This window comes from Castanea sativa, chromosome 1 (genome assembly GCF_040712315.1).
Source record: "Castanea sativa cultivar Marrone di Chiusa Pesio chromosome 1, ASM4071231v1".
Classification (NCBI taxonomy): Eukaryota; Viridiplantae; Streptophyta; class Magnoliopsida; order Fagales; family Fagaceae; genus Castanea; species Castanea sativa.
The window spans coordinates 3,008,909-3,080,729 of record NC_134013.1 but is presented as its reverse complement, the minus strand read 5'-3'; the positions used below and the strand labels follow the sequence as shown (position 1 = coordinate 3,080,729).

Here is a 71,821-nt window from a genome sequence, read left to right as displayed (position 1 = left end):
GAGGAGGGGATGCGGTGAGAAGGACTTGAGCGTACAACAGAATCCCAACGTCCTTTCAATGAAGACAAGAGACAAGGGAAAGCAAGTCTTGACTCCCTTTGAGCCGGAGTTGAGTCGAGAAAGACCGAGGCACCAAGCATTCTCAAAGAAGATCCTCCTCCACAAGTTTAGGACTTTAGCTTAGGGCTTCTCTTTTTCCATTTTTGAATTATATATGTAATGTACATTTAACAGATTAATGAAGAACAATTTCGTTTACTTTTTTACTTGGGTTATATCTATTTTTACTTTATTCTTTTTGTACTTATTACAAAAGCTTCCCATTAAGCCATAGCAAAAGTTTCTCAGAGTACGCAAATCTAACTCCAAGGATTGCACAATCATTACTTCCACATAATCACGCGTATATTATTAAAGATTCAATAAAAGATGACATGGTTAATATATTTGAATAATGCCTCGATTAAGAAGAACAGAGGGCCTCATTATACGATTAAACCCTTGTAATACATAGCTTTGTTTCTAGTAAGATGTAAGATCCGAGTTAGGAAACAGTAACGCCTTAACATCCAGACATAATAAGAGAATGACTTTGATAAGAGTTGTGGTCAGAAGATAAGATTTAATCAATTCTCCGTTTGACTCTTAAAGGTTATAACTTCAAAAGTAAAATTCCCCAAAGCAGGAGGTCCGAAGACCCAACATAACTGAGGTTCTGTTTGATTCTTAAAATTGTAACTTCAAATGTTAATTTTCCCAAAGTAGGAGGTCCGAAGACCCGACATAACTAAGGTTCTGTTTAACAAATGACAAGACATCAATTTCCACAAGGTTTGTGGTCCGAGGACTGCACTTAACCAAGTTTCTGTTTGATTCTTAAAATTGTAACTTCAAATGTTAATTTTCCCAAAGTAGGAGGTCCGAAGACCCGACATAACTAAGGTTCTGTTTAACAAATGACAAGACATCAATTTCCACAGGGTTCGTGGTCCGAGGACCGCACTTAACCAAGTTTCTGTTTGATTCTTAAAATTGTAACTTCAAATGTTAATTTTTCCAAAGTAGGAGGTCCGAAGACCCGACATAACTAAGGTTCTGTTTAACAAATGACAAGACATCAATTTCCACAAGGTTCGTGGTCCGAGGACTGCACTTAACCAAGTTTCTGTTTGATTCTTAAAATTGTAACTTCAAATGTTAATTTTTCCAAAGTAGGAGGTCCGAAGACCCGACATAACTAAGGTTCTGTTTAACAAATGACAAGACATCAATTTCCACAAGGTTTGTGGTCCGAGGACTGCACTTAACCAAGTTTCTGTTTGATTCTTACAATGGTAACTGCGAGCGTCAGAGCCACTCATAACTTTGAAATACAAACTGACAAAAGCTCATTTTATTAATAATAATACCTTCTAAGATTATTTACATTCCATGGACGTGGTACAATCCGTTCGTCTAGATCAGCTAGCCTAGCCTATATGACCCTATGCCCGCTACCGAAACAATGCGATGTGGGCCTTCCCGGCTTAGGTCCCAGCTTACCCCAAGCCGGGTTCTTAGAAGTGCCTACAACTTTCCTTAATACAAGATCACCAGGTGCAAGTGGTCTTAGCTTCACATGGGCATCATATCCTCGTTTTAGCTTCTGCTGATATAGGCCATTTGGACCATTAGCTGCCTCACGCGTTCCTCAAGTAAATCAAGATCTTTCTCTAGAAGTCCCTTGTTATTCTCTGGGCTAAAAGAACTTGTCTTTAGAGTAGGAAAACCAGATTCCAAAGGTATCACCGCCTCGGCTCCATAAGTCATAGAGAATGGCGTTTCTCTAGTGGATCTGCGCGGTGTGGTCCGATACGTCCACAGGACATGAGGGAGCTCCTCTACCCATCTGCCTTTCGCATCGTCCAACCTCTTCTTGAGCCCGTTAACTATGACCTTGTTAACGGCCTCGGCTTGTCCATTTCCCTGAGGATAAACAGGGGTGGAATATCTGTTTATGATACCCATGTCACCACAATACTTCCTAAAAGCCTTACTATCGAACTGGACACCATTGTCAGAGATGAGTGTGTGTGGTACACCAAATCTAGTAACGATATTTTTCCATATAAATTTCTTCGAATCGACATCTCGGATATTGGCTAAGGGCTCAGCTTCAACCCATTTAGTGAAGTAGTCTGTTCCCACCAGCAGCCATCTTTTGTTGCCAGCAGCCCTCGGAAATGGCCCTACAATGTCCAAGCCCCACTGTGCGAAAGGCCAAGGGCTGGAGAGAGGGTTAAGAACCCCTCCAGGTTGGTGGATATTAGGGGCGAACCTCTGACATTGATCACATTTTCTGGCATAGTCCTGAGCCTCCCTCTGCATATTAGGCCACCAATAACCCTGAGTCAGGGCTCTATGGGCTAAAGACCTTCCCCTAGTGTGGCTCCCACAAATTCCCTCATGTAATTCCTCTAGTAATGCCTCTGTTGATTCAGGGTGTACACATAACAAATACGGTCCTGAGAAGGATCGTTTGTATAGCTTCTGGTCCTCGGACAACCAGAAACGCGGCGCCTTTCGACGTATCTTTTCTGCTTCAACCTTGGCTTCGGAAAGAATGTCATTTTTAAGAAAAGATATGATCGAATCCATCCAACTAGGACCAGGCCTTATTAGATGGATGCGAGGTGCGTTAGCAGTTACAAGAGAAGGTTCTACCAAATCCTGAACGAGGATAACCCTTGGTAACCCTTGAGCCGAGGATGTTGCCAACGTAGCCAAGGAATCTGCATGAGTGTTTCCACTCCTAGAAACGTGAGCTAAGGAAAAGGAGTCGAATTCACGCCGGCGCTCGACCCGGGCCAAATATTCCCCGCATTCTCGGGTCTAGCCTCCATGGTTCCCATGACCCGGCCGACCACTACCGAGAGTCCGAGAACACATGGATTTCCTTGCCACCCATCTTATGTACCATTTTCATGCCTACTAAGACTGCTTCATACTCGGCCTCATTGTTAGTAGCCGAGAAAGCCAATCTCAAAGATTTTTCGAAGACAATTCCTTCAGGGGACATTAGAACAAGTCCAACACTGCACTTTTGATTGCCAGCCCCCATCCACATAAACTCTCCAAGCCGAGGGCGATACTGGCCGTAATCACACCAACTGATTTTTCACCCATGTGTGCTTCTTTTGAAGCTTCTTCTAGCAATGGTTCGCAAACTCGCCACCAAATCAGCGAGGACCTGTCCCTTCTCCGAAGTGCGAGGCTTGTATTTAACATCAAAGGCTCCCAAAATGGTTCCCCATTTTGCCACCCTGCCAGAATAATCAGCACTACGCAACACAGCCTTAAGAGGCAACTGGGTTAAAACAATCACAGTATGAGATTGGAAATAATGGGGAAGTTTGCGCGTGGCGTGGACTACAGCCAGAAGTGCTTTTTCCAAGGGCAGATAGCGCACCTCGGCCTCATTCAAGGACTTACTAACGTAGTAGATCGGTCTCTATACTCCGCTTTCATTCCTTATAAGGACTAAGCTCACCGCGTGAATAGCCACGGCCGGAAGGAATAAAACCTCGTCCACCTCGTAGATAAAATAGGTGGCCGAGAAAGATATTGCTTAAGCCGTTGGAAAGCTAACTCGCGCTCCCGCTCCATTGAAACCCTTTCCACTTGTGCAACAACCGAAAGAAAGTGACGGCACCGGTCACTGACCGAGAAATAAATCTATTCAACGCAGCAACCATTCCTACCAATTTCGAATCTCTTTCGGGTTCCCTAGGCGGCTGCAAATTTTGAATAGCCTTAACCCCGCACCGGGTTTACCTCTATGCCCCTATGAGTAATCATATATCCCAAGAACTTTCCAGCATCCCACGCCAAAAGAGCACTTGGAGGCGTTAAGGCGCAACTTATACTTCCTTAGCATCCGGAAGGTGTCGCCGTATCCGTCATGTGTGATGGTACCGTCTTACTCTTCACCACCATATCATCCACGTATACTTCGATGGTTTTCCCGCTGCCGTTCAAAACATTCGGGTCATCATTCTTTGATAAGTAGCCTCGTTTTTAATCCAAATGGCATGACCTTATAATGATAGTTCCCGGTTGGAGTAATGAAAGCGCTTCTCGATCCTCTAACGCCAAGGGAATTTGGTGGTAACCCCGGAAGGCGTCTAAGAAACTCATCCGAGGATGTCCAACAAGAGCATCTACCGCTGATCAATCCGTGGCATTCGGGAACGAATCTTTAGGACATGCCTTGTTCGGATCGCAAAGTCCACACATACTCTCCAATTACCACTCTTCTTTTTAACAACAACAGTATGAGCCAACCATTCAGGGTAGAAAACTTCTTTGATAGCCCCCGCCCTGTTGAGTTTAAGAACCTCTTCCTTCACAAATTTCGAATGTTCTCGGAAGATCGCCGAGGTGGCCGCCTACTCGGAACAATGGCAGTGATCGACGTTAGACGATGACAAATAAAGTTCGCATCTACGCCCGGAGCCTCATAGGGGTCCCACGCAAAGACATCTAAATTATCCTTCGTAAATTTCAACAACTCTATCTTCTTTGGGGTGGCAAAAAGCATGCCAACTTGGAAGAACCCTCTCCGGATCATCTGTTATTACAAACTTCTCTAACTCCTCACAAATAGCCTCGTCTCCGTCATCGCTCCGTGTGCCTCCGAGCCGTTATGCATGCTATGACTCCCGGATGGGCAAGGTTGATGACTCAATTTCCGACCGACGAAGCACCGAGCTCGATATGCATTGCCTAGCCACTACCCGGCCGCCGAAGATTTCCTCAACATGCTCCCCCCGAGGGGAATTTCACTTTAACATGTAAGGTAGGAGACAGCTCAGAGCGTGCAGCCATGGCCTCGCGAGGATGACCGTATATGGAGAGTACGCGTCTACCACAATGAAATCTACCTCGACCGTTTCTGTGCCGGATTGAACGGTAAACGGATCCGTTCCTTCGCACAACGGCCCTTCCTTCGAAGCTTATAAGCGGGGAGTCGTAAGGGGTTAGATCTTCCAACTCCAATCTTAGCCCTTTAAATAGATCGTGGTACATGATATCCGCACCGCCGCCCCGATCTATCATCACCCTTCTCACATCATAATTCCCTATCCCGAGGGTAACCACAAGAGCATCGTCATGGGCCGGATAGTCCCTACTTTATCCTCCTCGCAGAAACCCAAGACAGTAAAGCGCCCTTTAATCTCTTCGGCTCGCTACCCACATCCTCGGCCTTCGGATGGGAAACCGCCATCACCCTAGTGGGACCCGAGCCGGTCCTACGTGTGCAGCGAAGATAACATTAATTGTTCCCAATGCTGGCCGAGATGAACTGTTCCTCTAGTTGTTTGAACCAACTTGACTGACCTGCCCAGTGGGCTGACACAAGTGCTGCTTCAACTTTCCCTCACTGACGAGCTGCTCCAGATGGTTCCACAGAGTCCGACATTTCTCGGTAGTGTGACCCACATCCTGATGATACTGACAAAACAGGTTTTGATTTCTTCTCGCAGGGTCCCCTGCCATCTTGCCGGGCCATCTGAAGAAGGGCTCTTTACGAACTTTTTCTAATAACTGATGCATTGGTTCCCGGAAGATAGTATTTACAGCCTGAGGTGCTGCCGAGCCGGATTGTCCGAAGTAATCCCTCCTCGGCTTGTTGTTGTGATATCTGTCCGACCTGAAATCCCTTCTCTCCTGTGGGATAACCTTCTCCTTTCCTTTTCCCTACTGCTGGTCTTCCTCTACCCTCTTATATTCATCAATACGATCCATAAGACGGCGTACGCTACGGACGGGCTTTTTCGTCAAAGACTTTCTTAGGTCGTGATCAGTAGGGAGACCCACCTTAAAGGTATTAAGCGCCACCTCATCAAAGTCGCCATCTATTTCATTAAACATCTCCCAGTATCGGTCGGAGTATGCTTTCGTTGTCTCCCTTCCTTCATGGCCATGGATAGCAACGAGTCCAATGGCCAAGTGGACTCTGCTACACGTAATGAATCGCGAAGCAAATGCCCCGGTTAGCTCCCCAAACGAGCCTACGTATCCCGATTTGAGACCGTTAAACCATCTCATAGCTACAGTCCCAAGCCGGGAGGGGAAGACTTTACACATCAAAGGCTCGTTGTGAGAATGCACTCGCCATCCTTTGGTCAAGTGACTCACGTGCTCCACGGATCAGTCCGGCCATTATAGATGGTAAACGTGGGGCCGGGTGAACCTCCCCGGGAAGCCTCCCCCTCTCAATCCTTCGTGAAAACGGAGATTTAGAGAGTTGGTGCAACGCCCTACTCATGGTATCGTTGCCTAAGCCCCTAGAACGAAACTTCTTACGTCTGCTTGTTGGTTGATCGTCCTCCTCACCGGAGGATGTTGCGCTGGTGGGGGAACGTGACCTTGAACTGTAGACAACCCCTCTATCTTTCTCTGAGGAAGAACTAGACGAGGACGGGGAAACCTTACGTTTAGCACGGCGTAACTTCCTCTTCAAACGATTGATTTCCTTCTGCATGGATTTAGAACCCTCATCGCGAGTAGTGCTACCTCCTCCATGAGTATGGCTAGCCCCTGGGTATTCTGTATGGACGCTTCCCTCACGATCCCTACGATGTTCAAGACGTTCAAAGTGATCTTCCGGTTGTGATCCTTGTGACTCTGCATGGTGAGAGCCTAAGCCTGCCATAATATCCCTACTTCTTCTAGACTAGATTTTCCACAGACGGCGCCAATTGTAAGCGCACAATTGTACCTGATCCCAAGAACAGTTATGGGCTCAGGCCCAATGAGCCTTTAAACAATATGAATTTGTAGAGTGTGGGCTTGAAACCCAGGTTAGAAGCGTATGAGGATTAAATGACAAACTAAAGATTGCAAATGCTTGGAAACAACAAGGAGTATAGTCAATCAGTCTCCTCGGACATAAGCCACGAGTTGTTATTATATTATCTCTCTCCTTGTTTCTTTTCTTTTTAGGTTACAAAAAGTCCGTCCCCCATTTTCTGTCTTAAATTGCTCTTTAAATACTACTCTTTTGAATGCTTTGTACACGTGTTGCCTCACCTTTTCCTTAGACTAGATATTTCTTTTCTCAGTGCCTTTGAATAGTAACCGTGCTTTCTTCCACTCGTTCGTGTGTCACTTCCCCATAAATGCGGCTGAGTGGTAGGTGCAGGGTCTTTAATGTGGAGGTAGCAGCCTTTATCTTTGACATTTCTTCAACACCGGTGCTTCTGGGGCGTTCTAGGGTTCACCCCTTTTAACCATTGGCCTTAACTGTGTCATCCCCTAATCTTTACTATGAAATCCCGAGTTCTTCGGTGTTCATCCGAGGGTAAGTTCACCCTCGGCTGGATCCTCGGATCCTCGGCGTATGGGCCGACCCATAGTACTAACAATTTCTAAACCCAGGGTCAGGTCGGTCTTCCTTAACACGGCTCAAAAGGCCCACGTTCCCATCAGGATCTTTTTGCTCCCCACATATATATAAAAAAAATGTGTGTCTATATATATATATATATATATATATATATATATATATATATGAGGGTTATTTTGATAAATGTATTAGTACCGCAACTTGACCCTAAACAAAAATTCCTAACTCCGCCTCTAACAATCTACAACCACGGCCAACTAAGAACAACCACCCACAACCACCTAACAACAACTATCAAGCCAAGAACAACAAACCACACCTACAGCCAAAAATCCAATACATCCAGATTTCAATAATATGAAGAAAGAATGTAACAATCATATCTGCATGAACTTCCCTGCCCACTTGATCAAAATCAATAGAAAGGGTTGGATTACAAGGACCCACAATCCATCAATTAAAAATTAAGGAAAACCACAAAGCCTCCAAATGAAAATCAATGGATCCAAGCCTCCAAATGTCTATGAAGCACCCTAACCCATCAGTTTGAAGAAGCAAATAACACCGACCAAAAAAAAAACCCAGTTGCAAAACTCAATCTTTTTTTTGTTTTTGTTTTTGATAATATGCAAAACCCAATCTTGAAAAAAGTAATGTTGTATACAATAATCAGAACAAACCCAGTTGCAAAAGAACACAAACTATACAATAAAAAGTAACAAAAGCAACCAGATTTATGTTAATACAAATTTACAAACAGTCAATCAAGAAAACCCACATGAGATTATCATAGCAATAATTAATAAAAGAAACTAAAAAGAACTAAACCCATCTGCAAATCCACAAAATTTACAATAAAGATAGTAAAAAGAAATCAAAGCCTACATGAATCCATATACCATCAACCAATAAAATCAACAATCAAATAAAAAAAAAAAATTTAAAAACGAAAAACGCAGATGAAGTTAAAACATAAAAGTAGTGTGACGGACCTCTGGGTTGTGGTGGAAGAACTGCCGATGAGAGAGAGAAAAAAAATAAAAAAATAAAAAAGGAGGAGAGAAGAGAAGCCGGAGAGTGAGAGGAAAAAAAAAAATTTTGTTTAATGAGAGAAGAGAGAGAGTTTAATAAAATATTATTATTTCTTTTAGCTTCTTCCTATAATGGCTGGCTGTGCAGAGTTTAAATCTTTTGTTTCACTTTTTTTTATTTCACTCTATACTCCACCAATAAAAACTTGCCACATATTCTTGTAATTATTTCTTTTAGCTTCTTCCTATAATGACTCGGCTGTGCACTGTAGCAAAAAGCTAAAATATTTTAGCTACAACATACATTTTAAGTATTAGTGGTGCTAAAAATATTTATATAGCTATTTAGCACAACAGTTGTAATTGTTAGTGCTCTTAAAAGTCTTTGATTTTTTTCCCAGCTTCTGCGAAATGCAAAAGAAGCTGTTGCTGTATGTCTCAATTTTGATATTTAAAAACCCAATTCATTTATTGGAAACTGGGTTTTGTCCAATGCAAACATATTGGTCTAAATAAAAAATGACAGCTTTAACTCTTCATAAACTTATCCTCAGACAATGGATGTTCAGAGATGTGGAATCATGCTAGAGAGAGACCAAGTTTTACAAAGTCAAAAACGCAATCAAGCTAATCGTTGAGGCATATACGTATACCACATAAATACCATGGAAATACACAAACCGTTTCCTTATCTAGCAACATCCACATATATCCGTAAAGACCGTAATGGAATACCATCAATCAACAGGGAGGTAAAAGGTGCAGACATCAGATGGTGTGCTACTTCATGCCAATACAGTGGCACTGGTAAGACAACAAGCTGAGAACAGATTCAAATCTTGTCCATGATTATAAAAGTGTAATCAAAGTTGTGTCATTTTATGGGTTCCTAGCACTGCTTCAAATAGTATCTCTGACTCTTTTGTTAGTTTCTCTGGTATCTAACAGAGGTCAGTTTGCAAAGAGAGACGACCTACTTCTCTTCTTCCCATTAACATCAGGACTTTTTCTTTTGTCTTTGGTAAGTCAAATTAAGAGGACTATTAGAAGTATCTACATAAATGTGTGTATTTATAATGTGCTGACAACGCTCCTGCATATTTGAATATGTATGTGTTGAGGATTTAAGTACATTTGCCCAGAACTTCAAAAGGAGAAACAACGGATGACAGTATTCGCCGAGATGATAGTAAAGATTCTATTTCAGCTCGGTGACCAATAGCACAGAGATATTCATCCATTGTGAAGAGCATAAAAAGTGGTTTATAGCACAATCATCCATATGAGATGGAGAGAGGGAGAGAGAGATTGGATGAGAAACAAATAACATCATCAGTTAGAGAACTCAGAATTATGATGACTTTCACCTAAGCAGACTGAACCACGCAGTATCTAAATAACAACATCATAAAAAACACAAAAATATTAATTCGAGATGTAAACACAGAAACAAAAAGTCACATCTTGCCCTATAACAGATCACATTCTATCACAACACCACTTGTAAGCAGATCCTATCCCCACACAGGAGGTGTGGTGCCTGCCCAATTTTCACCTATGTATACAGCACAAAGCAGTGCTTCAGCTGAATCAGGATGTACATCCACTAAACAGAAAATACCCGAGAAAGGATCCCTCCAACAGAAGACTACAATTCCCTCCCATTTTTATCCAGATGTGCAACACATGACATTTATTTAATTTGTAAATGCCACATCTTACATCTAAATAAAAATTGGAGGGAATTGGAAGATTCAAATGGGGGGGATCTTTATTCCAAAAAACTCATGTTTGTCCTAGAATCATCTACACAGAAATGAATGTTACAGCTCCATAAAAGAGTGATGTAGTAATACAACAGAAAAGGTTCTTCAATATTTAAGGAGCATCAATTAGATTATCAGAAATATAATAGTTCGAAAGCGTAAAATAACCTTCAATACAATTTGCTGAGATGACTAGTTGTGATGGGTATACGAAAAAATGTGTCACAACTTGTCATCTCATCAAACTTTTTGTTAAACCATCATAAAAACAAGCACACTAAAAGTACATCGATTGTCGTGTGAATATTTTTGTGCAAGTCAAAAAGGTACGTTTAAACAGAACTTTCTGCATGTCCAACCCCATCATTATCTTTTTTCTCCTTAACAAAAAAATCAAACAAATAAATTGGCGATCAACTTCCCTATAGTTAAAACATTTGAAAATTGATACTGAGCTAGCCCAAAGACTTAGAATAATGTAATAATATTGCACTAGGTAAAATCGCAGCATTGTCCCACTTCATGGCTAAAATCGGTTTCACAAAAAACAAACACAAACAAAATCCACTTTTTGCAAGCCACGTGCCTTCTCTAGGAAGAATAAGGCTAAGATCACAATTGTATAGTCTAATTTCTTGCACAAATTATAAGCATGAGGATCAACCATTGGCAATAAAGATATACATAAAAACCTGAGTATGTTGCCAAAGATAAATCAGAAACAGAAAGTTTGATTTACAGCTAAAAAGAAAGAACAATCCTCAAAGAAGATAACCCGCAAGAAGGACACTCTGTTAAACAGTGGCAGTTGGCAATGTTCCAACTTCCTAGGTCCATATTCACAAGCTGCTAAACATATCCACATAATTTTGCATGAACAAGCCCAATCTGGAGTCTATGTTTTTTTTAGGTAAACTGGAAAATACATTCAAGTAAGAAAAAAAGGGAACTCCATCAGGAGCAGGACAAAGCCTGAAATGATAAAGGCCATAGAGGTCTGAAAGAAAGGAGTTCAAGAGACTTGGGGGGGGGGGGGTTATAAAAAATAAATACAGCAGTTTGCTAGGTTCCTATTCTAGCGAGAGAATCAGCACAGGTGTGGGTTTCCCAATAGCAGTGGTCACCTTAACTTGAGGAGCTTGAGAAATCAGGAGCCTCGTCCTCAATCTTTAGAATATCAAACCTCACCTTTGGTGGTGATTTTTACTTGAAGATGTGAGCTACCTTTGGTGGTGGTTTTAACTTAAAGATGTAGGCTATGTATTTCTGGTGCCTGATTGAAAGCATTCCGTTATTCACACAGGTTAACAGTGTGATCGGTACTAGGCATAGGAAACTAAAAAGTAGCAATACTAAGGGGAAACATATAGCAAAAATACCTCATTTCGGTAGCATGTGATGAGAATTGTATCCAGTGCAAAAAAAGTAAAACCCATGTTTTCTTAATAAAATGCCACATCCAGTTAGACTCAGAAAATGGATGTTCGAGAAGTGCGGAATCATGTTAGTGAGAGACCAAGTTTTACAAAGAAAAAAAATGCAAAAAAGTTAACCATTGAGGCATATACCACATGGATGACAGGGAATTTCAGAAATCATTTCACCAATTTAAAGATAAATAGCAACATCCACATAGATGATAGATCTTTACTGGAATACCAACAAGCAACAAGGAGGTAAAATATGCAGACAGCAAATGGTGTGCAACTCCATGCCAAGACAAAGAGGGGCACAGGTAAGACAACAAGTTGAGAACAGACCCATATTTGTCCATAATTATAAACTATTATCAAAATACCAAAGGAAAGAAAGCTGTGAGGTCTAAGGTAAGACATGATTTACATGATAAGACATCATAGCCCCTAGAGATATGATGAACCATGAATACCAACCTGACAAAAGCTCAACAAGATCCTTTCAGCACAAACATGAAGCAAGATCTGTGCTATATGCTTTCTTCTTAAGCACAGTAGAGAAAATAAACCATATTCCTTTCAATTCCATTAAATTCTTTTACGATCTATTCAATTCATTCCATTCCACTGTTTTATAAACTTCCAAATGTAATATAAATATAAAATGCTTGCACTGCTATCTTATCTTGACAAGAAAGATCCATGCAAGATTAGCTAATTCCATTGTGATATCATGCTCAATTTGACAAAAAGGAACATTTGATAAGAATATTTCTTAAATATAACACAGAAAAGAACGTTTTAGCCTCATAAAAGAGTGATGTAGTAGCACAAAGGAAAAGGTTCTTTTTTTCTTGTAAGGAGCATCAACTAGATTATCAGGAATATAAGAGCTCCAAAAGCATAACCTTCACTACAGTAACCTTTCATTGCAAGATTTCTTTCTTTTTAATATGTGTCTCAGTCTCATTACCATATTTCAAAAAATCTATGAGAAAGGAATCATACTGATCACAGTGAAAAGAATGATTGACACCAATGAAACCTCATTCAATTAAGACGGATAAATATATGCCACATATTGCAATGGAATGATACCTAAAGCAAGATCACATACAACTATATGCTACCTTGCTTTCCTAATACACATATAGACAAGGTATAAGGACAATCAAAAAGGATTTTTTTTTTGGTTGATAATTCAATGTAACAAGTGGGGAGGGGTTTCAAACCCTGGTTCTCCTCATAAAGGGGACCAAGCAAAGGCTCTGAACTACAAGGCCCTTGGCAAGCAAAATAGATAAATGTAATTAAGGGCCAGAATGAATAAGTGCACACACCACACAAACACACACAAAAGCAAGATCACAAGCAAACATATGCTACCATTGTTTTCTAGTACAAATACAGATATGGTTTGAGCAAAAACAATATAAACAATCATAATTAAGGGCCAAGTAGAATAAGGACTCAGTAGTATGCACACAGTTTCATTGGACAAATTTATAACATCCTAATTTTTATTTAAAGAGATCTAAAGTGTGCATTGATATTTGCACATTTAAAGACAAAACAAAAGTAGAAAAACAATGTTTGAACAATATTTTAACTCAAGAGCAGTAAAAAGCCCATGTGTAATCCTATTGGCCCAACAGTACAGAAGAACTTCTGTAATTAAATCACCAAATTACAGATAAATGTAAAAATTAGTAAGTATAATGGAAACCAAAAAAGCAAGATAATTCTTAAAGTTGAAACTGACATGAGAAACTCATGAAGATTAGCTTAGAAATAATAAACAGTACAGGTTGTCGGGAAATGATTGAATCAAATTATAGTCCTGGGGGGGATGGGTTAAACCAGACAATGCCATGCATACAGTAAACGGAAATAAGCCATAGTACATGATACATCAATCAGCTTGTCCTCGGCACAGAAGTTGAAAAATAAAGTCATCTCACTTGAAAGATGAGAAACTAAACACATGCATCGATGAGGCAGCACACACTGGTAGAAAGGGAACCATCAGCAACCAATTTTTTTTCTTACACATATCTTGAGTACACTATATAGATATTCTAACTTATTGAGACAATATAATATGGCCAAACCTGTACCAAGAATTGGTTCAGATAGGAATGGGCTTATAGGATTACACAAGAGTGCATGCAGAATACCAAAAGGAGTTATTCAGGTTCTAGCAAGTTTCAACAACATCATAGTGAATGTTACCAACAAACTGTTCATGATAATGTGCCTAGGTCTTGAACAAGATGTGGCATTAAGAGCTATACCACTTCTTTGTGCAGGACTGTAGGTGTGTGGGGATATATAGCAAAACCCATCGTTAATTGTGGAAAGAATTAAGGCATTTGTAAATTAGGAAGTTTCAGATCCAATTCATCACCTATAATTTTATATTCTTGAAGTTGATCTAGGATCAACAAAAAAAAAAAATTATAAACAAGGAATATTAATGAGACATTGATTAAAGAATATAACAATAGGTGGTACGTATACTTCTAATCTGATACCTCAGACTCTCATTCATTATTCGTAATGCATTCTCTCTTGATTACATTGTGACCTTACACTAAAATAAAAAAGCACAGCAAACAAATAAATTTGCAATCAGCATTCCTATATTCCAAGTAATTGATATTGAGCAGGGCTGGCCCAGAGAATTAGAATAATAGTAATAATATTGCAGAGGATAGCACAGCAGCATTCTCTGGGAAGAACAAAAAAATCCACAATAGATGGCATTAATAATCTATCTATTTGCAAACAACAATTTCAACTGCACTGAAGTAGCCATCAATCCCATCTATGACCTTTTGCTGTAAAGCTCATATAGGGCATAAAATTTAGGGAGTTAAGAGTATGCTGCCAAACGATAAGCATGACAATCAGCCACTGGGAATAAAGATACATATAAAAAACTCAGTATGCTGTCAACAATTGTAAAAGCAAAGCTTTATGTTAAGATTAAAGAAAGAAGGCCAAATTTGCAGCACAAAAGAACTGATAATCCACAAGAAGCAGAGTCTTAAAAGAGTTGCAGTTGAGAATGTTCCACGCGCTTCAACACGTAGTGAAGCGTAAAGATCTGCTGCCAGAGCCGGTTGTCCCAAGCCACCTTGCGCCACATCTTGTTCACACACGCCGCTCGTCCTAACGTAAACACATCCACGCGCTTCAACACGTTGCGAAGCGTATCCGGGTCCAAATCCACAAACCCACTTTCACTTCCCTCTTCTTGTTCTTGTTCTTGTTCTTGTTCCTCGACTACAATCGACTTCATCTTCTTGTTCTCGTCCTGTTCTTCACTCTTTCCAGTTTCACTTCCCTCTTTTTGTTCTTGTTCCTCGACTACAAATACAATCGACTTCATCTTCTTGTTCTTGCCCTGTTCTTCATTCTCAACTAGCCCACGACCACGACCACGAGGATTCATCTTGACAAAGATAACACTCTACTTGCCCTGTTCTTCATTCTATTTATACGGTGGATTACGAATACGGAGCAAGACGAAAATGAAACGCTCTGCTTGGGAAGCGCGTTTCCCGGCAGCTACGTTTTCCGCGTTTTGGATGCTTCTGTCCAATGCGATTGATGCTGGAAACTGGAAAGTGGGAAGAAAGGAATTGGATGGAAATAGAATTTTTTTTTTTTTGGATGAGAAAGGTAAACTTCATTGAAACTTCACTGAAGTACAACGAAACAAAAACAAGGAAACCGCTCTAAGAGCAGTCAGACTCAACGATGTGCTAGACCCTTTCCGAACTTGGTTTGTTCCATTACATTTTGCAAATTGAGCAAGGGCATGCGTTGCTTTGTTGTACGCCCTTTTCAGGTTACAAACTTTCCAAATACAAAAAAGACTAAAGGAGAGCAATAATTCCTTGGTACAAATGGCCGGAGCTGCCATTAATTAATTCCTTCGCTTGGAGGTTTTGGACAACTGTGAGGGCATCTGATTCAAAGATGACCTGAGTGAGCCCCATTTCTTTGTTTTTTGTTTTTTGTTTTTTGGTTTGTTTGTTTGTTTCAGTTAGCTCAATTATTAAAGTTTTGATGGTTGAGATTTTAGGTTCAATCTCTGCCTACACAAAAAATTGATTAGTGTCATGATTTGATAATAAAGAGCTATTATCAAAAGCAAACGCCATAGGTTAAAAATCTCTAAAAAAAAAAAAAAATTAAGCAATTTTGTTTAAACGTTTTAAAATAAAAGAATAAAATATAAATAATTTTGTTTAAGATTAAGAGTAATATAAAAAGAATGAAATAAAATCATTTTATAACAACAACACTAATATACTCTTATTTTAATATAAAGAGTTGAATGTATTGTATAGAGGCATTTTGAGAGTTTTAATGAAAATTTTATTAAACTTAATTTTATTTCCTTCTATACCTCCCAATCTTGAGGGAAACAAAAATTTGAGGATTTAAGAAAAAAAAAGAGTAGTAAATATTCTCTTACAATAATAGAATGAATATTCTATTATTCTTTTAATTTCACTCTCTTTTCCCATTGAAAAATTATGAGGTTGTTATAGTAGACCGCATCATTTTTACATAATAATTTCCTATTTTACTAAAAGACTCCCGGTTGTTTAAAATTTTTTTGACCCAATTTATGATAAAAATATTTAAACGCTATCTGTTTAAAATTTTTTTACATTTTTCACATCAAGATATTATTATAATAAAATTGTATAGCCTTGAATAACTACTAGATCTTATCGAGTATCTCCTAAAAAAATATTCGATGTGATATCTAGCTGTGCCATCTACAAATATTAAGGATGTAAATTATATCTATAGGCTCTAGCCCCAAATAGTGGGAAACAATTTTTGACAAAAGATTAGAAAAGAAAAAATAAAACTGAAATGACAGTGTCAAAGGAAAAACATACCTTCATTAGCCATTGAGGCATTGACAAAAGCATGCTCCCATCAGCCATTCGAGTGTCTATCGGTATAGTGCAGTAAGAACAAAGAATTAAAAAATTGTGTTCTGTTATAAACTTAAGATAAAATGAAACACTAACAACTTTTTTCACCTTAACATCTACAATTAAAGAAGGAAATTTTCCTTCTCTTTTTTCTGAGCTCTTAAACAAGTTTTCCCTCTTAATTTTTTACTGTTTACACTACTCTTTTTTTTTTTTTTAACAGATAACGTTTAAATTTTTTTTATCCTTTACTTTTATTTTTATCATATACTGAGTCAACAATATTTAAATAGGTAAGAGCCTTTTAATAGAATGGTGAACCATTAAGAAAAAGTGACGTAGTCCATTATGAGAAATTATAATTTCTCCCTCCCAACAAAGAATAAAGACATTAAGATTGTAAGATTGTCTTGTTTTCCTTAGGCATTCTTTGGTGTAAATTTGTAAATAGTTGCTGCATTTTTTGTTAGGTGAAGAGAAAGTTTTGTAGCAAGTACAATCTTAGTATGGTTGATCTATAATGCTACCTTGCTTTTGTATAAAATTATTGAATAAAATTTTGTCGTTTATTCTTAAAAAAGATAAAGAAGCTCACCCACACCCCAAATATTAGATATTGACTTTAATACAACTTTGGTGACTGAAAAACACATAAAATATAAAACTCGGCTTACACATATGTAGATAAATACAAATTATTACCTCTCCTTTTTGGTTTACTTTAATCTGTTATATATATTTAAATGTACTTATTATTTTAGTATTTTCATTATAACACATGATTTTTGAGTTGGAGTATTTTTCAATTCTAGTTCAGCCCCCTTAACCAATCCTTTTTTTTTTTTTTAATTTTGAATTTAGTTTTTTGTAAATCTTTATTTTTTCCTTTTTTACTCACCGACGTAGGTACAATCAATCTAATGGAAAGATATTCTAGTTTCATTAAGTGATTTATTATATAATTAAAAACAGAGGATTTTGATTTTTCCTTGTTTCTAGTATTTTGAACTTTTGTATCATTTTTTTTTTTTTTGAGAAAGAACTTTTGTATCACCTGATTTTAGTTCTATCATTCTTTTCCACGTTACAACATACTTAACTCTTCCATAAAAATAAAATAAAATAACAAAAAAAAGTTAGTACGTAACTCAAATCGTAGCTATTAACCTCCTGACCTCTACTCAAAGTTCCAAAAATGTATATATTTTTCTTTCCCCCATATATCCTCGACGTTAGAAACTTCCCGTTATCAACCAAAAATAAAAACAAACAAACAAAAGAACTTTGCCACACTAGCTTTGGCTGGATCAGTCTTTGAAAGACTTATGAGAAATGTTTACGCTGCTAACATTTTACTCATAAGCCTTTGATTTTTTTTTTTTTTCCAGCTTCTGGGAAATGCAAAAGAAGCTGTTGCTGAATCCTGTATATGTCCCAACTTTGATATTTAAAAACCCAATTCATTTATTGGAATCTGGGTTTTGTCCAATGTAATCATTTCGGTCCAAATAAAAAAAAATGACAGCTTTAACTCAAACTTATCCTCAGACAAATGGATGTTCAGAGATGCGGAATCATGCTAAAGAGAGACCAAGTTTTACGAAGTCAAAAACGCAATCAAGCTAATCGTTGAGGCATTTACACATACCACGTAAATGACAGGGAAATACACAAACCATTACGTTAACTAAAAGTTAAATGGTAACATCCACATATATCTGTAAGACTGTGATGGAATACCATCAATCATCGAGTCGGGGAGGTAAAAGGTGCAGACATCAGATGGTGTGCAACTCCATGCCAAGACAGTGGCACTGGTAAGACAACAAGCTGAGAACATATTCAAATACTGTCCATGATTATAAAAGTGTAATTAAAGTTGCGCCATTTTACGTGTCCTAGCATTACTCCAAATGGCATCTCTGACTCCTTTGTCAGTTTCTCTTGTAAGTTGTAACTGACAGAGGTCAGTTTGCAAAGAGAGACTACCTACTTCCTTTTTCCTATTAACATCAGGACTTTTTCTTTTGGTCTTTGGTGAGTCAAATTAAGAGGACTTTAAGAAGTATCTAAATAAATGTGTGCATGTATGATGTGCTCACAACGCTCCTGCATATTTGAATATGTATGTGTTGAGGATTTAAGTACATTTGCCCAGAACCTCAAAAGGAGAAACAACAGATGACATGATTTGCCGTGATGATAGTAAAGATTGTATTTTAGCTCGGTGACCAATAGCACAGAGATAGATCTCATCCATTGTGAAGAGCATCAAAAGAGGGTTATAGCACAATCATCCATATGAGAGAGAGAGAGGATGAAAAATAAATAACATATCAATTAGAGAGCTCAGAATTATGATGACATTCACCTAATGCAGACTGAACCACACAGTATCTAAATAATAACATCAACTTGATAAAAAGCACAAAAATATTAATTCGAGGTGTAAACACAGAAACTAAAAGCCACATCTTGCCCCATAACAGATCACATTCTATCACAACACCACTTGTAAGCAGATCCTAACCCCACACAGGAGGTGTGGCGCCTGCTCAATTTTCACCTATGTATACAACACAAAGCAGTGCTGCAGGTGCATCAAGATGTACATCCACTAACCAGAAAATACCCGAGAAACGATCCCCTCCAATTAAATCCTCCAATTCCCTCACATTTTTATCTGGATGTGCAACATGTGGCATTTATGTAATTTGTAAATGCCACATCTTACATCTAAATAAAAATTGGAGGCAATTGGAAGATTCAATTGGAGGGGATCTTTATTCCAAAACACTCATGTCTGTCCTAGAATCATCTACACAGAAATGAACATTGCAGCTTCATAAAAGAGTGATGTAGTAACACAAAGGAAAAGGTTCTTCAACTTTTAAGGATCATCACCTAGATTATCAAAAATATAAGAGTTCCAAAAGCATAAAATAACCTTCAATACAATTGCTTCTAGTACTTGGAGCAAAATACTCCATGAAAAGTTCCTGAAACATCTCATTGCAAAAGTTCTTTCTTTTAAGTAAGTCTCACATTGCCAAATTTCAACAACGTTATGATGCAAGAATCATGCTGATCGTATGAAAAGAATGATTGAAACTAGACCAATTAAGAGGACTAAATATGTGCCACATATTGCAATGGCATGACACATTGACACCCCAAGTGGGAGAGGGGGGGGGGGGGGGATTTGAACCTGGTTTGACTCACAGGGAAGACCAGGCAATGCCACTGAGCTACAAGGCTCTTGGCAAAGCAAATGGATAATTGTAATTAAGGGCCAAAAAGAATAAGAGCACACATGTCGCGCGCACACACAAAAGCAGGATCACACACAAGCGTATGCTACCATATTTTTCTAATACAAATGAAAATTATAGTCTAGGGGGGGAAACTTATACGATAAATTTCAAACCAGACAATGCTGAGCATACATTAAACAAAAATGTCATACTACATGATGCACCAATTATCCTGTCCTTGACACAGAGAATTAATGATATGGTCATCTACTCATCTCACATGAAATATGAGAAACTAAACACACGCCAAGTCTTCATCAATAGGGCAGCAGCCGCAGCACACACACCAATAGGAAGAGAAGGATTTGCTCTTTTTTTTTTCTTAGTTCTTACACATATCTTTAGCACATTATGTATATATTCTGACTTATATTTACAAGCTGATAAAATATGGCAAAACCCATACCAAGAATAGGATCAGGTAGGAATGGGCTTCTTGGTTTACATAAGAGTGCACATAGAATACCAAAACAAGTTATTCATGTTCTAGCAAGTTTCGACAACACCATTGTGACAATTACAGATGTATGAGGTCAGGTAATTTCTTGGTCCTCCATCAGTACTTGTGGAGTCAAAGGCTACAAACCACAGCACGAAATGCTATCGATGCAGTAGTGGATCAAGGTACGGAACAAGCCTATCGTGATAAAAGGCCTGAGCTTCAGACAAGATACAGCATTAAGAACTAAACCTAATACAAACTGGGGAAACAATTAAGATATTTGTAAATAAAGAAATTTCAAATCCAATTCATGATCAATAACTTAACATTCGCAAAGTTGATCTAGCTCATGAAAAACAATCTAAACAAGCTATATTAATGAAAAATCCATTTCCAATTCGATACCTTGGACTCTCATTCATCAATTCATTATGCAGTCTCTCGATTACATTGCTTTTTTTTACAAGTTAGGGTATATATACATTGTTTATTAAGCAAAATCTCTAATTCCTAACAAATTAGGGTATAATTCCAATAAACCAAATAATACAGAGAAAAACAGAGAAATCGAACTGCATTACGATTATTTCACAAAGAAAAATACTCCAGATATTAATATAATAACGGCTACATCATCATCACCTTCGTAATCGTAATCATAATCATAATATAAGGAACAGAAAATGCATAAATAGTACAAACAGAAACCCTAGCATACCAGAAAAGCTAAATCCTAGAGAGAGAGAGAGATTAAGATTCACTGGCAGCGGCGGCGGCGGCGGAAGCAGCCTCGAGAGACAGAGTCTGCGGCGCAGTTCCGGCGTCGACGACAGAAGAAGCGGCGGTGGAGGAAGAGGCTCCGACCACAAGCATATTATTTTTGATTCGCCGATTCATGCCCGTGCTAGCCAAGAGCCTTAAAGAGATCGGCGGAAACCAGAGCTGGTCGTTCTGAGCCGTCGTGTACCACAGCTTGTTCACACACGCCACTCGCAGTAACGTCTTCATATCCACGCGCTTGAACACTTCGAGAAGTGTGTCCTCATCCAAATCCACAAACCCAGTCATCTTGACAAAGATAACACCTTACAGTACTGGACTGATTCAAATTGAGAGCACTGAGTACGTAAGAAAAAGAAGGTAAAGCTAAATTTGTAATTCATTTAGTTAAGTATTTTATTTGAGGAATTAAAAATGAGACGTACTTAGAATTCCTCTCTAATTTCTCTTCAAAATATCTAAATAAGGTAATTTAATTTATATTTTTCTCTCTATTTTACTCTCTTTTACTCTTCATCTATCCAAACAAGCTATTAGTGTTCTTTTTAGGTGCTAAATTTCATTACACATAACTCTCATTGCAAACATAAATCTCAATTTGTGATAAATGAAATTAATGCTGGAAAGTGGGAAGAAACTTGGCCACTAAGCATTCATTTGGAAATGAATATAATAGGATAAAATTAAGTAATTTTGTTTGGATGTTTTAAGTAATTTTGTTTAGAATTAGAAGTAATATAAAATAAATAAAATAAAATCATTTTATGACAATAATACTAGTATACCCTTGTTTTAAAATAAAGAGTTGAATATATAGAGATATTTTAAGAGTTTTAATGAAAATTTTATTAAACTTAATTTTATTTCCTCCTATACCTAATATCTCCAGTGGAAAAAAAAAAAAAAAAAAAAACCTCCCAATCTTGAGGGGAAATAAAAATTCGAGGATTTAAGGGTGAAAAAAAAGAGGGATGAGTATTTTTTTTTTCTATCTAAACAAAAAAATAGAATGAATTTTTAATTTTTTTTTTTAAATTTCATTTTCTCTTCCCTAACAGAGACTTTAATGCAACGTTGGTGATTGAAAAATGCATAAAACATAACTCAGCTTACAAATACGTGGATGAATACAAATTATTACCTCTCTTTTTTGATTTACTTCAATATGTTATACGTATTAAAAAGGTAAAATACATATTTGGTCCCTATTCTATATACTATATTTTAATTTGATCCTCAACTTTTCAATTGTGTTAATTTAGTCCCTAACCTTTTAGTACCGTGTCAATTTAGTGTCTCTTGTTATCTTTTTTTTTTTTTTTTTTTTTTTATATGAAAATTGTTGAGATATCTAATGGCCAAAATAAAAAATTAGCTTCCATTTATGTAACAATAAACTTAAATTTTATTTTGGCTGTTTGTCATGTCAGCATTTTTATCTAAGATATAATGACAGTAACTAAATTGACATGATATCGAATAGTTAGAGACCAAATTGACACAATTGAAAAGTTAGAGACTACATTAAAATATAATATAAAAGTTAGGGACCAAATATGTAGTTTATCCCATATTTAAATGTACTTAGCAATTTAGTATTTTCATTTTAACACATGATTTTTGAGTTGGGGAATTTTCCATATGAGTGTTACATAAAAATTTCGTCTACTAATGACTTTTCCTTGCCTCTAGGATTTTTTTGAACTTTTGTATCACTTTTTTTTTTTTTTTGAGAAAGAAATTTTGTATCACCTGATTTCAGTTTTATCATTCTTTACCACGTTACAACATGCTTAACTCTTCTGTCAAAAAATAGAAAGTTAGTACATACTTAACTCAAATCATACCTATTAACCTCCTGACCTCTATTCCAAGTTCCATAAATGTGTATATATTTTTATTTCCCCCATATACCCTCAACATTAGAAATTTCCCGAAATGAACCAAAAAAAAAAACTCTCCTACTGGCAAAAAAAGAAAAAAGAAAAAGAAAAAACAAACAAACTTTGCCATACTAGCTTTGGTTGGATCAGTCCTTGAAAGACCTAGGAGAAATGTCTTCACTGCTGACATTTTACTCATTACAAGTATTTGATTTTTCTTTTCAGCTTTTGGGAAATGCGAAGGAAGCTGTTGCTATATCAGTATATGTCTCAATTTTGATATTTAAAAACCCAATTCATTTATTGGAAACTGGGTTTTGTCCAATGTAATCATTTCTGTCCAAATAAAAAAAAAATGACAGCTTTAAACACTTCCCTAAATTTATCCTCAGACAAATAGATGTTTAGAGATGTGGAATCATGCTAGGGAGACACCAAGTTTTACAAATTCAGAAACGCAATCAAGCTAATCGTTGAGGCATATACGCATACCACATAAATGAATGGGAAAAATACACAAACCATTTCGTTAACTAAAAGTTAAATCGCAACATCCACATATATCTGTAAGACTGTAATGGAATACCATCAATCAACAGGGACGTAAAAGGTGCACACCTCAGGTGTGTAACTTTGGAGATTCTGGCCTTTTGCCCCTATTGAGCAAAATATTTGGTATTATGTCTTTGTTTTCAAACTATATAGATTCGTGCCCCTGTTTCGAAACTCGATTTTAATAAAATCAAGTTTTAATCAAAAAACTCGATTACAAGGAACTCTAGTTATGCCAAATGAAACTTAAAAAAAAAAAAAAAAAAAAACTTGCATGGAACTTGAGTTCCATAAAAAATGCCGTTATAGACTCCCTGAACGCAGCTATATGTATAGGGTGATCCTACTTAAAAAAAAAAAAAACACTACTTGCATGGAACTCAAGTTTAAGGAGCTCGAGTTCCATAAAAAACGCCGCTATAGCACTAAAAAAAATGCCACTATAGGTATGGAACTCGAGCTCGATGAACTCGAGTTCCATGCAATTTTTTTTTTTTTTTTTTGAGTTTCATTTGGCATAACTCGATTTTAAGCCAATCGAGTTTTTGATTAAAACTTGATTTTATTAAAATCAAGTTTCAAAATAGAGGCACGAACCTAAATAGTTTCAAAATAGGGGCATATTGACAAATTTTTTTAAAAATGAAGGTAAAATGCTAGAATCCTTGTGCAACTTCACGCCAAGGCAGTGACACTGGTAAGACAACAGGCTGGGAACAAATTTAAATATTGTCCATGATTGGAAAAGTGTAGTAAAATACCAAAACAAAGAGAGATAGGAATCCTTATCCTAGCACTCAGAGAGAAGCGGTTCGAGTGATAGTCTCAACAAGACTTATGTGGTACACGTGGTATTACTCATTGCCGTCACATGAAATGGGGTCGATGAGTGCACACCGAAAACCTCCTCTTTAATTCAGGGAAAAAAAAGAAAAAAGAAGAGTAGAAAGCTACAAACTAAACATATTTGAAAAAAGTGAGGTCGAAGACCTAGATGATAAGACATCATGGCCCCAAGATAAGATGATTTACATGATAAGACATCATGGCCCCAAGAAATAAAATGAATACCGATTTGACCAAAGCCCAACAAGATCCTTTCAGTACATACACGAAACAAGATCTTGCATCAAATGGCATCAGAATCTCGGACTCCTTCGTTAGTTTCTCTTGTAACTGACAGAGGTCAGTCTGCAAGGAGAGACTACCTTCTTCCCCACTTCCCATTAACAACAGGACCTTTTCTTTTGGTCTTTGGTAAGGAGTTTCAGAAGTATCTACATAAATGTGTGTATGTATGATGTGCTCACAACACTCCTGCACATTTGAATATATGCGTTGAGGATTTAAGTACATTTGCCCAGAACCTCAAAAGGAGAAGCAACAGATGACAGGATTCGCCATGATGATAGTAAAGATTGTATTTTAGCTTGGTGACCAATAGCACAGAGATACATTTCATCCATTGTCAAGGACATCAAAAGAGAGTTATAGCACAATCATCCATATGAGATGGCGAGCAGGAGAGACAGACTGGATGAAAGAAAAATAACATTATCAATTAGAGAACTCAGAGGTATGATGACATTCAGCTATTGCAGACCCAACCACACAGTATCTAAATAACAACATCAACTTGCTGAAGGCACAAAAATATTAATTCGAGATGTCACGTCTTGCCCCATAATAGATCACATTCTATCACAACGCCACTTGTAAGCAGATCCTAACCCCAAACAGGAGGTGTGGCGCATGCTCAATTTTCACCTATGTACACAGCAGTGCTGCAGGTGCATCAGGATGTACATCCACTAACCAGAAAATACCCGAGAAAGGATCCCCTCCAATTCCCTCACATTTTTATCTGGATGTGCGACACGTAGCATTTATTTAATTAGTAAATGCCAAATTTTACATCTAAATAAAAATTGGAGGAAATTGGAAGATTCAATTGGAGGGGATCTTTATTCCAAAACACTCATGTCTGTCCTAAAATCATCTGCACAGAAATGAACATTGCAGCTTCCTAAAAGAGTGATGTAGTAACACAAAGGAAAAGGTTCTTCAATTTTTAAGGAGCATCAACTAGATTATCAGAAATATAAGAATTCCAAAAGCATAAAATAACCTTCAATACAATTGCTTCTAGTACTTAGAGCAAAATACTCCATGAAAAGGTCCTGAAACATCTCATTGCAAGAGTTCTTTCTTTTAAGTAAGTCTCGCATTGCCAAATTTCAACAATGTTATGATGCAAGAATCACACTGATCATATGAAAAGAATGATGAACTCTAGAGAAACCTTGACCAATAAAGAGGACTAAATATCTTCCACATATAGCAATGGCATGACACATTGACACCCTAAGCAAAGATCACATACAAGTACATGCTACCTTGCTTTCCTAATACATGTATAGACAAGGTGTAAGGACAAGCAAAATGGAATTTTTTTTGGTAGTTAATAATTCAATGTTACAAGTGGGAGAGAGGAGATTTGAACCTGGTTTGACTCCTAGGGGAGACCAGGCAATGCCACTGAGCTACAAGGCTCTTGGCAAGCAAATGGATAATTGTAATTAAGGGCCAGAAGGACTAAGAGCACACATGTCATGCACAAACACACACACGTCATGCACAAACAATCACATAGAAGAATATGCTACCATTTTTTTCCAATACAAATGAAAATAATAGTCTAGGGGGGAAAAACTTAAAAGATAATTTTTAAACCAGACAATGCTATGCATTCAATAAGCAAAAATATGCCATACTACATGATGCACCAATTAGCCTGTCCTTGGCACAGAGAATTAATGATAAACTCATCTACTCATCTCACTTGAAATATGAGAAACTAAGCACACGCCAAGTCTTCATCAATAGGGTAGCAGCTGCATCACACACACTGGTAGGAAAAGAAGCATCGGCTATTTTTTTTTTCTTACACGTATCTTCAGTACATTATGTATATATTCTGACTTATATTTACAAGCTGATAAAATATAGCAAAACCAGTACCAACAATAGGATCAGGTAGGAATGGGCTTCATGGTTTACATAAGAGTGCACATAGAATACCAAAAGGTGTTATTCATGTTCTAGCAAGTTTCGACAACACCATTGTGACAATTACAGATGTATGAAGTCAGGTAATTTCTTGGTCCTCCATCAGTACTTGTGGAGTCAAGGCTACGAGAAGACGTACACTGGGATTCTAAACCACACCCTGTGTGTCCTAAACCACAGCACGGAATGCTAATCGATACGGTAGTGGATCAAGGTACGGAACAAGCCTATCGTGATAAAAGGCCTTGGTTTCAGACAAGATACAGCATTAAGAGCTAAACCTAATACAAATTGGGGAAACAATTATGATATTTGTAAATAAAGAATTTTCAAATCCAATTCATCATCAATAACTTAACATTTGCGAAGTTAATCTAGCTCATGAAAAACAATCTAAACGAGCTAATACTAATGAAAAATCCATTTCCAATTCGATACCTTGGACTCTCATTCATCAATTCATTATGCATTCACTCAATTACATTGTTTTCTTTACAAGTTAGGGTATATACATTGTTCAAACAAAATCTCTAATTCCTAACAAATTAGGGTATAATTCCAATACACCAAATAATACAGAGGAAAACAGAGAAATCGAACTGCATTACGATTATTTCACAAAGAAAAATACTCCAGATATTAATATTATAATGGCTACATCATCATCATCTTCATAATCATAATCATAATATAAGGAACAGAAAATGCATAAATAGTACAAGCAGATCTCAATGTAGCATATAATATACTATTCCGAATGAAACAGAAACCCTAGCATACCAGAAAAGCTAAAATCCTAGAGAGAGATTAAGATTCAGTGACAGTAGGAGAGCTATCCTCACTGGCAGCGGTAGCGGAAGCAGCCTCGAGAGACGGAGTCTGCGGCGCAGTTCCGGCGTCGACGACAGAAGAGGCGGCGGCAGAGGAGGCGCGAGTCTTAACGGTGTCGAGCATTCGGCGGCTGATCTCGCGAGAGTACACCTGGAGGATCTCGATGCCGTCGTCCTCGGCGGAGGCGGATTCGGCGGCGGCGGAGAAAGCCTCCTCCTCGATGAGGCGCGCGGCGGACGAGGCCTCGTCGCTGGGCAAGGTGCCGTAGCGCTTGGAGAGAATGGACTGCTTGGAGAGCGTCTCGACGAGGCGCGCCACCACGGCGTCGCGCGTGCGCTGCGTCGGCGGCCATATGCTGAAAGCTAAGGTATTGGTATTGGCGGCGGCGGCGGTGGTGGTGTTGCCATTGTTGGTTGGCTTTTTGGTTGGGTTTGGTTGTTGTTGTTGTTGTTGTTCGTGGTCTTGGTACTCGGATTCCATTTCTGGGGTTGGGGGTGCGATTGTGCTCTCCGAGTCTGTCATTTTGGGGACCAAAATGAAATTTTCAAATTTAATTGCTGGGGGAGCGTAGTGAGTTAGAGATTTTGATTATTTTTTTTAGTATTAAATAGATCAAAGATTTGGGGGAAGAGCCTTGCGTGTGGCTCTATAGAGTTTTGTCTTTTTTGTTTTTTTTTTTTTTTTTTTTTTTTTTTTTTTTTTTTTTCAATTCAATAATAATTATTTTTTGGGTAAAATATGATGTTGGTGTTTAAATTTTACAAAAAAAATTGTTTTTCGTCAATAAACTTTAAAAAATTATTTTTTCATTCTTAAATTTTGTGAGAATTTTTTAATAATTTAAAGACTTATAGATGAAAAAAAAAAGGATTTTTTCAATGATTTAGAAACAAAAATAAACTTTTAGTAAAATTTAAAAAAAGAAAGTAAAACATTTTCAATAGTTTTAGGATGAAAAATGAATTTTTCATAGAAATGTAAAACAGATTTTTGGTAAAGGTTAAAGACTAAAAAAAAATTTTGCATTTTTTTTTTTTAATTTATCTTACATGTTGAATGGTAGATAATGGAGATGGGAGAGGTGTGACTCAAACTTCAAACTAAAATTATAAAACACCACCAATGATGCATTTGTTGGATAAGTAGAGACAAGAATTTTTGAACTCTATTGTTGAAAAATACTGGGTCTGTTTGGTAGAGGAGTTTGAGTAATGTTATTTGAGTGTTTTAGATATATATGTGGGTGAAAAAGTGTGTGAAAAAGTGTGTAATGTTGTTTAAAATATGAAAATGTGTGTTAGAACTAAGCTACCAAATAGGGCCTAAATAGTATGCTTAGTATGAGATAATCTATTTGGGAATGTTATTAAAATTCTTAATATTCTTATGCTTGATCGCAAATCACTTATGAAATGTTTGGATTGAGTGGGAGGAAGGGGAAGAGGAAGGAGTAGAGTAGAGTTGGCTAGAAATAATAGGCTAATTTTCGGCTAACTCTAATTTACTCTCCCTAATTCTCAATCCAAATGGAGCGTTAGAAATGTTAATTGAACTACAAAATTTCTGATGTGTAATCTATAAATTTTTATTTTGTGTAATTAGATGTATAATATTTTTCTCACAAGATGATAGACTTTATGAGTGTGGGACCCATTTCATGGAGATAAATGATATATATTTTGTTACACTAAATTCCTTCTAGCGGCGTATGGTTTGGTGGAGATAAAAAGTGGTAATGGGTTACCTTAGAAGTGAGTACAAGTTAGATGATTTGGGTGTGATAGTGGGACGGTTTACCTTTTTGTTCTTAATTTTGTTACTAGATGTATTCTTTTTGGTTGAGAGGTTGGGATCATTGGGATACTTTATTACGTACTATGTGTGTCATTTGTGTTTAACATGGTATATTGTTTTGGTCTGGATTCTGGAATTTTAGGTGCGGATGATACATCATACACGTTAGGTGACACTTATTCTTAGCGTTAAACTAAGGATTTTATTTTCTAAAAAAAACAAATAGGGATTTTTTGAGATTAACTTTTGGTTTTGGGTTATTTTAGCAATTCAGAACCCATTGCCTATCGCTAATATTTGGGTTGGGGTAGATAGAAATAAATGGCATTGTATGAAAACAATATGAACTACCTTGTTCACCAGTCAAATACACGGAAAATTTTGATTATATTTATTCATTTATAATTAATAAATAAAAATTATAAAAAAATACAATTAATAAATAAAAATTTAAAATAGAGACTATTTATAGAAAAAACTTACCTAATGTAATTAGGATTTGTTTAGAGAAGATCAAACTTAATTTAATTAGAATTTTTAAGTGTTGCATTACTCTATCTATAAAGAATGAGTTTTTTAATTAGTTTAAAGTTAAACTAGCCTAGTTTAACATTATTAGTAGCTCTACATATCAAATTAATTAACAAAAATTATATAAATATATATAAATAATAAATGATGATATAAAAAAATGTAGCATTTTATTTTTTAATACAAGATAAAATTCTATTATAGCATAATCTAAGTATATATATATGTGAATCTCTTTCCTAAAGACTTGAATTCTAATTCTTGTCCCCTACCTTACAAGAACTTTGTACTTGTAGAGTCACCATCATATTAAAGATGCCCAATGGTAAAAATTGTAGGCTTTTAATAAGTCTTTTGTTAACAAAAAAATCTCTCAAATCAAATCTTTCCAATTCCAACTTAAGGCTATCTCTCATTCTCAACTAATGACCAAAGTAAAACAAATCCCAATTTCTATGAGCTATAAGTATACTTTAGTATTTTATTTTAATATATTTGACTACGCACCTTCCCATTTACTCTCCTCCCCTTTGTTCTCTTCGTTACAAACATCATGTAAGAATTCAAGGCCATCAAAATTAAAATAGGTAAAAAAATTAAAAGGAAAAATGTGCAGTGGCTTTTCTAGGGAATATTGAAAATGTGGATGGCATTCGTTATTCCTTTTCCCCTCCCATACAGTACAGTTACAGGTGTAGTTAATAGTTATGTGGTTGAACAGGCTTCGGGCCCGTGTCCAATCTTATGTTCATGCTTCAGGCAGCAAATTACTTGTTACTGTGTGTGTGTCCACATTCAATAAGATACGAGGTCCAATTTATTGTTAGCCTGGTCCATCACTTAAAAGAATTCATTGTATAAGTAGATGTCACAGCCCACAGGGCACTGGCAAATAAAAATTAAATAAATAAAGAAAAAAAAAAAAGTAATAACCAGTTGTTTCAGACCTCCACACGTGTTCAGAACAAAAAAGGGGAAAAGAAAAGAGAGACACAAAAGTTCTGAGTTTGTAAAATCAATACCTTGTAGTAGATGGCTTGTAGGTGGCAATAATAGACAATGAGTCACTATAAGCAAGAACTGAACTGAATGACTCACACATCCCAGATATAAATGTGTGTACATATATAAATGCTACAGATAAGAATTAATATACCCGTAATTAACTTCTCTAACGGAATATGTACATATCTTCTCACTCCCCAGTTGACATTTGTACTAGCTAGTAGATATGTACGCAAACTATGGAATTAGTATAACCAAGTTGCTCCATGATTGTGGTGAAATATAGGAATCTTAAATACTCAACTCAACAGTTCATACCCAGTATATGGGAATAAAACAAAGAAAATTTAAGAATAAATTTTGGAATAGGATGAGCATTACATCTTCCAGGAAATTAATTCAGGTTAATTAATTAGGGTTGCCTGGAATATTTTTGAAATATAGGAAATTAATTAGGATAAAGTTCCATAAAATTTCAAGAATATGTGACTATGGTTTTTTTTTTTTTTGAGAAACACACATACACACATATATATATAGGAGAAGGGAGACGAGATAAAATGATACACTCACAGGCCATGTCACTATGGTTTAAGCAAGAAAGTCTTCAAATAAATTTAGTTTACATACTATATTGTTCTTATAAAATTCTTATTTGTACTAATAATCAACCAAATAACACAGGAGATTCAGACAATTCTCATATGCCTATACCAAAGTGCTTTGCATAATACATGATATGAGGAAATTGCATAGTTATATATAGAATTCACAAATCATAAAGGAGGTTGATCATAGTTTGGCGTGGTTTGCACAGAGCTTCCAATGGCTCAGCTCTGGGTATGTTAATTCCTGCTTCCTCCAACATGTTGATTTCACTCTCACCAATCTTGTCCCACTCGAAACACTGAATCAGTGCTCCTAATGCCAACCCTACAACTCGTCTACCTAGAGCAGCTCCAGGACAAGCTCTCCTTCCTACACCAAATGGAAGTAGTTGATAGCGATTCCCTTCAGCCTCTACACCTTCAAATCTCTCTGGCCTAAACCTTTCTGGTTCAACCCACAGCTTAGGGTCTCTGTGAATGGTCCACAAGTTAACTAGTAACATTGTGCCTTGTCCCACATGAAAACCGCTGACTGTGCATTCTTCAGATGATTCATGTGGTATAAGAAGTGGGGCTGGTGGGAATAGCCTAAGTGTCTCGTCAATTACATTTTGTAGGTAGTTCAGCTTTGTTAGGTCTGATTCTTCCAAAAAGCGGGCTTGTCCAACATTTGTGTTTATCTCAGCCCAAGCCTTGTGCATTGTTTCTGGATGCTTAAGAAGAAGTGAGAGTGCCCATTCCATGGTTGTTGATGAAGTTTCAGTCCCGGCATGTAGCATTGCCTGCACACACGTTTGGAAGAGAAGCTACAACTTTAAGCACATATATGGAGTTCAAATAATCGCTAGTACGTGTAGATATTACTACTCAGTATATATCTTGATGGTTTACTATCATTTGCAATGGGAGAACTTGGCATAAATGCGTCCATTAAATACATTTAGTGGGTTTGTTCTTGTCTATGTATAATATATGTAGGCTTTCATAAGTAGGAGAACCATTTTAAATGAGATTTACCGAGAAATAGAAAATCCCTCATAATGCAAATTTTATTTGGACCCTAAGCCTCAAATCCTTCAAGCAGCAGATTAATTGATCAATAGAACAAGTTATTAATTGATCAATAGAACAAGTTATTAATTGATTCTACGCAAAAAGAAAGTCCAACAATACGTATCAGTCACTAAATTTAAAAATAATAATAATAAGGGAAAAATTAATGAATACTCTAAAAACATTAGTTTTATGAAATATTTTTTAAAAATTTTTATGAAAGAAAAAAAAAAAAATTTTTTTATAACTTTTTATACTCATAAAAATTATATTGTATCAAAACATTTTAAAAATAATTATTAATAAATTTCTTAAGAGCATAATAATAATAATAATAATAATAATAATAATAATAATAATAATAATAATAATATTATTATTATTAATAATAATAATATTATTATTATTATTATGATTGTCACATGCACTCTTTGGTAGAAAATGCCCCTAAATAGTGGAGGTTGTCTGCTAGCTTATTGTGTAATGTGCACCGTAGAAGGGGATCAATTATCAATTTATAATTAACTTGTGCTTTTTTTTTTTTTTTTTTGCTGAATATAATTAACTTGTGCTTGTAAGTGGTGATGCTTCCTTTTTTAATGGACAACTTTATCAAGACTAATTACCAAGATAACTTTATCAAGACTTTTTTTTTTTTTTAATGGTAGAAGATCCTGATAATCTTGATAATCTTATTCATCGGGCTGAAGATTAGATTAGGAGTGGCAGTTCGTGTTCGCGTATCAGGTTTGTGTCATGTCAACTCATACGTATCTAACTATATGAGTCAATACTAACTCGACCTGTTTATGAAACGGGTTAAGGTTCCTCAACCCTAACACGACCCATTTATTAAACGGGTCAGTCGTGTCGACCTGTATATCTGATTTTATCAAAATGAAGAAAAACATTTATGAAAAAACAAGTAAATAAATATTTTAAATATAAAATTCATAACTAATGAGTAATTATATCACAAATAATCATTCAAAATTAAAGCATATCTCAATATCATAAATAATCAATCACAATACGTTAAAGAAAATAAACTACAACAACTAATAAATTTATATAATTATAGTTTGAATGGTATATTGGTAAAATTTCATTTAATTAAACGGTCAGACGGGTCAAACGGGTTCCATAGATTGAACCCTAACCCAACTCGTTTATCAAACGGGTTTGTTGTGTCAACCCGAATATGCCACGAACCTATTAAGTCTTAACCCATAAGCTGTTAATTTCGTATCGTATCGTGTCGAGTTCGCGAGTCGTGTCCAATTTTGCCACCTAGATTAGATCAACACTATAGCAGGACAATGACATCAAAAAGTAGCAACCAATAATTCATCATTGATGGAAATAAATGACCCTAACAGCATAATGTCTCACTTTTTTGGGTTTAACTGATAAAGACATATTCTTACCAGAATAACACTTTTGATGATTTCGTCGGTATAGAATTCCGGTTCTATCTCTTGCAGTGATAACATAACATCAATTAATGTCATCTTTGTCCCTTCATTAACACTTTCACTAGAAGTACTACCTCTCATTCGCTTGTGCTCATCAACGAGATTTTGGAAGAGCCTATCCATTTTCTTCTTTAAAATCACCATCCTCTTTTCCAACCCTTGAAAATCCACCCATTGTAGCACTGGCAAAAAATCCTGTAAATTTGAACTCCCTAGAAGCTCTGTCACCTTCCCCATGATAATCTGAAACTGCTTGGCTTCTTGGTCCACCACTTCCTTCCCATAATATCGCTTCCCAGCTATTGTCCTCAGCATGATATTGAAACTAAGATCCAAAAGCTTTGGTCTCAGCTCAACCTTTGTTGGTTTCTCTCTAGAGGAGTCTTGAAACAGTTGCTTCACCAATAGTTTAACCTCGTCTTGGCGAACGCTGGTAAACATGGCGAGGCGGCTAGTAGAGAAGAGCTCTAGGGTTGTGAGGCGCCTGAGGTTTCGCCAGTAGTCACCATAGGAGGAGAGCCCTATTGTTTTGTAGTTGTAATTAAGGTGCTTCCCGGCTAGCATGTGAGGGCGGTTTGCAAAGATGATGTCTTTCTTTGTGAAGCATTCTTCTACGGCTGAAGGTGAAGAGATTACTAGAACTTTACGGGTTCCACATCGGAGAAATAAGACATGGCCATATTTCTCAGAGAGTTCATGCAGAGTTCGGTGAAGGGGTTCTTTAAGAAGATGGAGATGACCTATAATAGGTAGGGAAGGTGGGCTTGGAGGGAGGTTTCTTGGGTTTGCATGTCTTTTGAAGACAAACTTTGAAACTACAAGTAAGAAGACGAATAAAAGTGCAAAATTAAACCAGGGAGCTCCTTCCATTAGTATTGGTACTATTACTATTACTCTATTCTTTCTGAAGACTGAGAAGTTACTTAAATATGAATGATTGGTATTGATATCTTCTCGGATTGTGATACTAATATGCATTATTTGTAACATATGATGTCATGTTTGTACCATTGATAAAATGAGATGAGTGGGCGTTTAGATGCAACTTTTTGCTAATGGTAGATTGTTTATTTACTAAAGTTGGTTACAGTATATCCTTAAAAATTTGAGACTTTAAAAAATTTTATATAACCAAATTAATTAATAACCTAAAAAATTAAAGGAAAAAGATGATGGCAAACAAATACACCATCAGAGATCTGAGACCTACTCGATTATGCAATTAATCAATTATTAGATATTGTACTTATTACTTTTATTTGCAAGAAAACAAAGGTTTATATTCCAAAAATAAACTAACTAGACTTGAAAATTGAGTTTCACTTATTAGCAAATTTGTTTAATATTATACTATATTTTATCTTTATCTAAACTTCTCTTACAAAGCAAAAAAGAAAAAGAAAAAAAGAAAAGAGCTTACCATATAGGGTATCATTTATATTGGTTTCATAAGTTTTTATGATTTTAAATTTAGGTTATCCTGTACTTAGTGATTCGTTTAACTTATTTCTTGGTAATAATAAATGAATATGTCTAATATCATTTTGAGTTTTTTTAATGGTTTTAAAAACCGGACCGGCCTGGCCATTTCAACCGAGAACTGGACCTTAATCTGGTCATCTTATTAGTTAAAATCGAAAATAAATAAAAAACCGAGCAAACAATATAAACTGCCCCGAAAACCGGTGCGATTAAACTGGTTTTAGCATTTCTTCATAAATACTTCAACTGTTGTGTTTTTTAACCTAAAAAAAAAAATTAAAAAGAGAGATCTCTTGTTTCAAATTTAAGAAGAGAAATTTCGATTTTGAAAATGCTCTCTCAAGTATGAAGTGGTGAAGCCTAAGACACCCACAGTGACCCAAAATATTAGATTTACTTTACTTACCTTTTGCTCAAAAGACAAAAAAAAAAAAAAAAATATTTACTAAATTTGTGTTAAGGAAGAACCAAAGAAGCTCAAAGATAAGCAAATTTGCAAGGATCTGTCTGCTTTAGTTTGAGAGAGAGAGAGAGAGAGTATTATTGAAGAGAGAGATATGAAAAACAAAAAGTGAGATGGGATATGTACATAACTATTATTGAACCAATTGTGTGAATGGATTTCAAAATGTGTGGTAGTTGGTATGTTATCGTGTGTAGAAAAAAATATCAAGTGGGTAATGATATTGCAACCCATTGGCGCACTTAGCAGAATGTGTGGAGGGAAAAAAATATATCAAGTGGGCAATGATATTACTACCTATTGGCACACTTATTTTTTGTTATTTGAAAGGTTAAAAATAATTAAAATATTATATAGTGGGCTTGTGGGTTGTGGGTGCTTGTATATGTTTTTTTTATTTTTTTGGTTTTGTTTTGGTTGAATTGTGGTAAGCTAAAGTTTAATGTTTTACTATTATTTAATTTTTTAGTTAAAATGACCAGCTATGAAATTATTTATTTATTTAATTTTATAATTATTAATTAAATTATTTATGACGTTACCGGTTCAACTATTGGTCAAACCCTGCTTCGACCGAAAAACTAGTAATCAGTCATTTTTTTGGTTTTTTCACCATACTTGTTTTTAAAACCATGGTTTTTTTAAAAATATATATATATATAAGATGGATTTATAATTAAGTTCATAATTAATAATGTATTTTGAATTTCAAATTTAACAAATATAAGTTTAGAAATGATTTTTTTCCCCAAAACCAGATCATGGTAATTTCCTAGGCCCATTTTTATATGGTACTTTTGTCATGAACTCGTGGGCAATACACTAATATCTATATAGGATAATTTGATAATGAATGAAAGTTGTCGGTGCTTCTAAGAGCATCCACAGTAATGGAATAAAAATTTAACTATTTGGCAAACATTTCTAAATATCTAATTATTCTTTTGGACATATACTTTGTCTCATATACACTACATTATTACAGGAAGAAATTCCTTAAGAGTGGCTCGAAAATACTAGCAAGAGATTTCGAACCTATAATTTCAAAAATATCGTAATTCTTGAGATCTTAGAACTACTAAACTCACTCTTTAAAATTTCACTTTAAGCTCCCAAGTCTTTGAACACGCTAATAGTGCATTCATAAGACTGATAGTCTATTATGGGCTCAATACATCAAATAGACCAAAAACTCCAGCCCACTCTTAAGTCTTAACAACCTAAAGCTCACCGTCCTAGTTAGGTTCCTTTATGGACTAACTTCTACGTAGCCAAGAGGCCCAGGACACAACCTTTTTAAACATAAAACTTCCTTGGCCGAATATGATTTGGCAATTACTTGTACTAGATGAAAATATTGCTATGAACTACGAAGACCGCAATTCTTGCTACACAAATACTAAACATGTAATTCGGTTTTTGCCTCAGACTTTGATTAATGGACTTCGCAGTTCGCAGATAAGAGGCTAGTATTTGCATTGAGAGAGAGAGAGAGAGAGTTTTATATAGAATTTTTTAGAACCACAAATTTTGCAACAACTAAATGTGAGTAATTACTTGTCATTTTCACATAGACTTATAACTTTTTTTAAAACACCACCACCCCATACAATTAACTACATCTAAATTGTGGTCACATTTTTTTTTTTTTTTGGTGTGGATATTCTTAATCATAGGATTTCACAAGTCCAATTGACTTGGGTGACTTTTAGATGATGGCATTGGCATCCACTGAAGAATGCTATGGCATTGGTTCCCTTACTTTGCACATTGCCTCCAAAGGCTTGACCTTACGCATGGTGATGCCCAAATATTCAGTCATGTCGACCTCCTCTTCCCCAATCCTTTCCCACTCAAATGATTGAATCAAAGTCCCCAATGCCAATCCAATCACCCGATTAGCTAGTGCAACCCCAGGACATCCTCTTCTTCCAGCACCAAATGGAATTAGCCTATACCCCTCACCACTCCACCCTTCAAACCTCTCTGGCATAAACTTTGTTGGGTTCACCCAAACCTTAGGGTCTCTATGAATGGCCCAAGCATTGACCAATAACATTGCTCCTTGAGGCACATCATAATTGCCTACTACACAATCTTTAGAAGCTTCACGTGGCACAAGAAGAGGAACAGGTGGATACAAACGGAGTGTCTCACTAATTACATTTTGTAGATAATGTAGCTTTGGCAAGTCTTGTTCATCCAAAAGGCGGCCTTGTCCCACATTAGCATCTATCTCAGCTCTGACCCTTTCCATTGCAGTTGGATGGTTGAGCAATAGTGACATAGCCCATTCTAAAGTAGTTGATGAAGTATCAATCCCTGCTACTAGCAGCACCTGCAAAAGTAAGCTGGGTAAGAAAGGTATGCTTAGGTCGTATTTGGATATACAAAATTACAAATTGAGTTCAACTCCTGGAAACCCCAGTTAGTAACTGCTACCAATTTTGCTACAATAAATCTTACAATTTGAGGTAGTAGTAGAGGTAATTATTATGTATATCAAGTATCAACAACATAATATATAAAATTCATATATATATATATTTTTTTAAATACTAAATTTGCTATCAATATTGTTTTAACTAAGGTGATATTCCATATGATTAATATCACACCAAAAATATAATGAATTAGTGTTAGAATTACTTTTTTTATTGTTTGTAACGTGTCAATTTATAAGATTTATATAGAATAATTTATATTATAACACTTCATTTCGTAGTATTTTTCCTTCTTTCAAGAATTTTCAAAAATAAAAATGCTAAAACTATTAACAAATTTAGCCACAAAAGTTTTACAAAACGAGGTGAAAATGAGTACAATTGATTCCACTTTAATGCGAATACAAATTCTCTGTACCACATTTTGCGTTCTAATTTATGTTTTACTAATCACAACTTGCCATGTATTTATTTAACTTTCCTTATAAATAACCAAAATTTAAAATTAAAAAAAAAAATAACAACTTGTGATTGGTGAAACATAAAGTGAAACATAAAATAGGGTACATAGAATTTATATTCCCTTTAATGATTAACAAACATGAGTGGCAATAATTGCAATTGATTTCACTTTACCACATAACAAACAAGAGCATTTCACTACCTAATACACATTAACCATACAAACTTACAGTAATGTGTGGACATTTCAAAAGAAATGTAGATATCATGCTCTGTTTGAGTAAGCAAGGTATTAATTTGTGAGTTTTTAAGAGAAATCATTTGAACGGACCAAAGCCAGTGTAACAGGGCTGTATATGACCAACCATTCGTTTCAATAAAATTCTTCAAAAACCAAAGAAGAATAGGATTTGTAAATTACCATAATAATTCCCTTGATGATTTCGTCCGTGTAAAACTCTGGCTCTGTTTCTCTCAACTTCAACAAGTTATGTATCATCAATTTCTTCACCTCTGCCTCGCTTCCAGCTCCGTGATTTTCATCAACCAGTTCCTGCAAAAACTTATCCATCTTTTTCATCAATCCCACCATCTTCTTCTCCACACCCAGCAAATCCATCCACTGCAAAAATGGCAAAAAATCTCCCAGATTTGTTGCTTCACACAAATCCACCAATTCCCTAATAACACGACGAATTCTCTTTGCTTCCTCTTCATCTTCCACATCCTCACCAAAATACCTCTTCCTAGCTATCATCATTGTCATGACATTGAAAGAATGCTCCACAAACTTAGACTTCAAATCAATCTTTCTCGTGCCTTTACCACAACTTTGCATGAGTTTTTCACGTAGTAACTTGACCTCTTCTTGTCTAACACTCGAAAACGCGTGGATACGAGAGGAAGAGAGTATCTCAAGCGTCATGATACGGCGAAGGTTGCGCCAAAGATCACCATAGGGAGCTACAGATACTATAGAGTAGTTGTAGCTGAAGTGATCGTTGGCAAGCGAGCGCGGACGGTTGGCGAAGACTACGTCGTTTGTGGTGAAGCAGTCTTCGGCAGCTGAAGGGGAAGAGACTAGGAGGACTGTACGGGAACCACATCGGAGGAGTAAGATGTTGCCGTAGTTTTGTGAAAGAGTTTGTAGAGATCGCTGGATTGGTTGTTTAAAAAGATGAAGGTGACCAATAAAAGGGAGAGATGGTGGGCTTGGAGGTAGGTTCTTCTTGATTGTTGATGCTGATTTCTTGTTTTTTATGAAGAGCTTGAGAAAAATGGAGACAAGAATTATCAGAGCAAAGCTAAACCAGTAGGGATCTTCCATTTTCTCTCTCTGTTTGTATTAGTCTGGTCATCACATAGACACTTTTGTTACTTTGAATAAAGGAAAATTCAAATCATAATTGAGTCCGCTATGGCTTAGAAAATATTAAATTTCTCTTCATTTTAATAAAGCTGCAGTACTATTCTTAATTACCTAAACAAATTACAAATGGAAAAGAAGTCCTATATATGGTTGACTTCCTCATCTAATATCTGTTTTTCTTATCTTCTTAATAATCGTGTTTGTTTGAATTTATAGCATTTTAAATATGAATGATTGGTATTGATATCTTCTCGGATTGTGATACTAATATGCATTATTTGTAACATATGATGTCATGTTTGCGCCCTTGATAAAATGAGATGAGTGTGCGTTTAGATGCAATTTTTTGCTGATTGTAGATTGTTTATTTACTAAAGTTGATTACAGTATATCCTTAAAAATTTGAGACTTTAAAAAATTTTATATAAGCAAATTAATTAATAAGCTAAAAAATTAAAGGAAAAAGATGATAGCAAACAAATACACCATCAGAGATCTGAGACCTACTCAATTATGCAATTAATCAATTATTAGATATTGTGCTTATTAATTTTATTTGCAAGAAAACAAAGGTTTATATTCCAAAAATAAACTAACTAGACTTGAAATTTGAGTTTCACTTATTAGCAAATTTGTTTAATATTATACTATATTTTTAATCTTTATCTAAACTTCTCTTACAAAGCAAAAAAAGAAGAAGAAAAAAAAGAGAGCTTACTATATAGGGTATCATTTATATTGGTTTAATAAGTTTTTATGATTTTAAATTTAGGTTATCCTGTACTTATTTCATGGTAATAATAAATGAATATGTCTAATATCATTTTGAGTTTTTTTCATAGTTTTAAAAACTGGACTAGACCGGACCGGCCGGTTCAACTCGGAACTAGACCTTAATCCGGTCCGGTTATTAGTTAAAATCGAAAATAAATAAAAAACCGAGCAAACAGTACAAACTGCCCCGAAAACCGGTGCAGTTAAACTAGTTTTATCATTTCTTCATAAATACTTCAGCTATTGTGTTTTTTAATCTAAAAAGAAAAAAGAAAAAAAGAAAGATCTCTTGTTTTAGATTTAAGAAGAGAGATTTTGATTTTGAAAATACTCTCTCAAGTATGAAGTGGTGAAGCCTAAGACACCCACAGTGACCCAAAAAATATTAGATTTACTTTACTTACCTTTTGCTCAAAAGAACAAAAAAAAATCAGATTTACTAAATCTGTGTTGAGGAAGAACCAAAGAAGCTCAAAGATAAGCAGATTTGCAATGATCTGTTTGCTTCAGTTTGAGAGAGAGAGAGAGAGAGAGAGAGAGAGAGAGATATATATATATATATATATATATGAAAAGCAAAAAGTGAGATGGGATATATAGATAATTATTATTGAACCAATTGTGTGGATGAATGGATTTCAAAATGTGTGGTAGTTGGGATGTTATTGTGTAGAATGTGTGGAGGGAAAAAAAGATCAAGTGGGTAATGATATTACAACCCATTGGTGCACTTTTTTTTTTTTTTTTTGATAGTTTCAACCTATGGCATCCGCTCCTGATAATAGCTCTTTATCATCAGACTAAGCCACTAATCAATTTTTGGTGTAGGCGAGGATTGAACCCCAGGTCTCTTGTACAACCATCAGAGACTTTACCAGTTGAGCTAACTGGAACCCACTATTGGTGCACTTAGCCGAATGTGTGGGGGAAAAAAAATATTAAGTGGGCAATGATATCACTACCCATTGGTATACTTATTTTTTGTTATTTGAAAGGTTAAAAATAATTAAAATATTGTACAGTGGGCTTGTGGGTTGTGGGTGCTTGTATATGTTTTTTTTTTGTTTTGTTTTGGTTGAATTGTGGTAAGCTAAAGTGTAATGTTTTACTATTATTTAATTTTTTAGTTAAAATGACCAGCTATGAAATTATTTATTTATTTAATTTTATAATTATTAATTAAATTATTTATGACGTTACCGGTTCGACTATTGGTCGAACCCTACACCGACTAGAAAACTAGTAATCAGTCATTTTTTTGGTTTTTTCACCATACCGGTTTTTAAAACCATGGTTTAAAAAAAAAAAATATAAATAAGATGGATTTATAATTAAGTTCATAATTAATAATGTATTTTGAATTTAAAATTTAACAAATATAAGTTTAGAAATGATTTTTTTCCCAAAACCAGATCATGGTAATTTCTTAGGCCCATTTTTATATGGTACTTTCGTCATGAACTCGTGGGTAATACGCTAATCTACATATATAGGATAATCCGATAATGAATGAAAGTTGTCGGTGCTTCTAAGAATATTCATAGCAGTGGAACTAAAAATTTAACTATTTGGCACCACAAAAAGTTATTTTATCTATTTTACCTACACACATGCTGCATCAGTGGATCTATTTTAACTTTTAACACAATAAAATAATATAAACATCACAATAAAATAATATATCTACTACAACAAAATAATATATCTACTACACACAACCATCACAACCACACGTACAACCGGGTAGGGAATAAAAAATTATTATTATTTTTTTTTAGCTCTAAGCTCTAAAAAAAATAGCTATAGCTCCACTGTTGGATGGTGATCTTTTATGTTTTGGTGAAACTAAAATAGCTATATAGCTTTTTAGCTTCACTGCTACAAGTGCTCCAGACGTATAAAAAGTAAAGCATAAGAAGCCATCACGAGAGCGACTTTAGTGAGGATCCAAAGAGCCACCAGATCTAGATCTGGATCAAATCCAAAATTTTAGCCACAACTTTCATCAAACCCAACTGTTATTGACAATAGAAAATGTTAGTCTTATCCAAAATGTTATAACAAGACAAAACTGAGAAAGGATTGAAATATTTTATAATATTTTTGCAAAATGTTAACGTGATTTTTATTAGTTTTCATTTAAGTACATCATTAATATCACTTTTTCATTTACTAATAATCACTTACCACATCAACAGTTTGTAAAAATTTTTGTGAAATATTTTGTATCTCTACTATTATTCAATCTTATTTAGACCCTAAGCCAAAAATCCTTAAGGCAGCAGATTAATTGATCAATAGAACAAGTTATTAATTGATTCCACGCAAGAAGAGAGTCCAACAATAAGTATCAATCACTAAATCTAAAAGCAATAATAATATGATATATTGCCTTATGCACTCTATTGGTAGAAAATGCACCTAAACCGTGAAGGTAATCTTTATTGTATAATGTGCACGGTAAAATGGCTAATTGTCAATTTATTTAGACTAATATAAACTATATAACAATATTTTTACAAATTATTAATATGACATATTTTTACTAGTTTTTATCTAGACTAATCATTAACATTACATTTTTTCTTACTAATAATTACTCACCATATTATAAACTATATTACAATATTTTTACAAATTATTAACATGATATATTTTTTCTAGTTTTATCTAGACTTATCACTAAAATCATATTTTTATTTACTAATAATTACTCATCATATTATAAACTATATTACAATATTTTTACAAATTATTAACATGATATATTTTACTAGTTTTTATCTAGACTTATCACTAAAATCATATTTTTACTTACTAATAATTACTTTGTTGTGAAAATTGAGTGAAATAATCTGACTTTAACACAAGGTTTAAATAAGAGAGAAGAAAATATGACACAAGAAATTTACGTGATTTGGCAATATGCCTACGTCCACGGGAGGCGACAGAATAAATTTTACTATAATTGTAGAGATTATAATAACAGTTTGAAAATATTTTTTCACAACCTAAATCCCAAATACACCCTTAATTGTCTCACAAATAAATAGAGAACCCACTATTGTATTTAGACAAATTGTAAGACACTAACTTCCTATGCAATCCGTAGCTTACATGCTCTCTGAACTCATTTGCTCCACCTCTCTTTATAGCTACACTTCAGCCAAAATATCACCATCATGAAACTTATCAAGTCAACAAAAATGGCTAGCATTTATTGCCAATGGAGTCACACATTTCGGCTAGCACAAATTGGTTTGCTCAAGTGTAGTTCCTTGATAATTCATGAATGCCAATGAGTCATACATTTCGGCCATAAAGGTGAAGCATGGCATGTCAAGTGTTCCAACAGAAGAGAACAATGCAAGACTTCTATCAAAGAAGTCAATATATTCAGCCATGAGTCATTGCAACATTAAATGCAACTTCTTGCATTTCTTCACGCATGAAATACTTCCTGATGGTTTGTTGGCTAATGCATTTAATGATCTATTGGCTAATGTCAATCCACCAAATTTGACAATTCAAGCCACTCTAACAAATCTCCACCTTGGCTTGAATTGTATCAAGCTTCACCAAATAATCTCTTCAATCGCCTTCACCTTAGCCCCTACGAGCTATCACAAGCCACAAACACTGATCAAGTCCAAGTAGTGCTTGAACTTGCTTGTAGGTACTGGCTTCATCAACATATCAGCTGCATTCTTTGAAGTGTCAATCTTCTCAAGAATAATTTCACCTGTAGCAGTCAACTCCCTTATCTTGTGGAATCTCACATTAATATGCTTTGTTCTAGCATGATAAACCTGATGTTTTGCCAAGTAAATGGCACTTTGACTGTCACAATGCAACTGTACTCCTCCTTGGTTCAAACCAAGCTCTTTGACTAGCCCTTTCAACCACAGTGCTTCCTTTGTAGTTTTAGCTACCGTCATGTACTTAGCTTCTGTAGTAGGCATGGCTACTAGGGATTGTAGTGTGGATCTCCAACAAATAGTCCCTTCGACAGTTTGAACACATAACTTGTTGTAGACCTTTTGTCATCTATATGGCCTGCATAGTCTAAATCCACATATCCTACCACTGGATTATCCCCATGTTGCCTCGTAAACAGAATCCCATATCCTGCGGTTCCATTAAGGTATCTGAATATCCACTTTACTGCATTCTAGTGCTCTCTACCTGGATTTGCCATGTACTTACTAACAATACTCACTGCATAAGCCAAATTCGGCCTAGTGCAAACCATCGCGTATATTAAACACCCAACTGCACTTGCACATGGAACCTTTGACATGTCTTCAATTTCTTTTTCATTCTTCGGGCACTGACTACTAGATAATTTGAAGTGATTCGCCAATGGGGTGCTTACAGGATTAGCATCTTGCATGTTGAATTTTTCAAGAACTTTTCTGATATAGTTCTTCTGAGATATCCACAACTTTCTTGACTCCCTATCCCTGCGAATCTCCATACCCAAAATTTTCTTAGCAGTACCCAAGTCTTTCATGTCAAACTCTTTGTGCAATAAAGCTTTTAACTTGTCAACCTCATACATGCTCTTTGCAACAATTAACATGTCGTCAACATACAGTAACAAGAAAATGTAAGAACCATCATCAAGCATCTTAACATATATGCAGCAATCATACTCACAACGGGTATAATGAATCTAAATCATATAGGAATCAAACCTCTTGCACCATTGTCTGGGAGATTCTTTAAGCCCATAGAGTGACTTTTTCAATTTGCAGACAAGATTCTCCGTACCAGGTTTCTTGAACTCCTCTGGTTGTTTCGTGAAGATTTCTTCCTCCAAATTCTCATGAAGGAATGTCGTCTTCACATCCAATTGCTCTAATTCCAGATCTTGATGTGCTACCAAAGCCAGCACTACCCTGATAGAAGTATGCCTGACCACAGGTGAGAAAACCTCATCGCAGTCAATCCCATGTCTTTGTGAATATCCCTTTGCTACCAATCTTGCTTTGAACCATTCTCCTTCCTTTTCTGATATTGCTTCCTTCTTTTTGAACACCCACTTGCAACCTATCGGTTTCTTTCCCTTTGGAAGTTTTGACAACTCCCAAGTCTTGTTCTTATTTAAGGACTCCATCTCCTCCACCATAGCTTCCATCCACTTGTCCCTTTCAGAGCTATCAATTGCTTCCTGAAAAGTGGAGGGATCCCCGCTACTAATTACTAAGCAATAAGAAGCAAGATCTTCGAAACCATACCTGACTGGTGGTCTTATGTTGCGTTTAGGCCATTCTGATATCATGTTGTGATCTTCTTAATCACTATTATGAGGTTCATTTTCTAGCTGAGACTCCACTTCATCTAACTCCACCTGCACCACTGATCTATTGCTGTTAATACTGCTTCCCTTTTCTTGAGACTCTTCTTCCTTTCTGAAGTCTTTTATCATGGACTTCTCGTCAAACACCACATCCCTGCTAATCACCATCTTTTATGCCACTGGATCCCAAAGCTTGTACCCTTTTACACCTTTCTCGAACCCAAGAAAAATACACTTCTTGGATTTTGAATCAAGCTTTGACCTTTCTTCGATAGGAATATGAATATAGGCTGGACACCCGAATATCCTCATCAACGAGTAATCAACTTCTTTTCCTGTCCATACCTCCTCAGCAACTTTCCCATCAAGCGCAGCTCTAGGCGATCGGTTAAGAATGTAACAAGCCATGTTCACTGCTTCAGCCCAGAAGACTTTAGGAAGCCCAGCATTCAGTCTTATGCATCTAGCTATCTCATCGATTGTCCGGTTAAGTCTCTCAGCCATTCCATTCTGTTGAGTGTTCTTCGTACTGTAAAGTGTCTCTTGATACCATGCTCTTCACAAAACTTTAAGAACTCCCCATCCTTGTACTCAGTGCCATTATCAGATCTTAGGCACTTGATCTTCCTTCCAGTCTGATTTTCCACTCCAGCTTTCCACTTCTTGAACTTTGCAAATGCCTCGGACTTGTTCTTCAAGAAGTAAACCCAAACCTTTCTAGAATAATCATCAATGAAACTCATAAAATACCGAGCTCCACCTTTAGAGACCACTTGCACCGGCCCCTAAATATCAGAGTGTACATAATCCAATATACCCTCTGTTTTGTACGTGGCTATTTTGAATCGCATCCTACACTGCTTTCCCATGACACAGTATTTACAGAAATCTAACTTACATGACTTAACTCCAGCCAACAGATTTCTTTTCTGCAATTCCCTCATACCACACTCACTCATATGCCCTAGTCGCATATGCCACAAGGGTGTATCATCCTGCTCAGATTTAGTCACTACAGTAGCTCCACCTATAATGGTATTGCCGAATAGCTTGTAGATATTACCTTATACTTTTTACCCCTTCATCACAACCATAGTGCCCTTTGATATCTTCATTAACCCATTCTCAGACTTATAGCAATAGCCATTAGAGTCTAGGGTTCCCAATGAAATTGAATTCTTTTTCACCTCTGGAACATGTCGTACCTCTCCTAATGTCCTCACCACATTATCAAACATCTTTATCTTAATTGTTCCTATTCCAACAACTTTGCAAGTAGCATCGTTGCCCATTAGAACAGAACCACAATTAACCGATTTGTAGGTGTCGAACCAATCTCTGTGAGGAGTCACGTGGAAAGAACATGCTGAATCTAGAATCCAAGAATCGATTAGCTTGTTGGCACTGGATGAAACTCCATTTGAATCTGAATCTGCTACCACAACATTTGCAGATCTTGATGACCTTTCCTTGTCTTTGTCCTTGCCTCTTTTCCACTTTGGGCAGTCTCGCTTAAAATGCCCCTTCTTTTGGCATTTATAGCACTTCACTGTCTTGCTTTTGGATTTGGATCTACTATAACCCCTAGCAGAATTGTGATCTCTATCTTTCTTCCTTCCATGTTCTTGATTACCTTTTACCATAAGCCATTCACTAGAACTTTCACCCGAATTCTGCTTCTGTTGGTAGTGATCCAACAGGGCTCCTGAGATCTCTTCAAATTCTAGAGTCTCTTTCCCCTAAAGCAGGGTTGTAACCAAGTGTTCGTAGGATGCCGGGAGAGAGGACAAAAGCATCATCGCCTTGTTTTCATCATCGAATTTTATATCGATCCGCAACAAGTTACTGATAATTTTTTTGAACATGTGGACATGTTGAGCCAAATCTGTACCCTCTGCCATCTTAAGCTCATATAGCTTTCGCTTAAGATTAAGTTTATTTGTGAGGGACTTGGACATATACCGACTCTCCAAGTTCAACTATATAGCTGCAGTAGACACCTCATCCATGACATCGTACATAAGCTCATCTGCCAGACATAATTGAATTGTACTGACCGCCTTCATATTGAGTTCTTCCCATTCGTCATCCGTTGTCGTCTCTGGTTTCTTTGTTTTCCCGTACAAAGCCTTCACCAAACCTTGTTGTGCCAACAGATCTTTCACCCTTCTTTGCCATAAACCGAAGTTACCAGTTCCGTTAAACTTAACTACGTCTATCTTGGCAATAGAAGCGTTGATCTCCATTGAATAAATCAACCTGGAGCTCTAATACCAGTTGTTGTGAAAATTGGATGAAATTATTTGACTTTAACACAAGGTTTAAATAAGAGTGAAGAAAATATGACACAAGGAATTTACGTGCTTCGACAATATGTCTACGTCCACAGGTGGCGACATAATAAATTTTACTATAACTGTAAAAATTACAATAACAACTTGAAGACACTTTCTCACAACCCAAACTCTAAATACACTCTTAGTTCTCTCCCAAATAAATAGAGAACCCGCAATCCGTAGCTTACATGCTCTTTGAACTCATTTGCTCCACCTCTATTTATAACTACACTTCAGCCAAAATATCACCATCATGAAACTTATCAAGTCAACAAAAATGGCTAGCATTTATTGCCAAGGGAGTCACACATTTCGGCTAGCACAAATTGGTTTGCTCAGGTGTAGTTCCTTGATAATTCATGAATATCAATGAGTCATACATTTCGACCATAAAGGTGAAGCATGGCATGTCAAGTGTTCCAACAGAAGAGAACAATGCAAGACTTCTATCAAAGAAGTCAATATATTGCAACATTAAATGCAACTTCTTGCATTTCTTCACGCATGAAATACTTCCTGATGGTTTATTGGCTAATGCATTTAATGATCTGTTGGCTAATGTCAATCCACCAAATTTGACAATTCAAGCCATTCTAACATACTCACATAGTTTATAAAATAATTTGTTGCTCAAGTATTTTCCATTTATAATTAACTTGTGCTTTATCTCAAAAAAAAAAAAAATTGTGCTTGTTAGCGGTGATAATTCTTTTTTTAATGGACAACTTTATCAAGACTAATTACCAAGAGAACTTTATCAAGACTTTTTTTCTGGCTTTTTAATGGTAGAAGATCTTGATAATCTTATTCATCGGGCTGAAGATTAGATCAACACTATAGCAGGACAATGATACCAAAAAGTAGCAACCAATAATTCATCATCTGTTGGAGCTTACAGCATAATGTCTCACTTTTTTGGGTTTAACTGATAAAGACATATACTTACCAGTATAACACTTTTGATGATTTCGTCGGTATAGAATTCCGGTTCTATCTCTTGCAGTGATAACATAACATCAATTAATGTCATCTTTGTCACTTCATTAACACTTTGACTAGAAGAACAACCTCTAATTCTCTTGTGCTCATCAACGAGATTTTGGAAGAACCTATCCATTTTCTTCTTTAAAATCACCATCCTCTTCTCCAACCCTTGAAAATCCACCCATTGTAGCACTGGAAAAAAATCATTTAAATTTGAACTCCCTAGAAGCTCTGTCACCTCCCTCATGATGATCTGAAACTGCTTGGCTTCTTGGTCCACCACTTCCTTCCCATAATATCGCTTCCCAGCTATTGTCCTCAGTATGATATTGAAACTAAGATCCAAAAGCTTTGGTCTCAGCTCAACCTTTGTTGGTTTCTCTCTAGAGGAGTCTTGAAACAGTTGCTTCACCAATAGTTTAACCTCGTCTTGGCGAACGCTGGTAAACATGGCGAGGCGGCTAGTAGAGAAGAGCTCTAGGGTTGCGAGGCGCCTGAGGTTTCGCCAGTGGTCACCATAGGAGGAGAACCCTATCGTTTTGTAGTTGTAATTAAGGTGCTTCCCGGCTAGCATGTGAGGGCGGTTCGCAAAGATGATGTCTTTCTTTGTGAAGCATTCTTCTACGGCTGAAGGTGATGAGATTACAAGGACTTTAAGCGTCCCACATCGGAGAAATAAGATATGGCCATATTTCTCAGAGAGTTCATGTAGAGTACGGTAAAGGGGTTCTTTAAGGAGATGGAGATGACCTATAATAGGTAGGGCAGGTGGGCTTGGAGGGAGGTTTCTTGGGTTTGCAAGTCTTTTGAATTTGAAGACAAACTTTGAAACTACAAGTAAGAAGACAAATAAAAGTGCAAAAATAAACCAGGGAGCTCCTTCCATTAGTATTAGTACTAGTACTAGTACTAATACTATTACTATTACTCTATTCTTTCTGAAGACTGAGAAGTTACTTATTATAGAGTTTCTCATTTATAGATAGAGATCATTGGTCTCGGATGGTTTGCCTGGAGCTGAAAAGTCTACATTATTTTTATTAATTTATATCATTTTAAAAATATAGTTCTTTATGCTAATATATATTTCTTGTTTCTATTTAGTCAATAACATCTATCTACATGAGTGGGGTAATAAATGAATGTAACTGTTTATGAATACTTTGGGCTTTGTTTGAAGAGAGGAAAAAAAAAATGTTAAATACAATTTTTTTTTTTTTGACAAACAAAGCATTCAAACATTTTTGAGTATTTGACTATTCTCTTAGAAATGTGCCCTATCCCACAAACACCAAGTTACTACAAGGATGAATTCCTTGGGTGACCTGAAGATGTTAGCAAAAAATTTCAAACCTAAAATTTCATTAATATCATAATTTATGAGGTCTTAACAACCTCTAAACCCACTCCTTAAAATTACTCTTTATGCTCGCAAGTCTTTGAACACGCTAATAGTGCATTCATAAGACTAACAGTCTATTATGGGCTCAATACATCAAATAGACCAAAAACTCCAGTCCACTCCAGCCCACTCTTAAGTCTTAACAATCTAAAAATCACCGTCCTAGTTAGGTTTTTTTATGGACTAGCTTCTACATAACCAAGAGGCCCAGGACACAAACATTTTAAACTTAAAACTTAAATCATATTCGAATATGATTTTGCAATTACATCTACTAGAAGAATATATTGTTAGAACTACGAAGACCGAAATTCTTGCTATACAAATACTATTCGCAACATGTAATTCTGTTTTTGTCTTAAAACTAGTGTGTTCAGTCTTTGATTAATGGACTTCGCAGATAAAAAGCTAGTAATTGCATTGAGAGAGAGAGAGAGAGTTTTGTATATAATTTTTTTTAGAACCACACATTTTGTGTCACAATTTTTGCAACAACTAAATGTGAGTGACTACTTGTCACTTTTACATAGGATCCGTTTGGATACCGCTTATTTTGTTGTAAACTGAAAATAATAAAAAAATAATAAAAAAGTTATTGTTTACAAAAATGACTGTTCATAAATTTAAATGCACTGTTCATTGGTTCCTTAGTTTGCACATTGCCTCCAAAGGCTTGACCTTGGGCATGGTGAGTCCCAAATATTCAGTCATGTCGACCTCTTCTTCCCCAATCCTTTCCCACTCAAATGATTGAATCAAAGTACCTAATGCCAATCCAATCACCCGGTTGGCCAATGCAGCCCCAGGACATCCTCTCCTTCCAGCACCAAATGGAATTAGCCTATACCCCTCGCCACTATTCCACCGCTCAAACCTTTCTGGCATAAACTTTGTTGGATTCACCCAAACCTTAGGGTCTCTATGAATGGCCCAAGCATTCACCAATAACATTGCCCCTTGAGGCACATCAAAATTGCCTACTACACAATCTTCAGATGCTTCATGCGGCACAAGAAGAGGAACAGGTGGGTACAAACGAAGTGTCTCACTAATTACATTTTGTAGATAATGTAGCTTTGGCAAGTCTTGTTCATCCAAAAGGCGTCCTTGTCCCACATTTGCATCTATCTCAGCTTTGACCCTTTCCATTGCAGTTGGATGGTTGAGCAATAATGACATAGCCCATTCTAAGGTAGTTGATGAAGTATCAGTCCCTGCTACTAGCAGCACCTACAAAAATAAATATGCAAAAGTCAACTAGGTAAAAAGAGGTATGCTCGATCAGGTCCTATTATCTCTAGATTTACAAATTACAAATGAGTTGAAGTCCTAAAGGCCCTAGTTAGTAATTGCTACCAATTTTGCCATACAAAAGCTTACAATTTGAGGTAGTAGCAGAGGTAATTAGTGTGTATCAATTACAAAATAAACAAAATTCATATATTTTTTAAAAAATACTAAAATTTATATCAATTTTATTATAAAGTATCACTTCAATAATATAATAAACAAGTATTTGAATTACTTTTTCATAATTTGTAACATGTTAGTTTATAAGATTTATATAGAATAATACATGTTACAACACATCATTTTATAGTATTTTCCCTTCCCAACAAAAATTTGTAATTTTTTCAAAAAGGAAAAATACTAATACTACTACTAAGTTCAGCCACAAAAGTGTCATGAGAATGAATGCGGTTCATTTCACTTAACAAATAATAAACAAGAGCACTCATTATTGTACACTACCTAATACACATTGACCACACACACACTAACGCGTGGACATTTCAAAAAAATGTAGATATCATACTCTGTTTGAGTAAGAAAGTATTAATTTGTGATTTTTTCAGAGAAATCATTTGAACCAAAGCCAAGAGGGCTGTATATAACCAATCATATGTTTCAAAAAAGCTCTTCAAAAACCAAATAAGAATAGGATTTGTTAATTACCATAATAATTCCCTTGATGATTTTGTCGGTGTAAAACTCCGGCTCTGTTTCTCTCAACTTCAACAAGTTATGTATCATCAATTTCTTCACCTGTACCTCGCTTCCAGCTCCACCATTTTCATCAACCAGTTCCTGCAAAAACCTATCCATCTTTTTCATCAACCCCACCATCTTTTTCTCCACACCCAGCAAATCCATCCACTGCAAAAATGGCAAAAAATCTCCCATATTTGGTGCTCCACATAAATCCACTGATTCCCTAATAACACCACGAATTCTCTTTGCTTCCTCTTCATCTTCCACGTCCTCTCCAAAATACCTCTTCCCAGCTATCATCATTGTCATTACATTAAAAGAATGCTCCACAAACTTAGACTTCAAATCAATCTTTATCATACCTTTACCACAACTTTGGATGAGTTTTTCACGTAGTAGCTTGATCTCTTCTTGTCTAACACTAGAAAACGCGTTGATACGAGAGGAAGAGAGTATCTCAAGCGTCATGATACGGCGAAGGTTTCGCCAAAGATCACCATAGGGAGCAACAGCAACTGTGGAGTTGTTGTAGTTGAAGTGATCGCTAGCAAGCATGCGCGGCCGGTTGGCGAAGACGACGTCGTTTGTGGTGAAACAGTCTTCGGCGCCAGAAGGGGAAGAGACTAAGAGGACTGTACGGGAACCACATTGGAGGAGTAAGATGTTGCCGTAGTTTTGTGAAAGAGTTTGTAGAGATCGCTGGATTGGTTGTTTGAAAAGATGAAGGTGACCAATAAGGGGTAGTGATGGTGGGCTTGGAGGCAGGTTTTTCTTGATTATAGTTGCTGATTTCTTCTTTTTTATGAGGAGCTTGAGAAGGATGGAGAAAATAAATATCAGAGCAAAGCTAAACCAGTAGGGATCTTCTTCCATTTTCTCTCTCCGTTCACATGTTTAGGTGGGTTGTCTACTTGTATTAAAAAATTATTTGCGTGTTGAGAATAGGAGAAGGAATTGTGGGTGAGAAAATATTAGTTAATTATAGGTTGACTTGTAAGCTAATTGTTTGGCTCGCAGGATAATTTTGACAAAAGTTACAACATTTTACGTGACATAGAAGTTGTAAGATGGTGAGGAATTATACATAGTTTAGAATTCGATTATTAGTTGAAATATTATTAAAAAATGCAGTAAAACTTTTAAGCGGTAGTAAAAATAAATTAAATAGTAAAATAGTTACTAATTTGGTTAGTTTAACCGGAACCGGACAGTTCAACCACAAAAATCGAGAACCAAAACGGTTCAACTGGTTATGGAGTGGTTCGCTTAAAACACCAAAAACGCAGCAATATTGATTGAAATGGCACCACTTCTTAGTCTCTCTCATCTTATTCAGTCTCTGATTAATAGCACAAGAACCTTAAATCTGTGAGGAAATGAGAGCTGGAGAAAATTTCATTTGTGGGTGAAGTGGGTATTGGGAAAAACTTAAATTTAAGGGTGACAATCAAATGAAAAACTAACAAAAAGATGAGAAAGTAGATATAGGGGAAGAGCTATGCGTTGCAGAGAAAGAGAGAGAGAGAACCGTCCAAGCTGAATATATTCTGTGAGGATTTAAAAGACAGAGGAAAAGCGATTTGGATTTGGAACGAGAGGATGGTATTTTGAATCTCTGGTAGGTGTGAATCTCTGAAAGTAAATGAGGGTAGGACTTGGGAGTGAGACAAGAGTAAATGATGGTGGGTCGACAGACCAAAGAGAAGCATAGGTGTTAGGTAATTGGCGGGGTGGGTCTAAATTTCAAGTGAATTTTTTTTTTTTTAATAAATTTTTTTAAGTGAAGCTTAATTAACTGTTAAGTTTCTTGTTTTAAGAATCAAGCAACAGATTTTGTTATATAGGAAATAAGATGTGAAACTTTACATAAAAATTATTTAAAAATGGTAGATATCTTTCAATATATATTTTTAATTATAAACTTAATATAAATTATTTTTATATATTTTTAAAACTATAAATTAAATTATTCATAATCATTGGTCGAACTCTGATCGAACCAAAAAATTAGGAACCAGTCATCTTTTCTCTTTTTTGTCTATTCCAGTTCTTAAAACTATTTGCAACAAGTTGAGTATCATCTTAAACAAATTACAAGCGGAAAAAGAAGTCTTGTATTTGACTTTCTCACCATTATTTTTTTCTTCTTCTCAATAATCATGTTTGTTTGAATTTATAATATTTTAATATATTTAAATACTTTTGTCTTTACTCTCATCTCTTCTCCATTCGTTCCAAACATATGTAAGAATTCAATATCATCAAAATTAAAATAGGTAAAAAAAAAATTAAAAAGAAAAATGTGCAGTGATTTTTCTAGGGAAAATTGAAAATGTGGGTGGCATTTTTAACCCAACGAAAACAACATGAACAAAACCTACTTTAAGATTTAAAATACTACAAACTAAATTACTAACATTATGAGGATGGCATTCGTTTTTCTTTTCCCCCTCCATGAATTCCAGTACAAGTGTGGTTAATAGTTGTGTGGTTGAATGGGCTTGGGGCCCATTTACACTCATGCTTCAGGCAGCACATTACTGTTAGTCTGGTCCATCACTTAGAGCATCCACATTGAATAGGGCATATGACAAATGTAAGCTCAATTTGCAATTGAAGCCCAAAAACAGCACTCCATCGATTATGGTAAAACCCAACAATTGCAAATTTTTTTGCAATTCAGCTACAGTGTAATTCTAAATGTAGAATGCACTGTAGCTGAATGGTAAATGAAAATAGTAGTATTTAATTCTCTCTCTCCTCCTTTTTATTAAACAATTCCTATTCTTTCTTTCTCTCTCTCTCTCTCGTTATTTCTCTGATCTGTTCCTTCTCTCTTCAGTCTTCAGACCCAAAACCCATAAACACCACACCACGGCAGATCGGCCTGGCTAACGGCGGCGACGTGGCTTGGTTTCTCTCTCTCTGGTTGACGGCGGCGACATGCATCGGTGTTGGTTTGGATTGATTGGGTTGGATTTTTGGAATGGGTTTTGGAGTGGCGATTGGGTGGTTGAACGAAATCAGGGGTGCTCGCCGTGGGTCTGAGTTTGCCGGCGTAAATCGGTGGTGGTTGCTGTGTATTTTTTGGTGGTGCTGGGTGGAGGTGGGTTGCTGTGTATTTTTTTTTTTTTTTTTTGTGGTGTTGATGATCGGAGAGGGTGGTGTTGATGATCAGAGAGGGTGGTGTTGGGGGTTGTGTTGTTTTGGTTGTGGGTTTTTTTTTGGTGTTGACAGAGAGGGTGGAGGTGGTGTTGTTGTGTTCATGGTGTGGTTTTTTTTTTTTTTTTTTTGGGTGTTGAGGTGTGGGTCACCGCTGGTGGTGGTGGTGGTGATGGTGTCAGGTGTGTGTAGGATAGGAAAATAAAAGTTGTTGTGTTTATGATTGTTTGATATATTATTTTATTGTATAGAAATAATATTTTAATGAGTAGGATAGGAAAATAAAAGTTTGGATGTGGAAGTGTTGCAAAATTGTATTGTATAATTGATAAAGTGACTTTTTGAATGGTAAAATAGGATAGAATTAAGAAAAATGAATGTGGATGCTCTTAGAAGAATTCATTGTATAGGTAGATGTCACAGCCCACAGGCAAATAAATAAATATAAAAAGAAGATGTCACAGGAAAGAATTAAAGAAAAAAAAAAAAGTAATAACCAGTTGTTTCAGACCTCCACACGTGTTCAGAACTAAAAAAGAAATTAAAAAGATACAAAAGTTTTTAAGTTTGGAAACCCCATACCTCGTAGACTTGTAGTAGATGGATTGTAGGTGGCAATAATAGATAATGAATCACTAAAAGCAAAAACTGAATTGATGACTCACACATCCCAGGCTGCATGTAAGAAGAGAGAATAATGGGAAAGGATTGGTAGACAGCACTTATAAGATTTAGGTTTTTGGAATTGTTATAGAATCCTGTCCCTCTCAAGAAAGAAAGAAATGAAACTCTTAATTTTTCGTTTGGATTGAGGAGGGATGGGGGTAGAATTTGCCCAAGATTATTATTTTTTAGCTAATTCTACATTATTCTATTCCGCTCTCTCTCCTTTCCACTCTCAATCCAAACAAGCCCTTTGTTCCAAGTCTTTGAACACACTCATAAGAGACTGAGTCTATTATAGGCTCAATAAATCAAATAGACCAAAAACTCCAACCCACTCTTAAGACTTGAAAAACTAAAACTTACCGTCCTAGTTAGGTTCCTTTATGGACTAACTGCTGCATAACCCCCAAAATATGATTTCACAATTACATCTACTGTGAAAATATTGACCGCAATTCTTGATATACAAATTCTATTGCAGAAAGGAATTCAGTTTTTATCTTAAAAACTAGTATGTCAATCTTTGATTATTGGACTTACGCATATAAGAAGTATTTGCATTGAGAGAATCTCATATAGATTTTTTTAGAACCACAATTTTTGTGTCACAATTTTTGTAACAATTAAGTGTGAGTGACTACTTGTCACTTTCACATAGACTAATAAACTTTTCTCCACCATCATTACATACAATCAACTACATCTAAGTTGTGGTCACAATTTTATTTTATTTTATTTTTTTGTGTGGACATTCTTAATCATAGGATTTCATGAGTCCAATTAATTTAGTTGGGGGACTTTTAGATGATGGCATCCATTGAAGAATGCTGAGGCATTGGTTCCCTTACTTTGCACATTGCCTCCAAAGGCTTGACCTTGGGCATGGTGAGGCCTAAATATTCAGTCATGTCAACCTCCTCTTCACCAGTTCTTTCCCACTCAAATGATTGAATCAAAGATCCCAATGCCAATCCAATCACCCGGTTAGCTAATGCAGCCCCAGGACATCCCCTCCTTCCAGCACCAAATGGAATTAGCCTATACCCCTCACCACTCCACCCTTCAAACCTCTCTGGCATAAACTCTGTTGGGTTCACCGAAACCTTAGGGTCTCTATGAATTGCCCAAGCATTGACCAGTAACATTGCTCCTTGAGGCACATCATAATTGCCTACTACACAATCTTTAGATGCTTCATGTGGCACAAGAAGAGGAACTGGTGGGTACAAACGGAGTGTCTCACTAATTACATTTTGTAGATAATGTAGCTTTGGTAAGTCTTGTTCATCCAAAAGGCGGCCTTGTCCCACATTAGCATCTATCTCAGCCCTGACCCTTTCCATTGCAGTTGGATGGTTGAGCAATAGTGACATAGCCCATTCTAAGGTAGTTGATGAAGTATCAATCCCTGCTACTAGCAGCACCTACAAAAGTAAGCTGGGTAAGAAAGGTATGCTCAAGTCCTATTTGGATATACCAATTAAAATTACAAATTCAGCTGAATTCCTGAAGACCCCAGTTAGTAACTACTACCAATTTTGCTACAAAAAGCTTACAATTTAAGATGGTAGTAGAGGTAATTATTATGTATACCAAGTATCAACAACGTAATAAATAAAATTCATATATATTTTTTTAAAATACTAAAATTGCTATCAATATTGTTTTAACTAAGGTGACATTTCATATGATTAATATCACACCTAAAATATAATAAATTAGTGTTTGAATTACTTTTTTATTGTTTGTAAGATGTCAATTTATAAGATTTATATAGAATGATTTATATTATATCACATTATTTCGTAATATGTTTTCTTCCTAAAAGAAATTCGTAGTATTTTCAAAAATAAAAATGCTAAAACCATTAATAAATTTAGCTACAAAAGTGTTACAAAAAGAGGTGACAATGAATACAATTGATTCCACTTTAACGCGAATACAAATTCTTTGTACTACATTTTGTATTCCACTTTATGTTCTACCAATCACAATTTATCATATATTTATTTAACTTTCTTTATAAAATAGCCAAAATTTAAAATGAAAAAAAAAATGAAACATAAAATGTAGTACAAAAGAGTTATATTCCTTTAAAGTATTACAAACAAGAGTGGCAATAATTGCAATTGATTTCACTTTACCCCGTAACAAACAAGAGCATTACACTACCTAATATACACATTAACCATACAAATTTTTTTTTTTTTTGAGAATCATATATGACCAATCATTTGTTTCAATAAAATTCTTCAAAAACCAAAGAAGAATAGGATTTGTAAATTACCATAATTATTCCCTTGATGATTTCGTCTGTGTAAAACTCTGGCTCTGTTTCTTTCAACTTCAACAAGTTATGTATCATCAATTTCTTCACCTCTGCCTCGCTTCCAGCTCCACGATTTTCATCAACCAGTTCCTGCAAAAACCTATCCATCTTTTTCATCAACCCCACCATCTTCTTCTCCACACCCAGCAAATCCATCCATTGCAAAAATGGCAAAAAATCTCCCATATTTGTTGCTCCACATAAATCCACCGATTCCCTAATAACACCACGAATTCTCTTTGCTTCCTCTTCATCTTCCACGTCCTCTCCGAAATACCTCTTCCCAGCTATCATCATTGTCATGACATTGAAAGAATGCTCCACAAACTTAGACTTCAAATCAATCTTTCTTGTGCCTTTACCGCAACTTTGCATGAGTTTTTCACGTAGTAACTTGACCTCTTCTTGTCTAACACTCGAAAACATGTTGATACGAGAGGAAGAGAGTATCTCAAGCGTCATGATACGGCGAAGGTTGCGCCAAAGATCACCATAGGGAGCTACAGCTACTGTGGAGTAGTTGTAGTTGAAGTGATCGTTGGCAAGCGAGTGCGGACGGTTGGCGAAGACGACGTCGTTTGTGGTGAAACAGTCTTCAGCGGCTGAAGGGGAAGAGACTAAGAGGACTGTACGGGTACCACATCGGAGGAGTAAGATGTTGCCGTAGTTTTGTGAAAGAGTTTGTAGAGATCGCTGGATTGGTTGTTTGAAAAGATGAAGGTGACCAATAAAAGGGAGAGATGGTGGGCTTGGAGGTAGGTTCTTCTTGATTGTTGTTGCTGATTTCTTGTTTTTTATGAAGAGCTTGAGAAAAATGGAGAAAATAATTATCAGAGCAAAGCTAAACCAGTAGGGATCTTCCATTTTCTCTCTCCGTTTGGTTGGGTTGCCTATTTGAATTAGTCTGGTACACTTTTGTTACTTTAAATAAAGGAAAATTCAAATCATAATTGAGTCCGCTATGGCTCAGAAAATACAGTATTAAATTTCTCTTTATTTTAATAAAGTTGCAGTACTATTCTTACCTAAACAAATTACAAAAGTGAAAAAGAAGTCCTATCTATAGTTGACTTCCTCAACTAGATATCTGTTTTTCTTATCTTCTTAACAATCATGTTTGTTTATTCAGCAAAAAAAATCATGTTTGTTTGAATTTATAACATTTTAAATATGAATCATTGGTATTGATATCTTCCCGGATTGTGATACTAATATGCATTATTTGTAACATATGATGTCATGTTTGCGCCCTTGATAAAATGAGATGAGTTTTTATTTTTATTTTTTTTTTATTTTCTTAAATTTTTTTTAAAAGGTAATAAAATGGGAATGATTTAGGTATAGTGTGGGTTTAGATGCAACTTTTTGCTGGTAGATTGTTTATTTACTAAAGTTAGTTACAGTATATTCTTAAAAATTTGAGACTTTAAAAAATTTTATATAAGCAAATTAATTGTTAAGCTAAAAAATTAATGTGGCGTTTGGTATGGGGTAATGTTTTAGGATTTTCAAGAATGTTTAAAGATTCTCATGTTTGGTTGCAAATCATGCTAAGGAATCAGTGCCAGGGGAATCTGGATTCCCCTCTTAGTGGGAATGTGAATTCCCTTTAAAACAGGTGGGAATCCAGATTCTCAAGCTTAAAGGAAACTGTATTTTTTATAGATCGACAATTTTAACAATTTTTCATTATCATTTAATCAATTAAGATAAAATATAAAACAAATGATTATGGATTAAACTCTTTTAAAATTATTATTAAGAATAAAAGCATTTGAGAATTTAAATAGTTATTTTTGTATTATACCTATTATTTTGAAATGTTAGACTATAATTTTAATGAATTTTTCATAATTAATTGTTTATATTTGGTTTTTCATTATTTATTTAGAGGAAGATTTTTTTTTTTAAGGACTTGGTAGTTCACATTCAAATCTAAAGATAGAATAGGAAAAATAAATAATTCATTTAAAATTCATGAGAATAAACCAAACATTATCATCTCATATTCCTAGGAATCTTAAGATATTCCCAATGAAACCAAACATAGGAATAGCTACATTCTTAAGAATGTGATTCCTAGGAATCACATTCCTAGAAATTTAGATGCCAAGAGTAATGTAGATTCCCACATACCAAACACCACATAAAGGAAAAAGATGATGGCAAACAAATACACCATCAGAGATCTGAGACCTACTCGATTAAGCAATTGATCAATTATTAAGATATCGTACTTATCAATTTTATTTGCAAGAAAACAAAGGTCCCTTTATATTCCAAAGTAAACTAACATTTGAGTTTCACTTATTAGCAATTTTGTTTAATATTATACTCCAGTAATATATTTTTATCTTTATCTAAACTTCTCTTACAAAGCAAATAAAAATGCTTACTATATAGGGTATCATTGGTTTAATAAGTTTTTATGATTTTAAAATTAGGTTATCCTGTCCTCAATGATTCGTTTAACTTAATTCATGGTAAGAATAAATGAATATGTCTAATATCATTTTGAGTTTTTAAAATATAAATAAGATGGATGTATAATGAAATTCATAAAATTTAATAAGATTAAGAATGGATTTTGGATTTAAAATCTAACAAATATAAGTTTAGAAATGATTTTTTTTTTCGAAAACCTGATCATGGTCATTTCCTAGGCCCATTTTTTATATTTTTATATGGTACTTTCGTCATGAATTCGTGGGTAATGCGCTAATATATATGTATATATAGGATAGTGAATGAAAGTTGTCGGTGCTTCTAAACGTATAAAAAGTAAAGCACAGGAAGCTATCCCGAGATTTTAGTGAGGATCCAAAGAGCCACCAGATCTAGATTCGGATCAAATCCAAAATTCTATCCACAAATTTCGTCAAACCCAACTATTATTGACAATAGAAAATGTTAATCTTACCCAAAATGTTATATAACAAGACAAAACTGAGAAACGATCAGAATATTTTGGGGGTGAGACTTAGACAAAGAAAGGAAGTTTATTGCTATTTAATATAAAATGAGCATAATTCTTGTTGGAAAATTTTAAATTAATAATAAAAAAAAATTGACAGCTGATTCAACCAACAAAATTTAGCAACAAATTTGATTATTTATATTCTAATACTACAATTCCACTCAATATCTTTGTACTTAATGTGAATTCTGACAAATCCGTCATTGAAATACATTTTTTTTCTTATATTCTTTATATTTGTAAAACTTCAAGAAGATAAAAAATAATTACTACATCATCAATAAAATATTTAAATTTTAAATTTTTGTAGTTTTAAATAATGGAAAAAAAAAGATTGAATAGTAAATAAAATCTGATTGACACAAAATTTCACATGTGTATTAAAAACATAAAAAAATATGCAATCAAACAGTTAGATTTTCAAAATATGTACTTATGTTAACTTTTTAAGTGAAAATGGTAGTTTTAGGTAACAATGTCCAATTTTAAAAAGAGAAAATTTGATGGATGTCATCTCAACAACTTCACAAAATGAGTTGGATTTGTCAACCTTTTACTTATTTTTTTTTTTGAGAATGTACCTTTTCCTTAATTAGAAGCACTTATCTCTGCACTTATAAAAACATAGGTAATTATACAATACTGGTTTTGTTAATCAGTCTCATATTTTCTAACAAATCTAATCAAAGTTGAGAGAGGAAGTTAGTCATGGAAGAGCATGGAGTACAAACAGCCTCCAAAGGCTTGGTCTTTGCCATGAGAAATTCGGAATTTGAGGTCATGTCCACCATCTTCTTCCCAACCATTTTCCAATCAAAGCACTGAATGAATGCACCCAATGCTAAGGACATAACCCGCATGGCCATGCCAGCACCAGGGCATACCCTCCTCCCTATGCCAAATGGAATGAACTTGAACCCTTCTCTTTCTCCATTGATTTCTTCAAATCTCTCTGGCTTGAACTTAGTTGGCTCCTCCCAAAGCTTGGGATCTCTATGCATGGACTATGCATTCACCAACAAAATTGTCCCTCGCGGGATATGAAATCCCCCCACAGTGCAGTCTGCTCAGGAACAATGTGGTAATGAAAGTGGCACTGTAGGATACAGTCGAAGTCTTTCATTGATGACACAATGAAGATAGGGGAGTTTGGCAAGATCCAAGTCATTTATCAAGCGCTCACACCCAACTTGGCTGTCAATCTCTGCTTTAACCTTTTGCAATACTTTAGGATGATTCAGAAGAAGTGACATCGCCCATTCCGTGGTTATTGCTGTTGTTTCAGTTCCCGCAACAAACACCATCTGAAGCACAAAATTCTCTAGTTAGCTAAGCTAACATTTCCAGAAACAAAAATTCTAGGTAGAAAGGAAAAAGACTATATTTTTTAGTACATAAGAAGATGTTTGGATGTTCTGTAAAATTGCAGTGTTTCACATGGATTTAGCAACATGGCTTCATTGTTTCTTAACAAGATAGAGAAATACGAGAGGAAATAACAAAAGATGATACACATTGAATGGATTATAGATTTTTGCAAAAGGACTCCAAATAAGATTTATATTATCTAGGTGATCATAGGTTCTAATTAACTTCTAAACGCTACAATAGAATTATAACCAAGTAAAACACAAGAAATGTTCATTAATGTGCATTGATTTTGAATTTCAGGTATAATTTCTAAATAGGAGGAAGGGGCAGGGGCGCAAAGGCATTTGTCTTCACACCTAGTTCTTCCTCAATCGTTCAGCATGAACATATTCTGAGTGTCAAAAAATTCAAAGAATGATTCAAGGTTCACATAAGAAGAAGGGCATATGCTTTTACCAGTCAAATTATAATCAGAATCCTTGTAATCGTGTATATGGCCAACGTGCAACCATTGGCAGAGCTAGAGGGGTGCCAAGGAGGCCATGCCCCCCTAGCTTTTGGAATTATCTATTAATTTCTTTTACATATAGTAATAAATCTAAAAATTATACAAAAATGTATTCATTGGCCCCTGAGAAACTTTCCAGGCTCTGCCACTGCGTGCAACATCTATGTAGTAAACACATAGCTGTGAAACTCAATACATGCTTGCAAAACACGCTCTTATAATCCTATATGATTTTCAATCCATTTGGAATATCATAGATCCTTAGTTCATTACAATTAATATTAATCCTAAAGATTACTGTGTATCCTATATTACTACAACAGTGGTAAATGGTTACTTCACAAAATAATCATGAAAATATAACAACAAAAAAGTAATCAAAATCACCATTAAGCAATAGTGACAAAGATGTAAAATAACTTACCAATGTGAGGATTTTGATGACATCATCTGAAAAAAATTCAGGTTCAGATTTCCGCAGAGAAAGAAGAGTTTCAATTAGTGGCCTCATCTTTTCCACATCAATAATGTTATCATTGTTCAGCTTTATCTCTTCAAACAAACGCCCTAATACCTCATCTCTTTTCCTCTGCAACCTTATCATATTTTCTCCAGCCCTTTGTAACCAACCCACCTTAAAATTGGAAAGATATCACATATATTCACTGTCAAGCTTGAAGAGAAAACCTCTTTGAATTCTCTGAGAAGTTTCTTTCCCACATCCATGCATGCAAACTCCTCTCCAACGCAAGGCTTTCCAGCAACCATCCTCATCATTATATTAGACACCAAAAGTGAGCACAAATACTTAAGAGATAGGACTGGACCGCACTGCAATGATAGAGTCTAGTGCTTTGTGGAGTGGCTGTTTCAGGAGGTGAAGGTGACCGATTATTGGTAGAGAAAATGGACTTGGCGGTAAACTTTTGTTATGGTGGTTTAGAAGTTTGATAATGAAAACAATGGAGACGATCACAGCAAGGTAGAAGTAAAAGTTTTCCATGGCGAAGCTGAGCAATATAGTTTAGAGAAGGACAGAGGGAGAAGAGATAATAACCCATACCAAAATACTGTAGTGAGGATCTTCTCCATGAATGCCAAAAACAGATTTGTCATTGTCCTACAATTGACGTGGTACCACACATAAACATATTATAAAATGTGGAACTTTCTCTCTAAATAGAAGAACAGAACTTTATTGATTCAGAAAAATGAATGTGATACAAGCAACTAATCCCAATACATTAAGGCTATTCTATATATATACACGTGTCTCAGATAACCAATTCCCTAATTTTCAGCAAAATTAGTTTCTAACAATCCTAAACTATACAATGGTATTATAGCATTTACAAGACAGACCAATTCCTACAAGCCACGTGTATTATAATCTCCAAAACTATGTATGAACACTTCATGATAAGGCACAGCTTCAGTGGTCTCTAGCACATCCTTGCAAGCTCACTGATGCTTTGTTTTTTATGCCTTTGCTTTGCATTGCTTGTAGCTAAACTTGTGTGCAAGTGGTGCTGCTCCACTCTTGCATTGCAGTCCTGCATTAATCTCAGTAGATGCATCCTCAAGCATTGAGCAAAGGGCATTAGTTTTAATGTTAGCAGCAAAGATGTTAATTAAACCAAATTTCTTGATCAATCTGACATAGTTGTCTACACCCAAGGCTTTAGTAAAAACATTAGCTAGCAGATTTTTAGAACTCACATGAAGGGTCTTAATTGTTCTATCTAAAACCCTGTTTTTAACAATGTGACAATCAGCCTCTATGTGCTTAGATCGTTCATGAAATACTGGATTTGCAGCTATGTGTAGTGCTGCCTGGTTATTACAGTATAATAGAATAGGTTTATCATGTTGCACATGCAAATCCTTCAACAAATATAACAACCATGTGACTTCACATGTTGTAGTTGTCATAGATCTATATTCAACCTCAGCTGAAGATCTTGAAACCTTGGATTGTTTCTTTGATCTCCATGATATTAATGAATCCCCAAGGAAGACACAATACCCTGTAAGGGATTTTCTGGTATCTGGACACCCTGCCCAGTTAGCATCACAGAATGCTTTCAGCTGCAAGTCTGATTCACAAGGAAGAAACACCCCTTGGCTGGAGTTCCTTTAATATACTGTAATATCCTATTGGCTGCCTGCATGTGAGGAACTCTAGGCTATGCTAGAAACTGACTCAACCTATTTACAACATAGGTAATGTCAGGCTTACTCAAAGTCAAATACATCAACTTCCCTATAAGCCTCCTATATTGACTTAAGTCTTTTAGAAGCTCTCCATCACCCTTTGACAGCTTAAGTTGCTTTTCCATTTGTGATTTCAAAGGCTTACAGCCCATCATTCTTGTTTCTTTTAAAATCTCAAGTGCAAACTTCCTTTGATTCAAGCTAATTCCCTTATCACTCCTTGCAATCTCAAGTCCCAAGAAATACTTGAGTGACCCTAAGTCCTTTATTCCAAACTTATCATCCAGAACTAACTTTAAATCTGCCACCCAGTTTGGATCATTTCCTGTAATCACCATGTCATCCATATACACAAGCAGTGCAGTAAACAAAGAACCCTTGGCATACACAAATAATGAGTGATCAGCTTGAGATTGAACAAAACCAAGTTGCTGAATGGTTGAAGACAGCTTAGTGTACCATTGTCTAGAGGCTTGTTTTAACCCATAAAGTGACTTAACAATAGGTGCAGTAGATGTAGACCCCCCCTTACTGTGAAAACCAGGAGGGAGTGACATATATACTTCTTCAAACAAATCACCATGCAAGAAAACATTGTTTATGTCCAATTGATGAAGTGGCCAAGATTTAGCTGCTACCAAAGCAAGAACTACCCTGACACAAACTGTTTTAGCTACAGGGGAAAAGGTTTCAATGAAATCTAGACCTTTTCTTTGAGTATAACCCTTGGCAACTAACCTTGCCTTGTATCTATCTACGGTCCCATCTGATTTCAACTTAATTCTATATACCCATTTACAGCCAATGGGGATCTTACCTAGAGGCAAGGTAGTTAGATCCCAAGTATGATTTTGTTCAAGAGCTTGAATTTCCTTATCCATAGCTTCTCTCCAAAGTGGATCTTTGACTACTTGAAAGAAGCTTTGAGGCTCTTGAGGAGCTGAACTAACTGCCAAGGCATAAGATTGATAGCTGGGAACAAGATGTGCATAGGTGAGACTATGACTAATATCATAAGGACCACCAGAAGCAGGAGAGCAAGCTGAAGCACAAGAATAATCCTGCAAGTAAGCCAGAGGTTTTGAAGTCCTAGCTGACTTTCTGATAGGTGCAGGTGGTACTTTTGGTGTTGATGCACATGTCTGATCTGGTAAGGCAGCTGAAGGAACTAAAGGAAGTTGAGAAGGAAGACAATCAGTAGTAGGTGCATCATCAAGTAAGGTATTAGAAGTTTCAACAAAATGATCAACAGAATTAGGGGCATAAGGTGAAATTGAAGTACTAGAATAATCAAAAAGTGAATCTAGTATGAAAGCAGGAGTAACAAAAGAATCAGTACCTGTGCTGGAAGTATCAGTACCTTGGAAGGCTAAATCTGAAAGAAAAGGATCAACAAAAGCAGCATGTGTACCATCAAAAGGAAAAATATTCTCATGAAAAATTACATCCCTGGAGATGAAAATTGACTTGCTAGAAAGATCATAGACCTTATAACCTTTTACCCCAAAAGGATACCCCAAAAACACACATTTTTTGGCTCTAGGGTCAAATTTAGATCTGACATAAGAAAGAGTAAATGCATAACATAGGCAACCAAACACTCTTAAGTGATTATAAGTTGGCTCATGACCAAAAAGGACTTCATAAGGTGTTTTGTGGGACGATGGTGAACTAGGGATTTTGTTAATCAAGTAGACTGCAGTTAAAAACACTATGCCCCCATATATATAAAGGTAATTTGGATTGAAACATGAGAGATCTTGCAACATTTAAGATGTGTTGATGCTTCCTCTCAACAATAGCGTTTTGTTGAGGGGTTTCAACACAACTTAATTGATGCAATATACCCTTTTGTGCAATAAACAATTCAGTCCCATTGTTTGTCCTCACAACCTTAATCTTTTTACCAAATTGAGTTTCAACTAGATTGTAAAAATGCTCTAAAACAGTTTGTGTTTGTGACTTGTGCTTCAACAAATAGACCCAAGTAGACCTTGAACAATCATCTACAACGGTTAGAAAGTACTTGCAATTGTCAATATTAGCTACTGAAAAAGGACCCCATAGGTCACAATGCACTAAATCAAAACAATTTTAAAAAATATGAACACTTTTATTGAAAGGTAATCGTTTTTGTTTTGCTAGAGGACAAATGTCACAATGAAAATTATTTACATAACCATGAAGAGGTACTTTTTTATCTTCATCAAAGCCAATTTGGCATTTGACAAATGCCCCAATCTAAGATGCCAAACATGTGGCTAAACAGAATTGACGGTAAACACTGCAGAAGCTGAAGTAGAAATAGATTTGCTTTCTTCTAGCAAGTAAAGACCATTGTACTCTCTACCCAACCCAATTGTACTCCAATGAGCAAGGTCCTGAATGAAGCAGAAAGTACCAAGAAAAATAAGGTAACATAGAACAGATTTGGCTAACTTACTAACAGATATGAGATTAAAACTAAAGGCTGGAACACAAAGTACATCATATAGAATAAGAGCTTCTGAAATTCTGACAGTTCCTATATGGGTTACTAAGGCAATTTCACCTTTAGACAAATTCACATGTGTGTTTAGAGTAGAAGTTATAGAAGTAAAACAAGAAACAGAATGCACCATATGGTCAGTAGCACTTGTGTCTATGATCTAATCAGTGGATGAAAACATATCTTTATTGACTAGTTTTGCAGAGAAAATTGAATGCTTGAAGTTGGAATTAAAGGATAAACCTGAAGCCATACCTGCCATAGTCTCAAGATAGGAAGTGGATGTTGATGGATGTGAAATGGTGGCTGCCAAACCAATAGCAGCAGGAACACCAACTAAAGAAGCCACACCAGCACCTCCATTCATCAAGCTTGGCACTCCATCACCACTGCTTACGGTAGCTGCTTTATGCTTATCACCAGAATTATAATTAGTGTTGAAGAAAGCCAATAGTTGCTCACATTGAGCCTTTATTATTGGAGATTGAACTGATCCAAGTGAAGAATGCTCAACCATAGCTCCTTGATCACAAGAAACTTGATTAGCATTAGATTTACCCTTTGGCTTATACCCAGGTGAATATCCATGAAGTTTATAGCACTTGTCAATGGTGTGCCCAAGCATGTTGCAATGTGTGCATAAAGGCCTTTTCTTTTTGTTGTTTCCCTTAGTCCAATTTGCATTTCCAAAACTATTGCCTTTTGAATTGACATACATAGCAACAGAATCTGGTTTTGCTGCAAATGATCCTTCATGTCCAATATTCCTATGAGACTCTTCTTGAAGAACTAGGGCATAAACTTTTCTAATTAAAGGAAGAGGCTTATACATTAGAATCTGAGTCCTTATAATATCAAAATTCTCATTCAAACCCATCATAAAACGCATCACATAAGCTTTTTCATGAGTAGCACTTAGGGTTTTCAGTGCTCTACAACTACACTCTGGTAAAGGCTCAAGATTCAACAATTGATCCCATAATCTCTTAAATTTTGTGAAATACTCAGTCACAGATAACTGATTTTGAGTGATGTGAGAAATCTCCCTTTGAAGATTGTAAATTTTGGGAAAAACAAGTTTTTCAATTCTAATAACATATCTCTAGCAGTTTCACAGTAGATTATACTACTAGATACATCAACATGCATTGAATTGATAAGCTAAGAAAGTACCATTGTATTGCAGCTTTGCCAATCTTCATAGAGAGGAGATTCTGGATCGAGCATAGGGATTCTACCATTGATGAACCCTATCTTCTTTTTAGCAATGAGAGCTAAGATCATAGCCCTTGACTAGGAGTGATAGTTTCGCATTCCAAGCAGTGGTTGTGTCACCAAAACACTTCCTGGATTCTCACTTAGACTAAGAAAGTATGGATTCTTAGGAATTGATTTGTTGTTGACTGGATCAGATTGGTTGTTGATTGGATCAAATTGGTTGCTTGAATCAAAGGACGCCATTGAAGAAGCTTCAAGGTTGTCTTTGTTGTGCTCTGATACAATATAAAATCTAAAACTTTCTCTCTAAATAGAAGAACAAAACTTTATTGATTCAGAAAAATGAATGTGATACAAGCAATTGATCCCAATATATTAAGGCTATTCTATATATATACATGTGTCTCAGATAACCAATTCCCTAATTTTCAACAAAATTAGTTTCTAACAATCCTAAACTATACAATGGTATTATTACATTTACAAGACAGACCAATTCCTACAAGCCAAAAGTATTATAATCTCCAAAACTATGTATGAACACTTCATGGCATAGCTTCAATGGTCTCTAGCATATCCTTGCAAGCTCACTGATGCTCTGTTTTTGATGCCTCTGCTTTGCATTGCTTGTAGCTGAACTTGTGTGCAAGTGGTGCTGCTCCACTCTTGCATTGCTGTCCTGCATTAATCTCAGCAGATGCATCCTCAAGCATTGAGCAAAGGGCATTAGTTTTAACACATATTTTATCTTCACCAAGCCAAATAGAAAATTACCTTTTCTTGCTAGGGAACCATTCTCGGACTAAATTATTAGACCTAATCCAATTATCATTACATATAAGAACAAATTTAGGCTTTTAGCCATTCTATTTGAACTAAAAGTCTATTATTAAAATTTTTAAAATTTAAACTTCACACAAGACGCTTGACTAAAGGATAAGATTTAACAATAATTTTGTTTAGATAAAACGTTATCATCTAAATTTTAGAATTTTAAATTGTACTCCAACTAAAAGTCTATTATCAAAATTTTGATACATAGATACATACATATATATATATATATATATATATATATATATTCAACCATAACTTTTCGATACAATCCCACTTAACTAATAAATCATATATATTCAACCACAGCTTTTCAATACAATCCCATTTAACTAATAAATCATCCCTATAATTAAATCCCAAACAATACACGAAATGTTGTTTTTGTTTGTTCACTTTTTCCCCCCAAGATGCAACTTAGGCATGTGTTTGAATCTAATAAATGCATCTTATTTATTATTCTTTACTTCTGAATTGCGTGTAGGTTATTATGTCAAATGAAGTGTGGGGGGTAAAAAGATCTTAATAGGGATATGGGCCGTTGGGCCTTGCTAAGGAAGGCCGACCTGCTCTTGGGTTTAGGGCTTGTTGGTACTTTAGGTCGGCTCATGCGCCGAGGATCCGAGGATCCAGCCGAGGATGTTTTTCTCTCTGATGACACCAGAGAACCCGGGACTTCATGATACGAGGTTAGGGAATGGCACGGTCAAGACCAATGGTTAAAGGGGTGAACCCTTGAATGTCCTAGAAGCACCGATATTGGGGGGAAAGTGTCAAAAGTCATAGGCTGCTACCTCCACATTAAAGACACGCACCTACCACCCCGGCCGCATTAATGGGGAGGTGACACTGAACGGAAGGGAAACTTCTAGTTACTCGTTCAAAGGCACTAAGAAAAGAAATATCTAGGCTAAGGGAGGAGTTGGGGCAACACGTGTATAAAGTATTAAAAGAAGAGTATTTAAGGAGAGATCTAGAACAGAAAGGGGACGGGACTTTTTGTAACCTAAAAAGAAAAAGGACAAAGAGAGAGATATAATATAAGAACAGCTCTCGGCTTAAGTCAGAGGAGGCCTATTTACATTACTCCTTTTTGTTTCCAAGTACTTGCAATCTTTAGTTTTTCATTTAATCTTCACTC

General features: G+C 35.7%; 7 protein-coding genes across 8 annotated transcripts; all 7 read right to left on the bottom strand.

Annotated features, from left to right (window-relative positions):
• Positions 1-27,180: 27,180 nt before the first annotated feature.
• LOC142616914 (MFP1 attachment factor 1-like) lies at positions 27,181-28,043 on the bottom strand. The gene has a single exon (XM_075789663.1). The coding sequence runs from the start codon at positions 27,957-27,959 to the stop codon at positions 27,414-27,416; it is 546 nt and encodes a 181-aa protein (XP_075645778.1). The 5' UTR covers positions 27,960-28,043; the 3' UTR covers positions 27,181-27,413.
• A 3,314-nt stretch (positions 28,044-31,357) lies between these two features.
• LOC142639578 (cytochrome P450 81Q32-like) lies at positions 31,358-34,942 on the bottom strand. The gene is made up of 2 exons (XM_075813741.1): positions 33,856-34,942; positions 31,358-32,157 (listed from the first exon to the last, which is right to left on the bottom strand). Exons 1-2 carry the CDS (start codon positions 34,891-34,893, stop codon positions 31,537-31,539), a joined length of 1,659 nt encoding a protein of 552 aa, XP_075669856.1. The 5' UTR covers positions 34,894-34,942; the 3' UTR covers positions 31,358-31,536.
• A 2,434-nt stretch (positions 34,943-37,376) lies between these two features.
• On the bottom strand, positions 37,377-49,613 carry LOC142639560 (cytochrome P450 81Q32-like). Of its 2 annotated transcripts, none has more exons than XM_075813725.1 (3): positions 49,482-49,613; positions 39,176-40,104; positions 37,377-38,186 (listed from the first exon to the last, which is right to left on the bottom strand). In XM_075813725.1, exons 2-3 carry the CDS (start codon positions 40,079-40,081, stop codon positions 37,590-37,592), a joined length of 1,503 nt encoding a protein of 500 aa, XP_075669840.1. In that variant the 5' UTR covers positions 40,082-40,104; positions 49,482-49,613; the 3' UTR covers positions 37,377-37,589. The 2 variants fall into 2 exon arrangements, with proteins under 2 accessions (XP_075669840.1, XP_075669837.1); XM_075813722.1 differs by lacking the exon at positions 49,482-49,613 and adding an exon at positions 41,302-41,432.
• On the bottom strand, positions 49,312-50,414 carry LOC142639569 (cytochrome P450 81Q32-like). The gene has a single exon (XM_075813731.1). The coding sequence runs from the start codon at positions 50,403-50,405 to the stop codon at positions 49,443-49,445; it is 963 nt and encodes a 320-aa protein (XP_075669846.1). The 5' UTR covers positions 50,406-50,414; the 3' UTR covers positions 49,312-49,442.
• Positions 50,415-51,343: 929 nt separating this feature from the next.
• Positions 51,344-53,811, bottom strand: LOC142621761 (cytochrome P450 81Q32-like). The gene is made up of 2 exons (XM_075795116.1): positions 52,878-53,811; positions 51,344-52,151 (listed from the first exon to the last, which is right to left on the bottom strand). The coding sequence occupies exons 1-2, from the start codon at positions 53,784-53,786 to the stop codon at positions 51,558-51,560; spliced, it is 1,503 nt and encodes a 500-aa protein (XP_075651231.1). The 5' UTR covers positions 53,787-53,811; the 3' UTR covers positions 51,344-51,557.
• Positions 53,812-57,307: 3,496 nt separating this feature from the next.
• LOC142621729 (cytochrome P450 81Q32-like) lies at positions 57,308-59,968 on the bottom strand. Its single transcript, XM_075795077.1, has 2 exons — positions 59,029-59,968; positions 57,308-58,165 (listed from the first exon to the last, which is right to left on the bottom strand). Exons 1-2 carry the CDS (start codon positions 59,932-59,934, stop codon positions 57,542-57,544), a joined length of 1,530 nt encoding a protein of 509 aa, XP_075651192.1. The 5' UTR covers positions 59,935-59,968; the 3' UTR covers positions 57,308-57,541.
• A 3,146-nt stretch (positions 59,969-63,114) lies between these two features.
• LOC142621734 (cytochrome P450 81C13-like) lies at positions 63,115-64,700 on the bottom strand. Its single transcript, XM_075795085.1, has 3 exons — positions 64,614-64,700; positions 64,351-64,560; positions 63,115-63,351 (listed from the first exon to the last, which is right to left on the bottom strand). The coding sequence occupies exons 1-3, from the start codon at positions 64,698-64,700 to the stop codon at positions 63,115-63,117; spliced, it is 534 nt and encodes a 177-aa protein (XP_075651200.1).
• Between the last annotated feature and the right edge of the window lie 7,121 nt (positions 64,701-71,821).

What these genes read in the sequence shown, in the direction of transcription:
- LOC142621761 (XM_075795116.1), bottom strand. Translation starts at nt 53,786, where the DNA reads ATGGAAGAAGATCCCTACTGGTTTAGCTTTGCTCTGATATTTATTTTC. An exon ending in TCATCAAGGGAATTATTATG is followed by an intron (nt 52,152 to 52,877) that starts GTAATTAACAAA and finishes TTATTTTTGTAG; the next exon opens with GTGCTGCTAGTAGCAGGGAC.
- LOC142621729 (XM_075795077.1), bottom strand. Translation starts at nt 59,934, where the DNA reads ATGGAAGATCCCTACTGGTTTAGCTTTGCTCTGATAATTATTTTCTCC. An exon ending in TCATCAAGGGAATAATTATG is followed by an intron (nt 58,166 to 59,028) that starts GTAATTTACAAA and finishes TTACTTTTGTAG; the next exon opens with GTGCTGCTAGTAGCAGGGAT.
- LOC142621734 (XM_075795085.1), bottom strand. Translation starts at nt 64,700, where the DNA reads ATGAGGATGGTTGCTGGAAAGCCTTGCGTTGGAGAGGAGTTTGCATGC. An exon ending in TTCTCAGAGAATTCAAAGAG is followed by an intron (nt 64,561 to 64,613) that starts GTTTTCTCTTCA and finishes TCCAATTTTAAG; the next exon opens with GTGGGTTGGTTACAAAGGGC. An exon ending in TCATCAAAATCCTCACATTG is followed by an intron (nt 63,352 to 64,350) that starts GTAAGTTATTTT and finishes TTTGTGCTTCAG; the next exon opens with ATGGTGTTTGTTGCGGGAAC.
- LOC142616914 (XM_075789663.1), bottom strand. Translation starts at nt 27,959, where the DNA reads ATGACAGACTCGGAGAGCACAATCGCACCCCCAACCCCAGAAATGGAA.
- LOC142639569 (XM_075813731.1), bottom strand. Translation starts at nt 50,405, where the DNA reads ATGGAAGGAGCTCCCTGGTTTATTTTTGCACTTTTATTTGTCTTCTTA.
- LOC142639560 (XM_075813725.1), bottom strand. Translation starts at nt 40,081, where the DNA reads ATGGAAGATCCCTACTGGTTTAGCTTTGCTCTGATAATTCTTGTCTCC. An exon ending in TCATCAAGGGAATTATTATG is followed by an intron (nt 38,187 to 39,175) that starts GTAATTTACAAA and finishes TTACTTTTGCAG; the next exon opens with GTGCTGCTAGTAGCAGGGAT.
- LOC142639578 (XM_075813741.1), bottom strand. Translation starts at nt 34,893, where the DNA reads ATGTTACAAATAATGCATATTAGTATCACAATCCGAGAAGATATCAAT. An exon ending in TCATCAAAAGTGTTATTCTG is followed by an intron (nt 32,158 to 33,855) that starts GTAAGAATATGT and finishes ACGTGTGTGCAG; the next exon opens with GCAATGCTACATGCCGGGAC.